Source organism: Nicotiana sylvestris, chromosome 1 (genome assembly GCF_000393655.2).
Source record: "Nicotiana sylvestris chromosome 1, ASM39365v2, whole genome shotgun sequence".
NCBI classification, from domain to species: domain Eukaryota; kingdom Viridiplantae; phylum Streptophyta; class Magnoliopsida; order Solanales; family Solanaceae; genus Nicotiana; species Nicotiana sylvestris.
Window position 1 is genome coordinate 167,776,038 of NC_091057.1, and position 72,089 is coordinate 167,848,126.

General features: G+C 37.4%; 1 protein-coding gene across 1 annotated transcript; it reads right to left on the reverse strand.

Moving 5' to 3' along the window:
- Positions 1-17,850: 17,850 nt before the first annotated feature.
- On the reverse strand, positions 17,851-20,571 carry LOC104215969 (probable pectinesterase/pectinesterase inhibitor 36). Its single transcript, XM_070156217.1, has 3 exons — positions 20,136-20,571; positions 18,859-19,182; positions 17,851-18,542 (listed from the first exon to the last, which is right to left on the reverse strand). The coding sequence occupies exons 1-3, from the start codon at positions 20,569-20,571 to the stop codon at positions 17,851-17,853; spliced, it is 1,452 nt and encodes a 483-aa protein (XP_070012318.1).
- Between the last annotated feature and the right edge of the window lie 51,518 nt (positions 20,572-72,089).

The following is a 72,089-nucleotide window of genomic DNA, read 5'->3' on the forward strand; positions in this document are numbered from 1 at the left end:
GCCGAGACTGTGACCTTAGCTTTACTAGGTATGCCTCGTTTAGAGTGGAGAGGGGCTCCTGGTCATTCCACCCGCAGTGTTATCTCGTATGTAAAGGCTCAGCGTATGGTCGAGAAGGGGTGTTTGGCCTATTTGGCATATGCTCGTGATTCTAGTGCTGAGGTTCCTTCTATTGATTTTGTGCCTGTTGTTCGTGAGATTCCTGAGGTATTCCCTTCAGACCTGCCGGGTATGCTACCTGACAGGGATATTGACTTTTGTATTGATTTGGCTCCGGGCACTCAGCCCATTTCTATTCCACCATATCGTATGGCCTCGCCTGAGTTGAAAGAGTTGAAGGAGCAGTTGCAGGACTTGCTTGGGAAGGGTTCCATTAGGTCGAGTGTCTTGCCTTGGGGTGCGCCGGTGTTGTTTGTTAAGAAGAAAGACAGATCGATGAGAATGTGTATTAATTACCGGCTGTTGAACAAGGTTACAAACAAGAATAAGTATCCATTGCCGAGGATTGATGATTTGTTTGATCAGCTTCAGGGTGCCAAGGTATTTTCGAAGATTGACTTGAAATCTGGCTACCATCAGTTGAGGATTAGGGCATCCGATGTCCCTAAGACAGCTTTCTACACTCGGTACGGGTATTATGAGTTCTTGGTTATGTCATTCGGGTTGATGAATGCTCCAACAGCTTTTATGGATTTGATGAACCGATTGTTCAAGCCTTATTTGGATTCATTCATGATAGTCTTCATTGATGATATTTTGATATATTCCCGTAGCTAGGAGGAGCACGAGTAGCATCTCAGAGTGGTTCTTCAGACTTTGAGGGATAGTTAGTCATATGTTAAGTTCTCGAAGTGTGAGTTCTGGTTGAGTTCAGTTGCATTTATGGGTCATGTTGTATCAGCAGAGGGTATTTAGGTTGATCCGAAGAAGATTGAGGCAGTCAAGAACTGGCCTAGACCAGCATCAGCTACAGAGATTCGGAGTTTCTTGGGATTGGCAAGCTACTATCGTCGATTCGTGGAGGGGTTTTCATCTATCGCAGCCTCGATGACCAGGTTGACCCAGAAGGGTGCCCACTTCAGAGGGTCAGATGAGTGGAGGCGAGCTTTCAGAAGCTTAAGACAACTTTGACTACGACACCGGTGTTGGTTTTGCCCACAAGTTCAGGGCCTTATACAGTTTATTGTGATGCATCTCGTATTGGGCTTGGTGCAGTATTGATGCAGGATGGCAAGGTCATTGCCTATGCTTTGCAGCAGTTGAAGATTCATGAGAAGAACTATCTGGTTTATGATTTAGAGTTGGCAACCATTGTTCACGCATTGAAGATTTGGAGGCATTATCTGTATGGCGTGGCATGTGAGGTGTTCACGGATCACAAGAGTCTTCAGTATTTGTTCAAGTAAAATGAGTTAAATTTGAGGCAGAGCGGTGGCTAGAGTTGTTGAAAGATTATGATATCACTATCTTATATCATCTGAGAAAGGCCAATGTGGTGGCTGATGTTTTGAGTAGGAAGTCAGCCAGTGTGGGCAGTCTTGCTTATATTCCGGTCGGTGAGAGACCGCTTGCTTTGGATGTTCTGGCTTTGGACAACCAGTTCGTGAGGTTGGATATTTCCGAGCCCAGCCGTGTGTTAGTTTGCACAGTCACTCGTTCTCCATTATTGGAGCGTATCCGTGATCGGCAGTATGATAATCCCTATTTGTGTGTCCTTAGAGACACGATGCATCACGGATGTGCGAAACAAGTTACCTTAGGTGATGATGGAGTTTTGAGATTGCAGGGTCGAGTTTGTGTGCCTAATGTGGATGGGCTTTGAGAGTTGATTTTAGAGGAGGCCTATAGTTCCGGTACTCTATTCATCCGGGCGCCGCGAAGATGTATCAGGATTTGCGGCAGCATTATTGGTGGCGCAGAATGAATAAAGACATTGTTGCATATGTGGCTCGGTGTTTGAATTGTCAGCAGGTTAAGTATGAGCATCAGAGGACTGGTGGTTATTTCAGAGGATTGAGCTTCCTGAGTGGAAGTGGAAGCGGGTTACTATGGATTTCGTTGTTGGACTCCCGAAGACTCGGAAGAAGTTCGACGCAGTATATGTCATTGTTGATAGGCTGACCAAGTCAGCGCATTTCATTCCTGTGGTAGTCTCCATTCATCCGAGAGGTTGGCTGAGATCTATATCCGGGAGATTGTTCATCTTCATGGTGTGCATGTGTCTATCATTACGGATTGAGGTACGCAGTTTACCTCACATTTCTGGAGAGCAGTTCAGCGAGAGTTGGGCACTCAGGTTGAGTTGAGTACAACATTTCATCCTCAGACGGACGGGCAGTCCGAGCAAACTATTCAGATTGAGGATATGCTCCGAGCCTGTGTCATTGATTTTGGAGGTTCGTGGGATCAGTTCTTGCTTTTAGTAGAGCTTGCCTATAACAACAGCTACCAGTCGAGCATCCAGATGGCTCCTTATAAGGCTTTATATGGTAGGCGATGTCGATCTCCGGTTGGATGGTTTGAGCCGGGAGAGGCTCGATTGTTGGGTACGGATCTGGTTCACGAGTCCTTGGACAAGGTCAGGATTATTCAGGATAGACTTCGTACAGCTCAGTCCAAGCAAAAGAGTTATGCAGATCGCAAGGTTCGAGATGTGGCTTTTATGGTCGGTAAGCCGGTGTTGCTCCAAGTGTCGCCTATGAAGAGCATGATGAGATTTGGGAAGAAGGGCAAGCTTAGCCCAAGGTTCATTGGTCCGTTTGAGATTCTTGATCGAGTGGGAGAGGTGGCTTATAGACTTGCATTGCCACCGAGCTTATCAGCCGTGCATCCAGTGTTTCATGTGTCCATGCTTCGAAAGTATCACGACGATCCATCCCATGTGTTAGATTTCAGCACTGTCCAGTTGGACAAGGACTTGTCTTATGAGGAAGAACCGGTAGCTATTCTAGACCGGCAAGTTCGTCAGTTGAGGTCGAAGAGTTTTCCTTCTGTTTGTGTTCAGTTGAAAGGTCAGCCTCCTGAAGCATCGACCTGGAAGTCTGAGTCCGATATGCGGAGCCGTTATCCCCATCTTTTCCTCGACTCAGGTACTTCCTTCTTCTGTCCGTTCGAGGACGAACGGTTATTTTAGAGGTGGAGAATGTGATGACCCAAAAGGTCATCACTTTCTTTAAAGTAAATTTTGTGTTTCCAAGGCCTTGAAAACCTCATTTAGAGTCACCTCGATTTTGCGTACGCAGTCCGCGCGCGTAGCCGGAAAGCTTAAATGTGAAAATCTGTGAAAACTGATAAGCTTTGTCTGTAAAAATAAATAAATTTGACTTCGGTCAACGTTTTAGGTAAACTGACCCAGACCTGTGATTTGACGGTCCCGGAGGGTCCGCAGAAAAATATGGGACTTGGGCGTATGCCCGGAATCGAATTCCGAGGTCCCAAGCCCGAGAAATGAATTTTTTAAAAAGGAAATTATTTTCTGAAATTGTTTAAGGAAAATTGAAATGAAATTTGCTTAGAACATTATGGTATTGGGCCCGTATTTTGGTTCCGGCGCCCGGTACAAGTCATATATATGATTTAAGATGTTTCTGTGGAATTTGGTGAAAAAACGGATGTCATATGACGTGATTCAGACTTAAATCGCAAAGTTGATGTTTAAAGAAGTTTTGAGAAAATTTCATTAATCTCGAGATTTAATTTGATGTTCATGATGTTATTTTGACGATTTGATTGCACGAATAAGTCCGTAGGATGTTTTTGAGGATTTTGTGTATATTTAGTTTGGAGCCCCGAGGGCTCAGGTGAGTTTCGGGATGCCTTAGGCCTAAAAACACAGTTGTTGCAGGTTTAGAGAAGTTGCATGTCTCTGAACCCGCCAGTGCGGTCCGCACAAAAATGTGTGCGGCCGCGGAAGGGGGCCAGTGCGGTCTGCGGTCAGCTTTGTGTGGTGCGCGGTGAAGGCCTGTGCAGCCGCAGTTTATTTCGTGCAGTCCGCACAGGGCTTTGGACCACAGTACCCTCAGGAAGGTCTGTGCGACCGCAGTCTATTTTGTGTGGTCCGCATAGGGGGGTCTGAGAGGGGTATAAATAGATGGGATTTTCAGTCATTTTTCATTTTTCAAAACCCCAAAAACATAAGGGGCGTTTTTTCAAACAACCTTTCTTCTCCAAATTAATTGTAAGTCAATTTTAACTAGTTTTCTTCAATTATTAACATCTTTTAACATGATTTCAACTTCAAATCAATGATTTTCATGAGTGAAATTGGGTGTTTTGGGTAGAACCTAGGTTTTTCAAAAACAGGAGATTTGAACCTCGATTTTGAGGTCCGATTTCAAAACAAATTATATATTTGAGTTCGTGGAGGAATGAGTAATCGAGTTTTGGTTCGAATCTCAGGTTTTGACCACGTGGGCCCGGGGGCGATTTTGACTTATTGGGTAAAACTTTGGAAAACTCATTTTCATGCATTCAAATTGATTCATTTAGCGTTTATTGATGTAATTAAGTAACTTGCGGCTAGATACGAGCGAATTGGCGGTGGAATCAAGGGGTAAAGCTATAATTGAAACTTGAGTTATGTTCGAGGCATCGAGGTAAGTGTTCGGTCTAACCTTAGCTTGAGGGATTATGAGTTGTATCCTATTTACTATTTGCTTCTTGTTGAGTACGACGTATAGGCATGATGACGAGTATCTATACGTTGGTGTCAAGCATGACCAGTGAGTCTTATATTGTGATTTTCATGATTTCATTGTATTATTCATGCCTTGGTGAAGATTTCGAATTGTTGTATAAAGTTTGTGGAAAGAATTGTGACCTATGAACATTGAGGAGCGTTGGCTCAAGTTGTATAGCGAAATTATGAAAGTATAAGTGACAATTGAACTTTTAAAGCATTGGCTTAAGTTGTGAAAGTATAAGTGAAAATTGAAACTCTAGAGCATTGGCTCGAGTTGTGAAGTGAATTGTAAAGTAAGAGTGAGAAAAAAAATAGATCATTATGTTGCCCCCTTGTCGGGCTACTGTTGAATTGTGGTTCCCTTGCATTGTGTTCTTAATTGATATTACATATGCTTAGGTTGAGGATTCTTTGTGTTGGGTAGGGATTATGGGTATAGCTGAGGTAGTTAGGTGTCAGAATGAGGTTGGTTATAGCTGAGGTAGTTAGGTTTGGCGACGAGTTTGGTTATAGCTGTTTCTCCCTTGCCGAGACGTGGTTGCTTATGCTGTCGAATCCCTTACCGGGACAGTGTAGACCTTATTGATCTCTTGTCGGGACTCTCGTTATAATTGTAAATATTATATATGGATCGGGTTGCATGCCACAATAATATTATATATGGATTGGGTTGCACGCCGTAACAATATTATATATGGATCGGGTTGCACGCCGCAACAATATTATATGTGGATCGGATTTCACGCTGCAACAAATATTATATGTGGATCGGGTTGCACGCCGTGACAAAGATATAATAAAATGGGAGCGGGTGGTACGCCTACCACAAGACAAATGAAATGGGAGCGGGTGGCACGCCTGCCACGAGATATGAAAAGAATGTGAAATCTGCCTTTGTTCCCTTTTTCGTGTTAGTGGGTGGTTTTGATTCCTTGATAATTCTCTTGATATTCTGTTTTACCTGCTATTCCCCGAAGCATGTTTCCACCTCCCAACTTTACTTATTTATTTCTGTATTTATTTTTCGCTATATATAATTGAACTGCACAGGTTTATTTGGTAGTCTGGTCCTAGCCTCGTCACTACTTCGCTGAGGTTAAGCTAGACACTTATCAGCACATGGGGTCAATTGTGCTGATACTACACTCTGTACTCTTTTGTGCAGACACCAGTGTTGTGGACTTCGGACCGTAGTGAGATTGCTGATTCTTGATCATCAGGCGACCCGAGGTAGTCCTGTAGGCGTCTGCTGGGTTTGGTGTCTCCTTCTATCTACTTTCTTGTTTCTTACATGTATTTCCAGAAACAGTGTTGTAATTTATTCTTTTAGACCTTTATTGTAGTATTCTTAGACCGTCTGTGAAACTGTGATATCAGTTCTAGGTAGTCGAGACTCAAACAGTTGTAACAGGGGATTTAAACCTCGATTTGAGGTCCGATTTCAAAACAAATTATATATTTGAGTTCGTGAGGGAATGAGTGATAGGGTTTTGGTTCGAACCTCAGGTTTTGACTACGTGGGCCCGGGGGAGATTTTGACTTATTGGGTAAAACTTTGGAAAACTCATTTTCATGCATTCAAATTGATTCATTTAGCATTTATTGATGTAATTAAGTAACTTGCGACTAGATACGAGCGAATTGGCGTTGGAATCAAGGGGTAAAGCTATAATTGAAACTTGAGTTGTGTTCGAGGCATCGAGGTAAGTGTTCAGTCCAACCTTAGCTTGAGGGAGTAGGAGTTGTGTCCTATTGCTATTTGCTTCTTGTTGAGTACGATGTATAGGCATGGTGACGAGTATCTATACGTTGGTGTCAAGCATGCCCATGAGTCTTATATTGTGATTTTCATGATTTCGTTGTATTATTCATGCCTTGGTGAAGATTTCTAACCGTTGTATAAAGTTTGTGGAAAGAATCATGACCTATGAATATTGAGGAGCGTTGGCTCAAGTTGTATAGCGAAATTCTGAAAGTATAAGTGATAATTGAACTTTTAAAGCATTGGCTCTAGTTGTGAAAGTATAAGTGAAAATTGAAACTCTAGAGCATTGGCTCGAGTTGTGAAGTGAATTGTAAAGTAAGAGTGAGAAAAAAAGAGATCATTATGTTGCCCCCTTGCCGGGCTACTGTTGAATTGTGGTTCCCTTGCATTGTGTTCTTAATTGATATTACATATGCTTAGGTTGAGGATTCTTTGTGTTGGGTAGGGATTATGGGTATAGCTGAGGTAGTTAGGTGTCAGAATGAGGTTGGTTATAGCTGAGGTAGTTAGGTGTGGCGACGAGTTTGGTTATAGCTATTTCTCCCTTGCCGAGACGTGGTTGCTTATGCTGTCGAATCCCTTACCGGGACAGTGTAGACTTTATTGATCTCTTGTCGGGACTCTCGTTATAATTGTAAATATTATATATGGATCGGGTTGCACGCCACAATAATATTATATATGGATCGGGTTGCACGCCGCAACAATATTATATATGGATCGGGTTGCACGCCGCAACAATATTATATGTGGATCGGATTTCACGCTGCAACAAATATTATATGTGGATCGGGTTGCACGCCGTGACAAAGATATAATAAAATGGGAGCGGGTGGTACGCCTACCACAATACAAATAAAATGGGAGCGGGTGACACGCCTGCCACGAGATATGAAAAGAATGTGAAATCTGCCTTTGTTCCCTTTTTCGTGTTAGTGGGTGATTTTGATTCCTTAATAATTCTCTTGATATTTTGTTTTACCTGCTATTCCCCGAAGCATGTTTCCACCTCCCAACTTTACTTATTTATTTATGTATTTATTTTTCGCTATATATAATTGAACTGCACAGGTTTATTTGGTAGTCTGGTCCTAGCCTCGTCACTACTTCGCTGAGGTTAAGCTAGACACTTATCAGCACATGGGGTCAATTGTGCTGATACTACACTCTGTACTCTTTTGTGCAGACACCAGTGTTGTGGACTTCGGACCGCAGTGAGATTGCTGATTCTTGATCATCAGGCGACCCGAGGTAGTCCTGTAGGCGTCCGCAGGGCTTGGTGTCTCCTTCTATCTACTTTCTTGTTTCTTACATGTATTTCCAGAAACAGTATTGTAATTTATTCTTTCAGACCTTTATTGTAGTATTCTTAGACCGTCTGTGAAACTGTGATACCAGTTCTAGGTAGTCGAGACTCAAACAGTTGTAATAGATATTCATGTTCAGATGACTTATTGTTTTTTTCCGCTTATGTGATATTCCGTTGTTTAAATGTTATTTCTTTGTAATTGTTAAAGAGATTAAAATTGGTAAAAAGGTAGATGGTTCAATAATTGGCTTGCCTAGCTCACATTAGTAGGCGTCATCACGACTCCCGAAGTGAAAAATTCGGGTCGTAATATTTTTATTTTTTAATATTTCATCTTTTACTGTAGCTAATTTATTTTTTCTTATTTTTTATTTTTTAATTTTAAAACTCCAACTTGAAATTTTTCCCCATTTTGAATGCCACTTGAAAAATATTTTATCTTAACAATGCCACTTAACTTTTTTGTATTTTTCATTTGAATTGAAAGCTTTTTTTAATTTCTTTATTTTTGTTTTTTATTTTAAAATAATTTTAAAACTCCAACTTGAAACTACTCCCCAATTTGAATGGATATTTCTTTTATTTATATATTTCCATTTTTAATTATTATAGTTAATTTTATTATTTTTTCATTTGTTTTTTATTTTAAAATATTTTTAAAACTCCAACTTGAAACTTCTCCCCAATTTGAATGGGTAGTATTTTTTCACTTTTTATTATATCTAATTATAAGATATCTATATTTATTAATTCGAATGGAGTAACCAATTAAATCAAAATTTAAAATTCAAAAGATTTTTTAGTTAGAAAGGTAGTTTATTTTGTCTTAAAACTCCAACTTGAAACTAATCCCAAATTTGAATTGGCAATTTTTTATTTTTTTTTAATTTCATTTTTTATTTAAAATACTTTTAAAACACCAACTTTATTGGAGATTTGTCCTAAAAATCTATACTTGGCATCTTATGGTTATACCACTTGACATCATATTATTATTTACTTCTCTTGTATATATATATTACTATATTAGAAAGAAACTATTTCCCAATTTAAAATTGGCAATTTTTATTTCTTTATTTCCATTTTTTATTTTAAAATAATTTAAAACTCCAAATTTAAACTACTCCCCAACTTGAATAGCTAGTTTTTTAATTAATATTTTCTTTTTTATTTTATTTTAGCTAATTTAATTTTTTCTTATTTTTTGTTTTACAATAACTTTAAAACTCCAACTTGAAACTACTCCCCAATTTAAATGGGTGATATTTTTTTTCCTTATATTTTCGTTTTTTTTAATATTGCTAATTATAAGATATCTATATTTATTAATTCGAATAGAGTAACTAATTATTTCAAAATTTAAACATGTTTTTTAGTTAAAAAGGTAGTTTATATTGTCTTAACAATGCCACTTGGCTTTTTGTGGTTATGCCACTTGTCTTAATAATATGCTTTTGCCTCTCTCTTTATTATATATAGATATTCTAATTACATAAAAACAAAAAAATAGTTAAATTATTTTATAATAAAAATTTAAAAATTATATTTTTAAACAAGGCTAACTGTATACAAACTTTTACTGTCCTTTATAGCAATTTTACACTCAAATGTACTTTTTAAAAGAGTGATCAAACACAATTTGCTTATCAAATTTAGCAAAAAATACTTCTCAAATAAATTGGCTAAAGTTAATTTTTAAAAGTATTTTTTCCGAAAAACACTTTTGAACAAAAGTACTTTTCAAAATAAGTACTTTTTCACTACTTGACCAACGGGCTCTTACGTAATTTACTCGCACTACATGATTAAACTAAAATATTGATAACCCGTATACTCGTATCTACTATTATAATTAATTAATAATTTGAATTTTTAGCTTATTTATTAATGATAAAATATATAGTAGTTTGATTAAAATAAATTTCTTTAATAAATTTAAGCACAATTAAAATAAATTGTAAGTAGGGGAATTTTTTTTATCATCATATTTGCAGTTTTTTAAATTTTTTTATTTAGTGTAGCTTTTCGCTTCTTCTTTTCTTCCTTTTCTTGTTTTTTTTTGTTTGCATTTTTGGTCATATAGGTTCAACTCTAGAATATATTACCTCTAAATTTGAGGTTAGCCAACGTCTATTTTAATCAATTCTACATGAAAAATTAGTTTAAGGGTGATTTATGTTAGTAAATCTGTATTACTGTAATAAATAATAAAAGCAGTAAACTTTCTGTAACGAGAAAAACAGAAACAGAAAATTAGCATCAACAGAATATTGAAATGATTTCTGGAAAGACATTTTCAAAATAAATCGAGCCCACTGAATGCACAGTGTGTCTTTAAGGAAATTATTCCCCTTAAGTACCCGAGATGCTGGAATATTATCCTCTCAGGATAGAACGATTTAACTCACCGGAGTGTTGGTACCAAAAACGCCGATGAAACAACGAACCACTCGAAGGTTGTAAAACACACTGAAAATTTTGTGCAGAAGAAGAAAAAGAAGATCAGAAAATGGATTTAAAATAATCCGGGAAAGAAAACGGACCGGACCGGGCCGCGTCGCGGGTCCTAGGTTATTCCGAATTAAATTTCCTTAATTAATTAAATAATTAAAAGGAATTGTGTCCATAAAGATTAATCAATCAATCGATCTTTGACCAAATCCAAATCTGAAGCCGAGAGCGAGGCTTGCCTTCTTCTTAGCTCTTTAACAGCTAGAAGAAGAGCAATTATATATATATACCCATTAAAGTCTTTTCTTTCTCCAATATGGGATAATGCCCCTTTGCCAAGGAGGAAAACTCAAATATTTTATTTCCCTTCCATTTCTCATTTACCCTTTTCAAGCTATGAAGCTTAAAAAGCCCAACAATCCCCACAAGAATGGGAAATGGCTATAAAACAAATGAATGCATGAAGGAGTGTGTGATTTACATGCAAGGATTAATTGCATCTGGATAAGTAGGTTTCCCTTTGAACTTTCCGTAGTGAACTTATATCGGATATACTCGGTCAATTGGTAGATTTGATATCTTTGAACCATTGAATTTTGTTATATACCTAGACAACATAAGTCACACAATCAACCCTTAATCATATATGATTCTCACGGTTATGTTTGTCTCAGCCATGAACATCGCCCGGTTTCATGAGTGCTTGGAGAATGGGCCTTTACTTTCATTCCCCTTGAAGCGGCTTACACTTCACACTCACATAGGTGATTTCTAAACGTGTAATCCTATAAACATGATATTTGGTCATATCCTGCCAGACTTAACAAATCATTAAAAAGATTTAAGCTTTATTAAACCATAGAAAAGCCTTAATGCTTTACCTCGATTTCTGAACATTATTTTCATCACGAGAATGAATTGAGTTATTTGACAATGTTGAACCGTCATTCAAACCTTTGTTTGATCTCTTTGAACCGAGATCTTGGGATCTCCAGTCTGCTAGGTAGAGTTACCGCCATGATGACTTGTCCTAGGCCTTAACCCTATTCCCTTTGATGATCTTTCAACTGCCTCTCTAGATAAGCCTTTTGTAAGTGGATCCGACACGTTATCTCTTGACTTTACGTAGTCAATTGTGATAACACTACTAGAGAGTAGTTATCTAACGGTATTATGTCTTCGTGATGAGATTTTCCGTTATACATAACGCTCCCTACCCTGCCTATTGCCGCTTGACTATCACAATATATACAAATAGGTGCCAAAGGTTTGGGCCAAAATGAAATATCTTTCAAGAAATTCCGGAGCCATTCAGCTTCTTCACCAGCCTTATCTAAAGCTATGAATTCAGATTCTATTGTATAACGGGCGATGCACGTTTGTTTGGATGATTTTCAAGACACTACTCCACCCCCCAATTGTAAAATATATCCACTCGTGAATTTAACTCTGGATGATCCGGTGATCCAATTTGCATCACTATATCCCTCAATCACGGAAGGATATTTGTTATAATTCAAAGCATAATTTTGGGTATGTTTCAGATACCCCAAAACTCGTTTCATTGCCATCCAATGTATTTGATTGAGATTACTTGTAAAACGACCCAGTTTGCTAATAGAACATGTTATAGCTAGTCACGTACAATTCATGATATACATCAAACTTCCCAATACTCTTGCATAGTCCTGTTGTGAGTCACTTTCACCTTCATTCTTTTGAAGTGCATAACTCACGTCAATTGGAGTCTTGGCAATTTTGAAATCCAAATATATACTTGAACTTGTCAATTACCTTTTCAATATAGTGAGACTGTGATAATGCTAGACCTTGTAGAGTCTTGTGAATTCTGATTCCTAAGATCACGTCAGCAAATCCTAAGTCTTACATGTCGAATTTGCTAGCTAACATGCGCTTAGTAGCATTTATATCTGCCATATTTTTGCTCATTATCAAAATATCATCAACATATAAAAAACAATGACTTCATAACATGGAGTATTTTTAATGTAAACACATTTGTCACACTTGTTAATTTGAAATCCACTTGCCATCATTGTTTGATCAAATTTGGCATGCCATTGTTTGGGTGCTTGTTTAAGTCCATAAAGCGACTTAACTAGTTTGCACACTTTCTTTCTTTACCCGGAATCACAAAACCCTCAAGTTGTTCCATGTAAATCTCTCCCTCCAATTATCCATTTAAGAAAGTTATTTTAACATCTATTTGATAGATTTCAAGAGCATACACGGCCGCCAGTGCCACTAACACCCTAATAGATGTTATCCTCGTTATTGGCGAGTAAGTGTCAAAGTAATTAAGGTCTTCCTTTTGTCTATAACCTTTGATAACAAGTCTTGCCTTATATTTGTCAATAGTGCCATCAGTTTCATTTTCCATTGAAGATCCATTTCGAACCTAAAGGCTTATTTTCCGAAGGAAGATCAACCAATTCCTATATATGTTTATCCAAAATTGATTGTATCTCACTATTGACTGTCTCTTTTCAAAATGCGAAATCTGAAGATGACATAGGTACTTTAAAAGTTTGAGGCTCATTTTCAAGCAAGAATGTCACAAAAATCTGGTCCAAAGGAAGTAGATATTCTTTGACGTTTGCTAAGCCTTAAATCTTCTCCACGTGGAGTGTTTTCCTTTGATTCCTCCCGTGGTCATTTAGGTTTTTCACTTAACGACTCGCATTCAGTTTTATATGGATATATGCTTTCAAAGAATTCATCATTATCTGATTCAATACCGTATTAACATGAATTTTAAGATTATCGGATTTATGAACCAAAACCGACATGCTTTACTATTTGTAGCATATCCAATAAAAATGCAATCCACAGTTTTTGGTCTGATTTTTACCCTTTTGGGTAAAGGTACTTGTACCTTTGCTAAACACCCCCACACTTTGAAATATTTCAAGTTGGATTTTCTTCCTTTTCATTTTTCATATGGAATAGATTGTATTTTGCTATGGGGTACTCTGTTGAGTATTCGGTTAGCTGTAAGGATATATTCCCCCCACAAATTCTATAGTAATCTGGAACTTATTAATAAAGAATTTATCATTTCCTTTAATGTTTGGTTTTTCCTTTTCGCAATTTCATTGGATTGAGGTGTGTAGGGTGCAGCAGTTTGATGGATAATTCTATATTCTGAACATATTTCTACAAATGGAGATTCATATTCTCCTCCTATCACTTCTAATCATTTTGATCTTTTTGTTCAATTGATTCTCCACTTCATTCTTGTATTGATTAAATGCTTTAATTGTTTCATCCTTACTGTTAAGCAAATAAACATAACAAAATTGAGTGCAATCGTCAATAAAAATTATAAAATACTTTTTCCCACCTCGAGATGGTGTCGACTTCATATCACAAATGTCAGTATGAATTAAGTATAAAGGGTTTGAATTCCTTTCAACAGACCTATAAGGATGTTTTAAAAACTTAGATTCAACACATATTTGACATTTTGATTATTACACTTGAATTTAGGTAATACTTCTAAATTAATTAACTTCCGCGAGGTTTTGTAATTTACATATCCTAAACAAATATGCCATAAATAATTTGACTCTAATAAATAAGAAGAAGCTGAAATTTTATTCATACTATTAACAACCATTACATTTAGTTTGTAAATGCCCTCTGTGAGGTAACCCTTTCCAACATATATTTCATTCTTGCTTACAACAACTTTATTAGAAACAAATACACATTGAATCCATTCTTAACAAGTAAAGAAGTAGAAACCATATTCTTCATAATAGTAGGAACATGAAGAACGTTGTTGAGCGTTAACACCTTGCCGGAAGTCATCTTCAGGAATATCTTCCCATAACCTTGAATCTTGGCTGTTGCAGTATTTTCCATGGAAAGATCTTCTTCAGGACCAACAGTAGAGTAAGTCACAAATGCTTCTTTGACAGCACAAACATGTCGAGTGGCTCCATAGTCAATCCACCACTCTTCGGATTTTCAACTAGGTTGCATTCCGAAAGCATTGCACATAGATCATCAATGTCATCATTCTTCTCCACTATATTGGCATGTCCCTTCTTCTGATCCTTTTTCGGGAGACGATAATCAAGGGCTTTGTGACCAGTTTTTCCACAATTGTAGCAGTTGCACTTAAATTTCATTTTGTTCTGCTCCTTAGTCTATCCAAAAGACCTCTTCCTCTTCTTACTTTTTGGAGTAGTCTCCTCAACGATATTAGCTCCCATGATCGTTGAATTTACACGAAACTTATTCTCATATCTTTTGTTGTCTTCCTTAATCTTGAGATGAATCACAAGATCTTCCAACTTCATTTCTTTGTGCTTGTGCTTAAGATAGTTTTTGAAATCTCTCTACGAAGGAGACAATTTTTCAATCATTGTAGCCACTTGAAATGCTTCATTCATAACCATACCTTCAGCAATAAGGTCGTAAAAAATGAGTTGAAACTTATGAACTTGGGTTCCAACAACTTTGTTGTCTATCATTTTATAGTCTAGAAACTTGGCAACCACAAACTTCTTCAAGCATGCATCTTCAGTCTTGTACTTCTTCTCAAGTGCGTCCCATTATTCTTTCGAAGTATTTATAGCACTGTAGACATTGTACAAGTCATCCTCCAAAGCACTTAGAATATAGCCTTTGCAAAGAAAATCTGCTTGTTTCCATGCCTCAGCAATCATAAATTTCTCGTTGTCCGGCATGTCCGCAGCAAGCACTGGAGGTTCTTCACTGGTGAATTTCTGCATACCAAGTGTAGTAAGCCAGAAGAATACCCTTTGCTGCCATCCTTTGAAGTTGGCTCCAGAAAATTTCCTCGATTTCTCGGCTGGTGGAACAACAGTTCGCTTGACTAGGCTATCGTCGTTGCCGCAACAATCACAGAAGAATTTTCGTTATCAATTGCCATTTCTCACTGTCAACAACAAAAGAGTTCAATTAATAACAAAAAATAGAACAATAAACAATACTGTAATTAACGATAAACAATACGTTAAATAAATAAAAGCCGAAGGTTTTATATACTATTTCTCAGAAAACGATAAAGTTTTTATGTTCTTTAAATCATTTCTAAATTACAATACTCCGATGAAGTTTTTATATCTTCAAATCAGAACAAGAAATTTCAAAAGGAGTAGAAAATCACACAGGTTTTTGTTTGACAAAAAAAAAATCCTTGGTTAAACTAATTAATTAATTATTAAAGGGGATAATTTTAGTTAAAGCTAATAACTACAGATCTTGGGTTAACGGTGTAGATGAAGTGGACAGTGGCGAGATAGATCTAATGCGTCAATATTAAATGTGTCGAATATAATATTATGTTAGAGGTATCAGATATTAAATAGCAAAAAATGACACTAAATGTAAATAAGGAGGAAGATTCACCCAATATTGAATGAGATGGATAATTCTTTCCTCTAACAATGATGAATGATAAGAATATAAGAGAATATTGAATACTTTCTCGGATCTGGTGGAAATGACAAGAGGTAATCCAAAAAGATCGAATCTATTCAGAAATTTATTCTTTGTATTTATCTAGGGAGCTTGCTTTTCGAAAGAGTTCTTATCATATGGAATATTACATGCTATTTTTCTGATCTCTCATTCTATTTATATGGAATATTCCCAAAGAACCCTGAAAGTACAAACAAGGAGAATATTCCCTCTGAAGATCCCAATGCAAAACTAGCTGTTACTTCTATCTACGCTGCTCGACCTCGGCCGTGGTTGACCGCTTGGCGGCTCATTCCATTGATCACTGGTCGACCTAGGCCAAACTGCCCATGATGATTTGTAAATCACTCATGATAATCACCTTCGCATGCCAAATTTTCTCAGTCTGATTTTTACCCACACAGTTTTAATCTCCACAAATAGAATACAAATTACGAATAAAAAATAATAATTTCCTTGAGATTGTTAGTAAATTTGTATTACTATAATAAATAATAAAAACAACAAACTTTCTGTAACAAGAAAAACAAAAACAGAAAGTTAGCAGCAGCAGAATATTGAAATGATTTCTGGAAAAACAATTCGAAATAATCGAGCCCACTGAATGCACAGTGTGTCCTTAAGGAAATTATTTCCCTCAAATATCCGATGTGCTGGAATATTATCCTCCCAAGATAGAACGATTTAACTCACCAGAGTGTTGGTACCAAAAATGCTGATGAAACAGCGAACCACTCGAAAGCTGTAAAACACACTGAATATTTTGCGCAAAAGAAGAAGAAGAAGATCAGAAAATTTTGTGAGGAAAGATTCTGGGATTCAAAGCATATTTATAGACTTTCTGGCACTGTTTCTGAAAGGTTGCAATTTTTTTTTGCAATATTTCAGAAACAACCATGACTATATTTCTGTTTGAAATATTGCGGGAAAATGGATTTAAAATAATGGGTCGCGTCAGGGGTCCTAGTTTATTTTGGATTGAAAGGAATTTTGTCCAAAAAGATTAATCAATCAATCATTGCTCAAATCCGAAGCTGAAGCCGAGTCGAGCGAGCGACAACAACAGCGCGATGCTTGCCTTCTTCTTAACTCTTTAAGAGCTAGAAGAAAAGCAATTGTATATATATATATATATATATATATCCATCAAAAGTCTTTTCTTCCTCCAATATGGAGCCAATGTCCTTTTACCAAGGAGAGGAACTCAAATATTTTATTTTTCCTCCATTTCCTATTCACCATCTTTAAGCTAAATGAAGCTTAAAAAGCCCAACAATTTAACCATAGATACAGAATAATATCCTCCTATAAATGATAAGAAATTTTCAAAAAATTGTAAGTACTAATTTTTCTTATCTAGTAATTAGAATATTTATTTGTGTCGATATAACCAATATATTATTTTTGATAATATAGCAATATATTTATACTGTCAATTTTTATGAAAGAGAAAAACTCCACAAATAAGTAAAGATTAACCTTTATGAACCAGTAGTCTGGCCACTAAGCCACTTTATTTCTTCTCACATTTTTTTTTTTTTTTAGAATAGCGGTGATACGAGAAATCTTAATTTTTATCTAATACTTTCTTCGTCTCGATTTATTTGAGATAAAATGTAAGATAGAAACATATTTAACTTTTGATATTAAACAATAATGTGTACTATTAAATCTCAGTGGGGCATACAAGCCATTTTAACACCTACACACAAAAAAGTTGTAATACTAAAAAAGATTTTGTAAATATTATGTGTGGTACTAGTACTTTGTATATTTGTTTGTGAGCCAGTCAATTCTTGAGTTTTTTTAACTGATAAGTTTATTCATCAAACCAAAACAGAGTACATTGAGCTGAGTGTATTATTAATGACAAAGATGATTGTGGACTCATTTTGGGTAATTAGTTAAAATCTTATAAGTATGATAACATACACTTTTTGTGATATACCAATGATTTTAACATAATTAAGTACTAATGACTGTGCACCTGTATGTTGAAGGAGAGCTAAAGCTCCACAAGAGTTCTGGTCCAGTCTAGAGTCTAGACAATAAATACAACAGTAGAAATATACCATTATAGAGTATAAATACAACAATAGTAATTAACACGCACATTTGCCAATTTGATAGCCTACATATTAATGCGCAGTGTATTGACAAATACATATATCATATGTCAACCAAATATGGTACTCCACTTGCTGGAATCCAAGATTCACCCTGTATGAAATTTCTTACTGTAAATGGACTTGCTTCATTGGCATCACGTAACACGTGAAAACCAGGCCAATTTACTCTGTTTCCAGTATCAGCTCCACTACCTGTATTCATGTATTCTCCATAATATAATGTTGAAAGTGCAAAATTACCACTCCATTCTTTCCACCCTTGGGGGTGAATCAAACCATCCAAATCCGTCTTAATAAAAACTGTCCTTGAATATTTCTTCCACGGTCTTCCTAGGTAATTCTGGAAACTCCCTTTAACAGCACTGAACTCCGAAGATGGAGAAACTCGCGAATTTAGTATAGCAATCCCTGTATTTTCATTCGAGTCGTCTCTTCCCTGCGCTGTTATCATGTTAGATTGGTGACCCATTGGTCTCTTTACAAAAATGTCGCAGTTTTGAAACACGGCGGCTGCATCACCAAATATGAAGTCTACCGTGCCATATATGTGACAATCGCGATAAAATTGTCTCAGTGAGTGTACTAAGAGCGTGTCTTGATAACCTCTGAAGCTGCAACGATAGAAAATGGAGAGATCTGAGCCTGCTCTTAATGCCACTGCTTGATGTTTGTGTGGTCCTGCTGTGTTTTCAAATGTCATGTCCCTTGCCCAAAATCCATCAGCAGACACACCTAAAATGAAAAGAAAACTGGGTTAAGTATGTAAGTCACTCAATGTGCAAAAAAAAGGTGTGGCTCAAAGTCATGAATAGAGTAAAATGAAAATCAGGGGAGGTTAGAGTTCAAATCTACAAAATATGCTAAGTTATTCCTTCTCATCTACCTAAGCTTTGGTGGAACGAGTTACTAGATGTTTGTGTATCGGGATGATGGACATGGTGGAATAGTTGAGGTGTGCGCAAACTGACTTGGACACCATCATTATATTTAAAGAGTGTCACTTAATAAAAGTCGATATGCTATAAGTTCTATTATATTCATGACTTACCAAATGTAGCTGAGCTTAAGGTGGTAGCTCCATCTCGGACATTTTTATTACCAGTCACAATAGTTTTGTCAATACCATCACCAACAAACATCAAATTCTTGAGTCCCCTTTCAATTTCAACATTTTCGCGGTATACACCAGATTTGACATATACAATTGTTCTTTCTGGTCGTGTCATCCGAGAGAGTGCAGCCACAGCCTCGTTGATAGTCTTGTAATTACCTGAACCATCTTGTGCAACGACTAGATCAGCTTTGGATGTGGCTGCATTCCATGATACCAAAAGCCCCCGACCTTCATTAGAGATTGGTCTCGGTCGTGCCCCTGTCACCAAAATGTTGTCGTTAATTAGTTTTGCTTGATTTCTAGAATTGCTACATGTTCTGTTCGTACTATCTGTGTTTTGTAAAGTTTTTGCACGCCTTAATAAGAAATACATTAATTCAATTTGTCTAAACTACTCTTATTTTTGTCAAATATCTTAGTTAAAATTCCAATTGGAACAATTAGTGTGAATTTGGCAAAAGAAAGTAATAAATGTTTCGTAGTTTACAAAAACGTCAAATCTTTTGAAAGATTTTGTTTGCCAAAATGACTAATTGCAAGTATTTTAAGTATGTTTTACTAGGTAATCTACCTTATTTTCTAATGTAATTATTTCCGCTCAGAGGCGGAAGCACACGCCGACCTACGGGTTCGTTCAAAATCAATAACTTTTGCTCAAATAGTGTATTTGGTATTTTTAATTCAAGAAATATGTACAAATACTAAATCTAGAACCCAATCATAAACACTTGAAGTCGCGGTTCTAAAAATCCAGAATGGTTGTAATCCTAGCTACCTCTGATTCCACTCTTTGCAAAGAACGACAAAGAGTTAAACGTTTAAAATTCATTTGATTGTGTAAACATTATTTTAGAGCGAAATAACCGTGTATAGCAGAGCATACTGCACTGATAAGTAAACATTATTTCCCGTGGCAAAGCCAAAACATTCTCTCCAGGTGTTCACACTTGAAAAAAGTAAAAAACATTTCCGACAAAGAATGTTTAATATAAATTATATATATTTAAAATCTAATATTTTACTTATATATACAATGTAATTTTTTATAATATTTCGACGAAGGATGGTCGATTCACAAAAGGTGGCTTCGCCCTGATTATTCCATTACAATGTCAGTGCATTTAAAGTAAAATCATTTCATGCATCAAGCCGAGCTAGTGTAAGATATGCGCCAAAAGAGAACTCACCCTTTCTAGTATTAGCTCTTCTACTGCTCCTTAGTCGTTGTCCATAATGAAACAAAGCATCCTTCAGCAACAAAGTCAAGTTTCGAGCCTCTTCACTTTTAAAAATCAATCCTTTCTCTTCCAATCCATCTAAACAACTCCTATGGCTTGCTAGAGCTGCACTTAGCCAAGTAACAGCATCATCATGGCTATAATACTTCTCATCAGAGACTAGCTGTGCTAGCCTTGGCTCAGTATCTTCATACAGCTTCACACACTCAATGCCTGCAAAATTTGTCGAACCATCTCGGTCAGCTTTGTCAAGTGTTTTTAGACCCTGAGCCCATTTCATGGCATTTAACACCCCAGACCTTGTTCTTTGGATCACCTCATCAAGATCTTGGTTGCTAGTGACAACATTAGTAGCAATGGCTAAAATAAGAAGAGGAAGAAGAAAAATGGTGAAACTCCAGCTGGACATTGTTTATTTTGGGAACAGTATGTACGTAGAGAATTAATTTCTTCAGGGGAATTATTTTGTAAACAATTGTTGGAAGGATATCTATATAAAGATGTTTGTAGATGGTTACACATAGACAAGGGCATAGACATGTGTCGATTACTTTCGCTCTTTGCTGAGTGAAGCTTAAAATTTGGTTGTTTCTATGGTAACGGTGCACATTAAATCTTTCTGGAGAGTAGACTCCCACTCATCTCGAGCACTTACCTAGTCTCACGAGGAGTTAGCTAGCTTACGCTTTGAGTCAGCTTTTTTCATACTAAAGGGTAGAAAACTAAGCCATGCATGCATCAACGATAGCATCTCAACACATCTTTCTACATATTTTTGGTGGGTTCAAGTGACAATTAAGAACGTCTACGATTCGATATATAATAGAGGACGAAACTAGCAATTATATACATCTTATATTATTGGTACGTCAAAACTTGTATCTATTTCTTTTGGATTTAAATTAATTAGAATTTAAGTTACAAACGTTAAAACTTTTTTTAAATCTTATTATGCTTAACTGTCGCCGGCTATAACATGTCATTGTTAATTTGCTTCTAGATTCAACCCACTGTTATTATAAATATCAATATCACACATATAATTAACTCTTAAAATACTTAACCTTTTTTGGTTAAAAAAATGCTTGAATGAATCCACGAAAACAACAAAATCAACGCGTATAAGAGTCTCCAAACTTGTATACGTTCCCACTAAAATTAGAGCAAAAAATCTACGGGAGAGGAAAAAAGGTTACATATATATGGATATAAAAGATGCAATTACTCATAAAATAGTCAACAAAATGAAAAAGAAGTTAGAGAAGCCAACTAGCAATACTACTAGACATAGAGCCCGTTTTGCTTAGCTGATTTGGAGTAACTGATAAGTATTGGGTGCTGAAAATTACTTTTAAGTGCTGAAACTGATTTAAAAAATAAGAAGTTACGTGTTTGGATAAAAATGTTGAAATTAATAATAAGTAACTGAAGAACTGGATATACGAAGAGTTTTATTTTAAAAAGAAGTATTTTAGGAATAGAATAGTAAATATTTTGGTCAAATATAAAGTGCTTATAAACTGAATTTTGATAAGTTGGGGGAAATCAACTTATGGTTTTTGACTTATTTTTGACTTATAAACATTTTTAATTTTATCGAATACATAAATAAGTCAAAAAGTACTTATAAGTCAATTTGACCAGCTTATAAGCTTAGCCAAACAACCTCATGGTAGAGCAACACACAATAGTGCAGTTACTCTTCTTTCTAGCACTTTTTGTAATGCTCCCTATACTACAAGTTTAATTAATATAAAATAGCCTTTTAAACCCAAAAAAGAAAAATCACTAAAGAAATAGGAAATGTAGTATCTCGTGCCGACGCGGTGGCAAGTGATTCCACGTGGCCTACATGAGGACTACAAAGAGTTACGTATCTTTCTTTGAGGTTTTGCTTTTACATATTTATGAATTGCGCCGGTCCACTATGATGTATTTGTGAAGACAATATGGCAAAAACAAATCAGAATTATCGAAATTTTTGTCATCTTCTTGGCTACAACTACAAAGATAGCCATTCTCGACACAGATACTCCAAAAAAGAAGAGAATTACAAGATAGTATCGGAGTTACATAAAGTTTGGGTTCCAAATCATTTTGGGCTGAAGAGCTTCTTTTCTCTCTCTGTTGTATTTAAAGTGTAACTGGGCTTGGCCCAATATTTTATTATTTGTATTTTCGGGGTCGTGTATTTTGGGTTTTGACACAATTACTTACAAAAATAAAATTATTTATCCTTATCTACCCATTTAATTTTCTACCCATGAACTAATTACATTTCCTACTCATAGTAATTTTTGTGGGGAATTTTTTCTTTATTCTTCAATTCTTTTTTATTTCTATGCTTCTTTTTTTCTTTTTTTTTCTTTTTTCTTTTCCTTTTCTCCTTTTCTTTTTTCTCGGTTTCTTCTTATTTTTTTTCTTTTTACCTTTTCTAATTTCATTTAATTTCTTTTCTTATATTCTTTTTCTCTTCATAATCTAATTTCATTTACTGTTTTTACTACTTTTTATTATTCTTTTTTTATACTATTACTAAGGAAAAATCAAATTGTGTTCCAATTAAATGTAGCTAATACAATCAAAAAAATATTAACTAACATATGATACCAATATAGTATATAGCTATACCAACAGGGTATACAATTGTACGCAAAGAGTTAAATTTTTTTTAATTCAATTATTAAACTGAAATAATATCAGCTGTAAGTAAAAATTTCAAAAAAATCTAAAAAGATCTAATTGTAAGAGTATACCGTTACATTATATATCATACTATAATATTTTATTTTATTTTTGCATTTTCAATTTGCCCCTCACGCTGGGTAAAAGCTTAAAGCAAATTAAAAGGGAAAAAGCAAGTGAATTTTACGTGTAATAACTATACTATTATAGTATATTATATATTATTACAGTATATTGTTACAGTATAACTATATACTCCTATAATATATTGTATACTATGACAGTATATTATCAGGTACTGTAATATTCTTCAATTATTACAATATACCGTTGCAGTATATTGTAAACTATAATAGTATACTGTTGCAGTATAGCTATATACTCCTACAACATATTGTATACCGTAGCGGTATACTGTAACTGTGTTCTTTGATTTTCAACTGAAAATTTTGATCTCAAATCAGCTCCAAATGCTATCAAATTTTAGTATGAACTTCCAGAAGGTACTATAAGCAAACATTTTCAAAGAAGTATAAACTGAGTCAGAATATTCTAAAGAGATTTTATTGCTTCATTGCTTTCTTACTGGTTTTGAACTGCTTCTATACAACATCTTGGTATGTTTTACGTGATTTCTTGCCTTTAGTCTTTATTTACATTTGTTACTCACTGAGTTGGAGTACTCACTTTACTCCCTATACCTTGTGTGCAGATTCAGGTATTTATACACCCGGCCCACTTTGAATCAAACAAGAAATCTTCAAAATAAAAATTTTAAATTCAAGGGCCAAGGCAAGAGCAAAAGCTAAGGAAAAGAAAATCAAGAAAAAGTGGAGCAGAATTGAAACTAGCCATTTTCGTTAGTTTGAGCGTCAGTAATAATAAGGTCAAAATCTTTACCCCTACCAAAACGCTTGGATTCAAATATTTTTAATTTCAAATTGCCAACAAAAATAAATTGATCAAGAGTTGGAACTGAATCGTAATCTTTAGCACTTTTATACTTGAAATATACAATCATGATTGAATTCTTTTTCCTAGAAAAAAGAAATCAAGAACAACAATAACAAAGAGGCCCTGTTGTCAAGAATACGATACCTGTTGTCAAGAATATCGGGTAAATAATTTGGGTTTCATGGGTAGGAGTAGTAAATAGTTTGACTCTGAGTATTAAAGGGTAAATAGTTTGAAATTAATGGGTATAAAGTGAGATTTTCTCGTGTATTTTTAGGACAAATTACACATTTGACCTATCGTAAAAAACAATTATATTCGCTAGCCAAATATATAAAAAATTATATAAATTATGTATATTATATATTAATATACAAAAAATATATATTTACCGGCTATTATTTTGAAAGTGGCTATATTGTGTAATTTTTTCTCCAATTTTGCACCAACTATGAAAGGGCTATCTTGATTGTTCTATTATAGTTTTTTCATTTCAATGAGAATACAGTCAAACCTCTTTATAACATTCTCGTTTGTTCCGAATTTTTTTGGCCGTTATAATGAAGTATTGTTATAGAAAATATATATTATAGCATAATATAAAAATTGGTTACAAGAAAACTTAACTTTTATCGTGAAAGGTTATTATATGAGGATGCTGTTATATAGAAGATCTTTTCTCTTCCAAAATGATCTTTTTTAACTTAAATTTTTATTTTATTGTAATTCTAACTCCAATTCCAGGGATTGTTTTATCATGCAGATGCGAGATTTGAACGTGCCAGGGACATATATGAGTAGATTGTGCTTTATTAGGTGTTTGTCATGATTTTCTTATTATATTTGGCTAGTCTTTTTTCTTGTTGAAAAATGTTTGGACTTTTATAAATTGAGGATCCTTCATTCTTTTATAAGTATCCACAATACATATAGCCATATGGGGTTTGAGAGTCTTATTTAGGGAGAATTTCGGGACAAGTGTTAGTCTGTCACTTGTGTTTGCCTCTTTGTGAGATTGTTCTCTTAGGGGAGAATTTCGGGACAAGTGTTAATCTGTCACTTGTGTTTGCCTCTTCGTGAGATTGTTCTTTCGATATTTCGTACTCTCTTTTATATAGTGGATTGCTCATCTCCGCCCGTGGATGTAGGTCAAATTGACGGAACCACATTAAATATTTGTGTCTCTTTTGGTATATTTCTCTTTTATCATTGTCTGATCTATCGTCATTCAAAGTTTGTTTTACTAGCTTCCGTATGACACCTGATTTTTTCGATCCTAACATGCTCAACAAATCTCCATATGATTTTTGATCTTAAGGGTTTCAAGTAAAATATATATAATTATTTTCAACATATATATCAAGAAATTTTACCTATGTTAACGGATTCCGGTAACCCTTCTGCTCCAAAAATAGGTTTATTCGTACATATATATCATAGTAAAGATGTGAAGATCGTCGTCTTAGATGAGTTCACTCCTTATCCTTTGCCTACTTTGACAAGCAAACTTTTGCTGTTGTTGTTTATAGCAAAAGTCATCTCACAAAGTCGGATTGCATGCTTCTTTGACATTTCTAGCTTGTTGTATGATTCCAATTCCAATTAATCAAATACTCCTACCTAATTTTGAACGAGAACTAATAATAATTACTTGTTTCCGAGAACTAATTCCTCAGTTTTCATTGAAGTCAAAATATTGAGGGAAAAAAATTAAAAGCTGGAACTGATAAATTAAAGTCCTCTCTCTTTATCCTCTTTGAGTTATTCTGAAGGCAAAGAGCTATGCTAGAATATTTTGAATAGGGTCATTAAATTCCAAAGCAGTTAACATGTTCCTATCAATCCCAATCACTTGGTTAGCCTTGGGATTTCTTAAATCAGTTTAATGCACTAAATTGGTACTTTGCATTTAGAAGCAATATATCTAACTCAAATTTGACAAAACTATATCTAGCAGCTATTATTGCTATCTCCTTATAAGCAACAATATAATGTTTATCCAGTCCGACACAGTAACTTCTGTTTAATTTCTCTTAAAAGAAATTTTACGTTATATATATGCATTGACGACTTCTAATTTGTATCTCTGTTTGTAATTAATTTGTCCAAATTAAATTATTTTAGTGGTTTTGAGTTGATTTGAAAAAACGAATAACCCCCTTTTTTTTTGGGTGCTGGATTCCTCTATTAAGTCACTTATTGTGTCATTATCTGTGTTGCAGTTGTATATGACAATTAATTGTAAAATAAAAATAAAATAAAGAAAAATAAAGGCATTATGAGTATTGGTCAAGACTCAAGAGCATAAAATTCTCTGAGAATATAATGCAGCCTTTTTATTTCAATGATCTCATCACAATTTTGCCAATACTAAATTGAGTTATCATAGGTAAACGTATACATTATGTTTTTTTTTCAATTAATTTGGAATATGAAAGCAAACGCCTCGCCTACGCAATATCCACTTTATTTATTCGAAATTCCATTAATTTGGGTTGGATCAAGCCTTAATTAACGAGTCAGCTATAATTATTACACTAATAATGCATGACTTATTTTTTATCATTTACAACTTGCAGTCTTGCTATTTGTTAGTATTGAATAATGATGACTGAGGAATAATAACAATTCTTTGTTGATGAACCAAATACTTTTATAGATTTTTTTAGAGATACGAGGGTATGAAAACTATTCCCTTTTACCATTCCGCCATTTTTTATAAAGGATCCTTGATTAGCTGATGTACAAGCACTCACGTTTGTATAAAGTTTCTTAGTCGATTTTTTTGTCCCTTTCCTGGCTGCCATGATCTAAATGTTCCTATACATATCAAATCTAAATAACAGTCCTTAGATGTCGAGTTAACTATTTTACTATTTTCACAACCACTAAGGATCACGGTGGATGTTGGGGATTTTAAGAATAATGAGGCTTAAAATAGGGTGAATAGGAAATGGAGGAAAATAAAATTTTTGAGTGAAATTTTAAGTTATATTGTCCCATATTGGAAGAGTAAGAGGTTTTTTATGGGTATATAAGCAATTGCTCTTATTTTAGCTCTTAAAGAGTTGGGAAGAAGGCAAGCCTCAGGCCGTCGTCCTCGTCGTCGCTCGGTTCGGCCTCGGCTTGGGATTTGGATTTAACAGAAATAAATAGAAATGTTATTAAATAATTGCTCCCTTCAATTTCCCCTCTTTATTATTGAGTAAATAACCATTTATGTTATGACATTTATGCTATGGCCGTTTTGCATCAACTTTCACTATAAATACAAGTCTATTCTCTAAGAATTTTCATACAATTTTCTGAGTTTCTCCTCCTCCTTCTGCATACTTTTAACATCAACTAAAACAACAGTAAGTGTAATTTGCTATCGAACTTTGTATTCGCTGAAACATTGGGTTTGGAGTACCACTACACCCGTGTGTAATTCGTTCTATCCTGGGAGAAAATAATTCACAACCTTGGGTACTAGGAGGGGATTAAATTCCTTAAGAAAACACTGTGAATTCAGTGGACTCGGATTAAAATTCTGTTTTTGTTTTCATTTCTGTTTATACGTTATTTTATATTCTTCAGAAATTACAAATATAGTTTACTAACAGTGGAATAGATAGAATGTCTCCACCCTTAATCAGAGGTCTTCGATTTGTATTTTGGGAATAAATTTACTTTCATTTTCTCTTTAATTTTAGGTTTCTTTTTGCGACCAGAGGACAAAATTTTGCTACAATATGATTTTATTAAAAACTTTGCTACAATACAAAACTTTGCTACAATATGAAAAAAAATAATTGTGGTAAGATTTTATTGAGTATGAAACTTTAAATATCCAATATTAATTTCTTATTTGAAAGAAACTATTCCTCAGTTAGATTTAATATTTTTTAATTTTTAATTTTTTATTTTAAAATAAATTTTTCAATGTCCAATGTTTTTTTTCCACAATACTTCAATTTTCTAAATTTTTCAATAATATCTTTGAGTATTATTTATTTATTTTTATAAATTCATTTAAAGTTAAAATATCCTAATATTATCTCTATTTTCATCTCTGTTCACTTTTCCCACTGTAATATTACAATTAGTTTTTTTCACTTTGAATTTTACATATAATCTAAATACTATCATATTTAAATTATAATTCTGAATTTTAAAAAGATATAAATAGATAAGTAATTTTACTATTTTGTCATAAATTTATTCAATATATATATATATATATATATATATAACAATCATAATAAAATGAAAAATAAGCATATTAATTAGAATTATAATTTGATGCAATATCGCATTTTCTTCCAATCAAGCAAACAACAATCATCTTGAAATATTAAAGTTTAAGTAAGACAACATTAAATTAAAGGAATTATAATTTGAAACTTAAGGCAAATTCACGACATAAATTTTTTAAAGAACCAAATTAGTGATTCGTCTTACTTGAAATTAAATAAACTTGACACTTTTTAACAAGAAATTAAAATTGTGCTAGAAAAATATTCCTAAAATTTCTAACATAACTAAAAATGGGTTCTAGTTACTCGAACTTGATAAGTTTCAAAAATGATTATTTCAATTTCAAATTTAATTAGTCTTAAAGTAATTATACGTATGTTGCATGAACAAAACTTTAGAATCATAGTTAAGTACAAAATATGATCTTTTAGTTTTAAACTGAAATATTTTACGTAGCCAATAATTTCACACTTCAACTACAAAATTTTTGCCGTAGCAAATAAAAAATGGTATATTTTGTGACAAAAAAAATTTGTGATTAAATTGTAGGTTCGATATAGAAAAATAAATAATCGTCACTAATTATTTGCACTATACTAATGGCAAAAGTTAAGGTCACAAATAAATATAAAATTTTGTAGCTAAATGTTGCCTTGTTTAACTACAAACTCTAATTCGTCACTGTCGTAAAAACATATCTTTTGTGACAAAAATTTTTCATGTCCAAAATTTGATTAATTTTAAGACAAATAATGCTTTGTCACTAAATGGGTACATTATTAGTGACAAAATAATACGTCACTAATAAATTCAAATTCGTCGCTAATATCACTGAATAATTGGCACCAACTCAATTTTTGGTAGGAAACAATAGTGGAAAAAACTTTGCTACAAAATATTTTGTTTCATCACTAAAAATATGTGGCTCGTGTATTTAAAGACGAAATATAATTTTTGTCATGAAATATTAACAATTAGTGACGAATTTTTATGTCGTGGCTAATAGTTTTGTAGCTAAATATCACTTTTGTTGTAGAATCTAAAAGTACTAAGTCATGGTAAAATAAGTAGACTAATAAGAGAGTATTAATTACATGACTAAATGCTAAAAAAAAAAATAGGTTATGCATTTTCATCTAAATTATTGCAAAACAAAAAATAGATATTAAATACATTGTCGTTCATAGTATTGAATTGAATGTCTTTTGTTAACATTAGTAGTGATTTAATTTGGTTTGAGCTTTTGTTAGCATTATTTAAGTTACTAATATTAATGGCTATAAAACTTATTGAAACATTCAAAAGTTCTAAGTCCAACCTTGAAATAATACCTTAAAATATATTTATAAATTACATCACAATAAGAAATATTTATATATTAAATATATTTAAAATTCCTATATATGTAATATCGGGTTGGTTTGGTTTCGGTTTGACTTTCTTTAGTTAAATCAAACCAAACAAATTATGGTTGGTTTTTTTTCCAATACCAAACCAAATCAAATCAAACCATAATCGATTTTTTTTTATTTAACTCTAATTATCGAATTGGTGCGGTTTGTCGGTTATTTTGTACACCCCTAAGTTAGTTTTCTTTTTTTGGATCAGTTAATTCAACTTTATGAGATTTAGAAAATTGGGTTTTCAATCTTGTCAATTGGGTCCATGCTCAGCACGGCTAGCCCTCGTCTAGTCTAGTACAATATGTATGACTACGATATTGGCGTACCACGTAAGAGAAGCCAAATCAAAAGAGTTGCATGAAGTTGATGTGCGTTTACGTGATAAAAGAGAAAACCAATCCCCACCACCCAAAGCAAGAAACTCTATGTCTCTATCCAATCATTATTTTTGTTGTGATTGCATTTTTTTTTGAGTTTAGACTTTGAGAATTGTAATATGTTGCATTCTTTTTAATAATAGAAACACCTACATAGTTTCTATTAGGGAGTATATGGACCGGATTGGCTCGGTTTTTATTAAAACCGAACCAAACCAACTATATCGGGTTAGATTGGTTCGGTTTTGTCGGTTTCTCCGATTTTTCGGTTTTTTTAAACATGAATATTTTTTCAATCTCGCTTTATTAAATTTTTTATAAGTAAATATGTTTAGTAAAAATTTTAAAAATTGACAAATATATGATCTATTAAAATATTTTTATGGGAGAATTTTGTTAATAACACATTATAGTTACTTTTTTAGTCGTCCGTCAATAATTTTTCGTTGATGTATACTTTCAAGGTTAAACGAATTTAATAATTAAATATTAAAATTAATATATTATACCTAATTAACGATATGTTCTATTTAATTTTATTTTATCGAAATACCACTTCAAATTCAAAAAAGATATAAGAATTTAATAAATCTTGACATATGAACATGGAAGAACAAAGAGATTGACGTATTTCAGTAACACTTGATAAGAAAGTGATCTTATAATGCATTATTTAAGGTTAATAAAGATGCAATACTTCATATTCTATTAAATATTACATCCCGTAAGAAGATCTCAAATATCTCTAGTATTTTTTTTTTGGTGAAACAGAAAGATTTTATTCACAATAAACAACTCTTTACAATATTCCCCTCATTCTCCCGTATCCTCCTCTATCTTTCTATATCTTCTATCCTTCTATATCTTTCCTATACTTCCCTTCCCTGTATTTTCAACATTTCCTATACAATTGATCTATCCAGTCTCTCTCCTTTTTACTACATTTTTTGTTTAACATAGGTACTATTCTAGCCTTACACTCTTGCTGTATTTGTGCACATATGCTTCTTGGTGCAGGAACCCGTTGATTCCATAACACTTTATTCCTAGCCCACCATATCTTGTATATTAGTGCTGCAATCACTGCTGTTGCAAACTCTCTACATTTCTTCCCCTGTATTTCCTGAGGTATTCTTATCCATATACCCTTTAGGTCGTATTTTATTGTTCCTTCCTGCATCCATATCAACAGTATTTTTAGGCACTCCTCTGAAAGTTTGCACTCAAAGAATAGGTGCTCCACTGTTTCCCTTTGGCTTCCACATATCATGCAATCACTATCTTGACTTATCTTCAACTTTAGCAATCGATCCTTAGTCAATAGTTTCCTATGTATGGCAAGCCAGCTAGTAAAGCTATGTTTTGGTACATTCATCCGACCCCATACCCCTCGATACCATGGTTTTTCCTCTTCCTCTCCTTTATACCAATGGTATCCACTCTTTATAGTGTACTTTCCCCCTGTTTTAGCCATCCATTATTCACAAAACCAGTTACAAATTTGTCTATGCTTGCACAGATTTTCTTCCAATACCAGCAACTGTCAATTGGTGGTTCATATTGCCACCAATCCTGATCTTTTATATATATATGATTAACCCATTTCACCCAAAGGTTATCCTCTTTGTTTGCTATATTCCAAACATATTTCACCATTGCTGCTTCATTCCATGCTATACAATCCCTTATCCCCAGTCCACCTTGTTGTTTAGGCTTACACACTATGTCCCATGCTACCAGCGCCATTTTGGTTGAGTTTCCTCTTCCATCCCATAGGAAGCTTCTGCATATGCCTATTATACTTTTTAAGACCTTTTTGGGGATTATAAAGATTGAGGCCCAATATGAGTGTATGTGCATCAATACTGAGTTCACTAACATCACCCTTCCAGCATATGAAATATTCCTTGAACTCCAAGTTCGAACTTTGGCAGCCATCTTCTCTACTAGCATTTCACAATCTGTTGCTGAGAGCTTCTTAGTAGATATTGGTACTCCCAAGTACCTAAATGGTAAAGCTCCTCTTTGGTATCCTGTGAGCTCACATATGTCCTGGACGCATTGTTCCTCCATGTTTGCACTGTAAATGTTTGACTTAGCTGCATTGGTATGTAAGCCTGATGCTCTTGAGAATGTTTCCAGCCCTCTTAGGATCATTTCCACTGATTGTCATCCCCCTTTGCAGAAGAATAATACATCATCTGCAAATTATAAGTGGTTTAGTTTGAGCCCTCTACATTTAGTATGAAATTGGAACCTTTTTTGTTCAGAATTCCATTTCATTATTCTTGAGAGATATTCCATGCAGATGACAAAAAGTAGAGGTGATATTGGGTCCCCTTGCCTTAGTCCTCGTTTGCCCATAATGTTCCCATATACTCCATCATTCACTGCTATTGTATACTGGGTAGATGTGATGCAAGCCATCACCCATTTTATGAACTTTTGAGGAAAGTTAAGAGAATGCAACATTTCTTCCACAAACCCCCATTCCACAGTATCATATGCCTTCCTTAGGTCTACTCTGATCAGACAACTTTTAGTTGTATTCTTCCTCTTGTACAGCCTCACCAAGTCTTGGCAAATCAGAATATTATGCACTAAGTTCCTGCCTTCCACAAAAGCACTTTGATTAGGAGATATTATCCCTGGTAATACCTTTTTGAGCCTATTACAAAGCATCTTCGAAATCACTTTATAAATTGTGTTGCAGCAGGCAATAGGTCTATAATCACCAACTGCCTCAGTATGAGAGCCCTTGGGGATAAGGGTTATCACAGTATTATTGACAATTTTGAGCATCTTGCCTTCTCTAAAGAATTACAGTACTCCCTTCTTTACATCTGTACCCACAACATCCCAGCAGTCCTTATAGAATTGGCTTCCAAATCCATTCGGACCTGGTGCTTTATCCCCAGCAATTGCCCATAGAGCCTCTTTCACCTCTGTGTCTATGAAGTCTGCTTCCAGTTCATTCCTTTGTTCCTCTTGCACTATTAGTCCTTGTCTTATGATCTGGCTATTTACATGGTCTCTTTCCACCATTCTCTTTCCCATCATTTTTGTGTAGAATTCTATGAATGCATCTGGAATCTTTGCTGGATCATCAATGTCATCCCCTTTCATGTCCTTGATGTGGAAAATTCTATTGCAGTTCCTCATAGCTTTCAGTAGGCCATGGAAGTATTTAGTGTTCTGGTCACCCTGATCGAGCCATTGTGTTTTAGCCTTTTGTTGTAAGAACATGTTCCTTGACTTTTCCCATTTACTACATTCCTTATTTAATCTTACTTCCTCATTGATCAAAGCTTCATTCCTGGGGTCTTGTTGTACCTTACTTTGACATAGCTGCAGCCTATTTATTGCTTCCTCTGCTCTTTTTTCAATGTTACTGAATCTTTCCTTGTCAATATTCTTCAAAGTGCCCTTGATTCTGTGTAGTTTCCCCACCAGTTGGTACATCTGTGTGCCCCTTCTATCTGTTTTCCAGTTCTCTTTTATTCTTTCTTTAAAATCCCATGCCATGCTCCACATATTGAAGTATTTGAAATTCCTTTTTATCTGCTGCCCCCTCTTTCCCAATTTATTATGCCTAGGGAGTGATCAAAGAGCCATGGTTGCATGTAATGGACTTCTGATGCTGGCAGCTTTGTTATCCATTCAAAATTGGTGAGGACTCTCTCTATTCTGCTCATTACTCTGTCTCCACCTGGTTGTTTGTTGCTCCAAGTATAAAAGGCTCCTGAAGATCTCATATCTTGCATAGAGCATTCCTCCATGCATTTTTTAAAATCTCTGATTTCTGCTATAGTAACCCTGCTTCCCATTCTTTCTTCATTAAATATCTCTAGTATTTTTGTAAAGAAAATTTTATATAAAGTCTTAAAAGTATATATAAAATATATATATTTATACGTGGGGTTGGTTCGAATTTTTTACTCAATACCAAACCAAACCTAATCGGGTTTTTCAATCGGATTGATTTAACTTTTCGGTTTGGTACAGTTTTCCGGTTCCGTTTGTACCCCTTAGTTTCTATTCCAACAACTGAAATTCCTGCCGAATCGGCCCCCACCACTGGCCAAATGGCAAAAAAAAGAAAACCACTTTTCAGCCCGTTTATTTCTTTGTTCCTTTCAAGTTTCAAGTTAGGTAACACGTCAAACTTAATCTACAACCATTAATTATCAATGTCTACCCGAAATAATAAAATTATCCATGCGTATATACAAATATAATGAAAAAGTTCACTTTGGAAAATTATACTTATTAGTCACTAATTTGTGTAATGCTAAGTAACAGCAATTTATAATGTTAATATGGTAATAAATGAGACTAATTACAGAATAACCCGCATCCTATTATTTATCAAAGTTCCTAATGCTTACTTTACTTTGAGGAAAAAACACGTTTTTAACAATATACAAGACACTAACTTTACTTTTTTTATTTATTTTTAACAACAAATAACTAATTAAAATTTATGGGTAATTTACAATTACTCGGCTACAGTTAACTGTTAGTACTAGTACTTTTTACTTTTGTCGTACGCGAATAGTTGCGTCCAAAAGACAGCATAGTAGGAATGATACTAATCCATTTCAATTGATTTTTTTTTTTTTTTTAAAAAGTCCAAGAATGATTTTTCTTTCCTGCATAGGGCGCTCCACCATAAAAATAAAAAGTTCATGAAAAAATTGTTAAAAGTTCGATTCATGTGTTTACGAAAATAATGTTCCCTTCTTTTTCTGATTGAAACAACAGATTAATTCAATAAATGAGAGCGAATCAACCTATTGATGGTCTTTTATCTTTTAGATTATAGTTAAGGTTTCTTTTAAATTAATCATAATTCTAAATTTCTAATTATATAGACTATGATTCCATACCAGCAAAATTTTCAAAATCATCCACTTTATTGACAATCTTAAAAATGATTTATTCAATGGAATAACCGACTTTATTTTTAACAATTTTATATTTATTGAACTTTTAATTTTCTTTTACAAGAGTCATGAATTTGTACTAACCCAATAAGACACGCTTCCTATAGGTGAGGCTGTCATTTAAAAATTGAGGGTAGGTGGATAAATTTGTTTTCTGATGCCAACTGAGATTCTCATTTTCCTTATAATTAGTTATTTATTGATGCTTTCCTTTTGAAAGACGTGCATTTTCTAAGAGTATCTTACCTAAATGGAACTTCCTCGTCTAATAGGTACGTCAATAGACGTGAAAAAACTGTTTCTAATCTTGGTTTCTTGATAAGAGTTTTAACATAGTTTAGAAGACAAACGCGGATCCATAATTAAACTCCATTGTTTGTGCTTATTTGCCATTGGAACCAAATGAACCCATAAAATATATGTTTAACCAAAAATCTGAGTCTTTGGTCACAGCTAAAAAGAAATTGGGTTACTGATAATCAGGAGACAAAAATAAAATACTTTTGAGAACGATGGTAAAGAAGCAAATAGATGTGTATTTCAATAAATTCTCAATAGTATTCTGTGTCCTTACAAATGATGATACTTCTTCCTTTTATAGATAATTCTAGGTAAAGGAATGAAGCCTCAGCTTTAATGATATAATCATGAGTAATAAATGATATTAAATAAGCCGTTATACAATCATTCCTATTAAATACCAATTTCGTAACGTATCAAGTATTTAATAATGAATTTGGACTCCTTTCTGTCACCAGATCTTTGCTTTCAATGCCTTCTATCCGTTGGCTGTAAATGATTTAAATTGGTACGAGACTCGTATCTATACGTCGTCTCGTGCCTATTTAAATTCTTCTTCCCGTAGTTGTTTCCATCCGTGCCTCTTAGTCAATTGCTGCGCTTTGACCATTTAACTAATCCACGTGTCATGCCACATCATCTTTTAATATAAACTCAATTTTTTTCCAATACAGATAGTCCCCCCACTTTCCATTTTTTTTATCAATTAAATAATTGGGAAGTGGATCTTCATGTAAAAGGAATTTTTGCCACAATTAATGCTCATGACAGTACTAACGTCTCAGCAGTCTTTTCCATTTAATGCTCTGCCCATGTGTCATTTTCTAATTGATTCCGCTATTCATACCCTTTTTCGAGGCTTCTTCATTCTCACTATTTACGAAGTGATAGCTGCCTTTATTATAGGCTTTTCATCATTACACTTAAAAAGTTGACGGTTCTCATTTTACACATAACTTTGTCTTCCTTTGTCTTCTTCACAAATCTTCAGCACATACTTCCTTCTTAACAATGTCTTCTTCAAACCCTAACAGTAAAAAAGTTCCAATTCTAGATCAATTTCCCAACGCCCCTGTTAGACACAGAAGAGGCGGAGGAGGTAGGCTTCGAACAGGGTTAGAATCTACGCGAGGCGGCTCCTCTGGTTCTTCTTCAAGGAGTTCTATCCCAAAAGCCCCTTCTTCTAAAAGTAGGGAAATTCTTGATCCTTCTCAAGAACCCTCAGTTGATGATATAGTTCCCGGCGATTTGTCTTTTGAAAGTGACAAAACGTCTCTTCAAAAACAAATTAAAAATTTAGAAAGAGCCGATACTTACCCAACAATAGTAACCGAGCTTACAATCCCCACCATAAGAAGAGATTGTAACTGGAAGGATAGTCTCCGAATGTCAATTCCTTCCCCAAATCAAAGAATTTCCTCTTTTAGAAGTGGGTATTCTTCTGTTTACACTTACCCCTTCACTTTAGGTTTTAATCCTCCGATTGACCCAGTTATTCTCGATTTTTGTCGTTTCTTTACAATTTGTTTGGCCCAAATCGGTCCATTGGTGTGGAGAACAGTGGCTTGTTTGAGATATTTATCCTCCAAGGCCAATGTCAATTTCACCTTTTCTCACCTCATTCATCTATACCATCCTAACTTAATACGCCATGGGGTTTTTACCTTAACTGCAAGGAGCAAAAAAGTTTTGGTAAATCCTGAGGATGACAAAGATCGTGGATGGTATATCCGTTACGTTGCTGTCCGTACAGTGGACTTGATTGGCGAAACAAATATTCCCTTCCCTGAGAAGTGGAATTTTGAACGTAGGTTTCCTTTTATTTACCGTACCTACTTTTGAGAATTTCAAAAGAAAGTTGTTTTTAACCTCGTCCCTTCTTGGTTTTTTGTAGCAACCATGGGAGATGTGGAACCTATTCCCAACTTTCGTGGTTGGGTAGACTCACTTTTGAAGATTGCTTCTAGGGAGCAGAGAACTTGGAAATCAATTTCTTCCTTACATGGCTGGAAAGTCAAAACACATGGTATCCCCCCTTTTTCCGCCGTACCCGAGAGGGTACAAGGGAGTTTTTTCCAATTAAAGGACAATCGAAACGGGATTTGTTTATTTATTTCAGAGTCGCCACTTGGGAGATTTAGGGTGTCCCAAGTCACCAATTTTAATCCCGAATCGAGGAAAAGAATGACTCCATATTACAGTCTGCGCACCAGAAATCCGGATAAGGAATTCTGTTAACCCGGGAGAAGGTGTTAGGCATTCCCGAGTTCCGTGGTTCTAGCACGGTCGCTCAACTGTTATATTCGGCTTGATTATCTGATTTTATACAAATATGAACTTATGTGCAAAATTTTATCTTTTTACCGCTTTCTTACTTATTGTTATTATTTTACGAGAATTGCAACGTCGTGGAAACATATCTCGAACCACGTTACATCAATGCACCCGTAGTTGTTTGGCATATCTCGACTCGGTTGAGATTTGGATTTGGGTCACATAAATGTGCACCCGAGTTAAGGAAAATAAATTATTAAAGGCGCGCCTAAAGCAACTAGCGTCTTGTTATTTTGGGGAAGGCCGTAAAATTCGCTAAACGGCCTGTCCTCGAATTCTAAGTATTTTAATATATACGTTTAGAGGGCCCCGCAGCTTGTGCATTTTTTGTTTGTCGAGGCTCGTGTCATTCATTATTAAAAAGAATTTGCAACGTCATGGAAATGCATCTCAGACCACGTCACAATCAATGTACCCGTGATTAGAGACACATTTCGATTTCGTTGAGATTTGGATTTGGGTCACATAAATGTGCACCCGAGTTTAAGGAGATAACATTATTAAATACGCGCCTAAAGCGACTAGCGTATTATTATTTTGGGTAGGGCCGTGAAATTTGCTAAACGGCCCTTCCCGACTAAAAAAAATTCTTAAACCTTTACTGAGGGTCCTGCAAATTTTTATTATTTTTTTTTATTTGACGAAGCTCGTCTCACTTATTTATTTATTTATTTTTAAAAGGAAAGTAACTACATTTATATTTTTATTTGTCTCTAAATAAAGAAAAATCCTAGTTAATTACATGCTAAAAAAACCGTAACTTATTTAATTAATAAATTACAACAGATGCTAACGAAAATTATACTTGAACTTGTAAAAATGAAAAATTGTTTCGCGCCTTATTCCATAAGCTAATATTACTAAAAATGGAATTATGTATATAAAAAACGTACAAGATTGACTAACGTTACTACAATTAGCCATTTTTAACTGTGGTGAGGTTAACTAAATGATCAAAGCTATAGACTAATTCATTAACCCTAATGGATTCGCAATTTAACTATACTTTATTGAAACTACTCTACATTAGTGTAAGTATACTTAATTATTAATACATAAAATTATCGACTACGACCTTTATTTATTTATTTATTTATTTACTTTTATTATTATTATTGGAGCTATAATGTTGACACTACCCAACCACCTTATTTTTACATTTTTATCAAGTCCACAATCTATCTATGTGAGATTATTTGTAACATGAATTAATGCCAATACTGATGAGAGTATAATCACTTAAGAGGACTAATGGAAATTAGTTTTAACCATCTAAACGAAATACTAATTGGGTTTTGACTAAGTACTCTATCTCATTTATGGACTACTTGAATATATGCATGGAAACAAACAACTAACTAGAGATATGCTACTTATCATGATTTACCCCATTAATCTAATAAAATTGAAAGGTTCATGTTATATCAGCGCATGACCATTTATACGATTCCTTCTCTTTTCAATCCAATTATACAAAAAAAATAAAAAAAATAAAAAATAAAACAGTTCATAAAAAAAACTAAATAGACCAGATTGTCTACTATCTGCTTTATTGAAGCGGTTCGATTTTATTGCTGCATTTCAACTTCAAAGCTTTATCACTACAAGATTCGAATGTGTACCTGGAATTCGAACTACAAATAGAGAAAAGAGGTCAGGAGCAACAATGTACAGCAGTAGCACAGCAACAGAATCCCACAGCAAATAACAGCAACAAAACAACAATAACCAATGTAACAATGGTCAGAACCAAACTGAAAACCCCAGAAAGCTTGACTGAAAATCAGTAGTACTAAACGCAATCCAACAGATGGCAGTAACAAAGTTCTGATTTCAGCAGTAAAGAAAAGAACCTCACTTTCAGTTTTTAGCTCTCAAAGACTGATTTTTAGTTCTGAAAAATTAGCCTATCTCTCACTTTTAAGTTCTGAAAATTTTTGTTCTCTCAACTTCCAGTCTCAATCCCTTTTTTTTCCAGTTCTTCCAGTCCCCTTCTCTATATCAACTCCCCTTATTTATAGGCTAGAACTAAACATTATTTATTCAAAGCTTTTCACTTTCAGGCTGTATATTCCCTCTCATGTGCATCTATACACTTTTATCATTAATCTCATGCTTATTTTTTGATTTTCCACCCTTAAAGATACCAGACAGGGTGTATTCTGCACTACTAATTCCCTTTTCATTAAATAATTCATTAATTATACACTGAATATTAACTGGCAGGCTACTAACACTAATCATTTTAAATCTTTTAACACCCAAAAATACCCCTGAAAAAATCCCCTATTATTATTGTCTTGCCCTCACACTTAGCAATATGTATTTAAACCTCTCTGATTTACAACTACACCAAATCACTACACAGCTACAACCAATCCTTAAGTCAAATTCACACAAAAGATTCAAGCATCAAAACAGACCTAAGAAGTGATTCATGTTGTATTCGTCCACACAAAGCAATCATAAACTAACAATTCAACGAAGTTGTTCAAATCGAAGGTAGCTTATAACGCACACTCAAACAAACAGAAGAAAAACCTTGACCAAATAAAAGGTCTTGAAGAAGAAGGAGAACTAACGAACAAGACAAGATTTACAAAAATAAACACTTTAAACAAAGATTCAATAATCCGAAAAAAATAGAACGAATCAAAACAAGATTAGGAACAACATTTAAAACCAAAATCCTGATGGAAAATAAATCAAAAGAACTAAATAATCTTGAAAGAAAAATCTAAAACTTGAACGAACCCAAGTCAAACTCGGAGTTGAACTATTGGAGGTTGAACGGATTGTTTTGTGGACATTAAAAAAGGACGAAGCAGCAGCTGGATGTTTGGACTATGGCGGATTAGCATGGAGGGACGAGGGTATCGTGGCGTCGAGGAGTAGCAGCGATAGCTGCTGCTTGACGGTGGTTGTTTGGTGGTGGCGTTTGGACGTGAGGGAGTAGGGTCGGGGACAGCGGCAGGTTGGGTTTGGGTGGAGCTGGAGCTCGTAACGGGCGGCAATAGTGGATGTGGTCAGTGACGACGCAGCAGCAACAACTGTGGTCGTCGGCTTCAATGGAGGAGTGGTCGACGATGGTTGCAGGATGGCGGGCAGTAGGTCGACGGGCTGCTGGGTTGTTGCTGTTGGTCATGGGACGGAGAGGGAGTAGGGGCGACGGTGTGGGGTTGAGGATGAAGAAGAACGTGAAGCAGCAGCAGCAGCGACAGCTGCTGCTCGACGGGGGTCCGGCGGTGACGACGCGAGGGAGTGGAGTCTGGTGGTTTTGGCGACACGAGGGAGTAGGGGTCAGTGGCGATGAGCCGGTGCCGGACTGTTTGGGAGTCGGACGCATATGGTTTGGGTAGGGTTCCGAATGGTTTGGGTGAGGGTGGTTTTGGGTAGGGTTTTCGTTCTTCTTCCTTTAGGAAGAAGGCGATGAATAGTCCGTCCTTTTTTCAAAAATCTGTCAAAGTCCCTTTTTAAAATCCCCCCTTTTCCAAAAGTAGTCAGTGTATTTTGTATAGGTGCAAAGAAAAATGAACCCCCATGCGTGGTGGGGTTCAAGACTTGTGTCCCCCACGCGTGGTGGGGTTTCCCGTGTGTCGGGTTCCGTCCGTGTTCCCCACGCGTGGTGGACTCGAATTATTATGGGCTAGGCCCGAAAATTAGGCCTAAAAATGGGTAGTTTGAACCCGAATATTATTCTTTTGCCTGGACCCGAGAAATAAGAACACGACGTTGCTCAACTAATTATGTAAGCAAAATAACTACCAAAAGACTAATATTTAAGACAAAACTATATCTTTTTAAATATTTTTTCAAGATTAAAATAGCTACAAAATATTAATAAAACTATTTTTGTAATTTTCGTTTTTTATATAAAGATAAAATATGAAGTACTATATTTTTTATTATTATTTTGTATTTTTCAAAATTAAAAGGACTACAAAACATTAATAGAACTATATATATTTTTTTCTTTTTTTTTATTTTGATAAAACTAAAATTCTAAATTGAGCTACAAACTAAATTGACTCCAAAAATACTAATTAAACTCCTAACAAAAATTATCATACACAATTAAACACCAATAAAATAAAATTGCTTAATTTGACATTAAATGCTAACAATGCAAAATATTCCTATTTTTGTGACTTTCATTTTTTGCAAAACAAACTTAATTAAATACTAAATGAAAATGTGATATATTTTATATTTTTATTAATTAAAACAAATAAACATGCACTCATAAAAATACAAATAATTATACAAAAATACCACAAAAATAACAAAAATTGCACACAAAGAAAAATTATTTTATTTTGAATTTTTTGGGAGTAATTCTTTCATAGGGCAAAAATCACGTGCTTACAGCTGCCCTCTTTGCCCGAAGACACGAAGGGTTTTCGTGCAAAGATAAAGTGAGCGATTTTTGCCCGTCCGAGTACTCCGTGTGAAGCATTTTTTTTTGAAAAAGATTTAACCGAACCTTTGCTTCAGAGGTTTCCTACATATCCTGGGCTAAACAGGAATCAGGTCAATGTAGTTCGGGAAGTCTTGGTAGCTGGGACTACCGGGGAACTGTGGTTCTGCTGTTACTGCTGTTGTACATTGTTACCACTTCCTTACTGATCTCCTTATTACACCGTATCCAAAAAGAAAACAAGAAAATCAAAAGCTAGGCTAGCCTATGGATCACAAGATCTTATCTATTTTCAACTTGTCTTTGCTGCCTTGCTTTCTTGTCGGATTGTATTTCTTCCGGTGCCTTTCTTCCGTGAATTTCTGGCCCTTTGCTTTTCTGAATACCAATTTTCATCATTTTGCTTGGTCCGCTGGGGATATGGCTTCCTTCATTAAGCTTTTCGGCGGTTCCTCTGGGGATACGACTCTCTTCATCAGACCTGTTATGCTGGGCATAATTTTAATGTTCACAGGACGCTTCTTTCAAGACGCGTCTTTTCTTCCTTTTGACTCATGCGCTTGAACTTGTGCTGGGACCTCTTGTTGCAACCTTCCGCTTTCTGGTGCTGGGGATTTTTATTGTTTCCTGCTGGGGATTCCTGTTGTAACCTTCTACCTTCCGGTGGGTTGCTGATTTCAAGATCTGCAGTATAAGACTCAAAATGTATTCCCGCATTATACTGGTGGGCGACCTAGAACAGAAATGAAAAGACAGAAATGTATTCCCGCATTATACTGGTGGGCGACCTAGAACAGAAATGTATTCCCGCATTATACTGGTGGGCGACCTAGAACAGAAATGTATTCCCGCATTATACTGGTGGGCGACCTAGAACAGAAATGTATTCCCGCATTATACTGGTGGGCGACCTAGAACAGAAATGTATTCCCGCATTATACTGGTGGGCGACCTAGAACAGAAATGAAAAGACAGAAATGTATTCCCGCATTATACTGGTGGGCGACCTAGAATAGAAATGAAAAGACAGAAATGTATTCCCGCATTATACTGGTGGGCGACCTAGAACAGAAATGTATTCCCGCATTATACTGGTGGGCGACCTAGAACAGAAATGTATTCCCGCATTATACTGGTGGGCGACCTAGAACAGAAATGTATTCCCGCATTATACTGGTGGGCGACCTAGAACATGAAATCTATTTCCGCATTATACTAGTGGGCGACCTAGAACAGAAATGTATCCCCGCATTATACTGGTGGGCGACCTAGAACAAAATGTATTCCCGTATTATACTGGTGGGCGACCTAGAACAGATATGTATTCCCGCATTATACTGGTGGGCGACCTAGAATAGAAATGTATTCTCGCATTATACTGGTGGGCGACCTAGAACAGAAATGTAATCCCGCATTATATTGGTGGGTGACCTAGAATAGAAATGAAAAGACAGAAATGTATTCCCGCATTATACTGGTGGGCGACCTAGAATTGAAATGAAAAGACAGAAATGTATTCCCGCATTATACTGGTGGGCGACCTAGAACAGAAATGTATTCCCGCATTATACTGGTGGGCGACCTAGAACAGAAATGTATTCCCGCATTATACTGGTGGGCGACCTAGAACAGAAATGTATTCCCGCATTATACTGGTGGGCGACCTAGAACAGAAATGTATTCCCGCATTATACTGGTGGGCGACCTAGAACAAAAATGTATTCCCGCATTATACTGGTGGGCGACCTAGAACAGAAATGTATTCCCGCATTATACTGGTGGGCGACCTAGAACAGAAATGTATTCCCGCATTATACTGGTGGGCGACCTAGAACATGAAATGTATTCCCGCATTATACTGGTGGGCGACCTAGAACAGAAATGTATTCCCGCATTATACTGGTGGGCGACCTAGAACAGAAATGTATTCCCGCATTATACTGGTGGGCGACCTAGAATAGAAATGTATTCCCGCATTATACTGGTGGGTGACCTAGAATAGAAATGAAAAGACAGAAATGTATTCCCGCATTATACTGGTGGGCGACCTAGAATAGAAATGAAAAGACAGAAATGTATTCCCGCGTTATATTGGTGGACGACCTAGAACAGAAATATATTCCCGCATTATACTGGTGGGCGACCTAGAACAGAAATGTATTCCCGCATTATACTGGTGGGCGACCTAGAACAGAAATGTATTCCCGCATTATACTGGTGGGCGACCTAGAACATGAAATGTATTCCCGCATTATACTGGTGGGCGACCTAGAACAGAAATGTATTCCCGCATTATACTGGTGGGCGACCTAGAACAAAAATGTATTCCCGCATTATACTGGTGGACGACCTAGAACATGAAATGTATTTGTTTCCTCGTTCCTCCAAGAAAATTTTGACAACGACAGAAAATTTTCTGCCCCGGTTTTGGTGACCTTTCTGGCATCGCGTCCTTCTGCCATCATCAACCTTTATTTTCCTGCAGCAGACAAAAGGACTTTGTTAGTTTTAATTCTAGTGCTAATTTTCCGGTTTTCTTTTCTTGCTCTGTGCCCCCACCACTGGTTGGGGAATAAAGTTTGCTTGCTGGGGTTGACCTGTCTGATGGGGATGGTTTTTCCCCTTTTCTGCTTTTCTCTTTACAGAATCAAACTGTGGGAGTCCGCTTCCCTCCCGAAACCACTCCTTTAGGAGTTTTATTTCCTCCCGGAATGGCAAGGCATAGAATTGCATTGCCTGGGGATATCTTGCACCGGATTGATTTCCCTTTCTTGTGGCGTCTGACCACTTCGGATTTGGGTCCGGGATTTATCAACATTCTGCGGGGAAACCTTCTCGGAACTTGGTCCACAAGTTCTTCACCCGTCATTTTCTCTCTCTTTACGTCACCCTTCTTTCTACACAATTCGTCCTTTGGTTTTGCAGCCAATGCCTTTTGTCTTATTGCCTCGGCTCTTGGCCTATCCTTTCGTATTTTGCTTTTGTACCCCTTCGGCCTCTGGTAGTAAACTTTGAAAAATCTTTTTCAAAACGAATTCTTAGCAAGAAAAATGAAAAAGATAGAAAAGGAGGAAAATCTCTCTGAACCAATACTTGGTGGAAAAAGGAAAAGAGAAGAACTTATCTGGAAGACATGACTGGTCCTTGTGATCATGACATGCACCGTAGATTCCTGACCCAGTCTATTTGTATCAATCAATCTTGCCTGATGACCTTACTTGCTGGGGATAAATGGGTGTCCATTTCTTTGCGAACGCGGACCCTTTTGTTGATCTGTCTTGTTGCCTCATAGTGCCCTTCGAGGGGTTTTCACTAATGAGACTCTCTCTTTTCTCTCAGCTCCCGGCGCCTTATGGTGCCTGTGAAGGTTTTCACCGATAAGACTCTCTCGTTTTATATCTCTCATCTTTCGTCGCCTTGTGGTGCCTGCGAAGGTTTTCACTGCCAAGACTCTCTCATTTTATTTCTTCAACGGAGAATTGGAGTGCTGTCGATATGACCCTCTCTTTTGGAGATTCCTTTGGACTATCAATTCATTTCCAGTTTTATGATCCTCTTCTTCGCCGGGGATCAGTGTATTATTCTCGGCTTTATTTGCCTGACTTGGCACCTCTTGGATATTGATCGGGAGGTCTTTTGGACGTCGATGTTGGTTTTGGTGTGGGGCTAAAAGAAAGGCTATCAAAAAATGAAATAACTTTGATGGGTGATCCGCTACAACTTTTGGAATCAAACCTTTGTTGGAACTTTAAAACATAACCTCTGCCCCAGTTTTCTTGCTTGAGGGATTTTATTTTTTACACTATGTTGAGCTACGTGCGTTACGCACACTGTGCCTATTATGCACACTATGTACACTATGCACACTATGACCGAGCCGTGAGGCGCCTACGTATCCTCTTTGAGGAATCAGGTCAAACGTAGTTCCCACGGTTTTGTTTTTCTTGTGATTTTATCTTCTTCTTTTTCATTTTCTTTTACAATTTTCTTTTTCCTTCTTTTTTTTTTATATTTTTTTTCATTAGTGATTCCAAAAGAGGGATATGAAAGAATAACTTAAGGCTCAAAAGGGAGAAACAAGGGTAAAAAGTGTTTGGATAGAAGAAAGAATTGCCTCCGTCATTTCATTATCCAACAAGTACCAAGTACAAACAAACGAACCAATAATTGCCATAATCAAAGAAATTACGCATAATATCTCTTGACTGCATCCGAATTGATAGCCATGTCAACACATCTTCCCTCGATATCCATCAAACACAAAGCACTGTTGGACAATACTCTGGTCACGATATAAGGCCCTTGCCAATTTGGGGCGAACTTTCCTTTTGCCTCGACCTGATGTGTGAGGATCTTCTTCAATACCTGCTGCCCTATTTCAAACTTCCTGGGGCGTACCTTCTTATTGTATGCCCTTGCCGTTCTCTTCTGATATAGCTAACCATGGCACACTGCTGCCAATCTTTTCTCGTCTATCAAGCTCAACTGTTCTAGTCAAGCTTTGACCCATTCATCATCATCAATTTCGGCTTCAGCGACAATCCGGAGGGACGGAATTTCGACCTCCGCTGGTATTACGGCCTCAGTTCCGTACACCAACAAATAAGGAGTTGCACCTATGGAAGTCCGGACGGTAGTGCGATAACCCAACAAAGCAAAGGGTAATCTCTCGTGCCATTGTCTGGACCCTTCCACCATCTTCCGCAGTATCTTCTTGATGTTCTTATTGGCTGCTTCGACCGCTCCATTCGCCTTGGGACGATATGGGGTGGAATTGCGGTGTGTAATCTTGAATTGTTGGCATACCTCTCTCATCAGGCTGCTGTTAAGATTTGCACCGTTATCCGTGATGATTACTTTTGGGATCCCAAATCTGCAGATGATATGGGAGTGCACAAAATCCACCACTGCCTTTTTAGTTACCGACTTGAAGGTTTTAGCCTCAACCCATTTGGTGAAGTAGTCAATGGTTACTAGAATGAACCTATGACCGTTGGATGCTGCCGGCTCGATAGGTCCAATGACATCCATGCCCCATGCCACAAACGGCCAGGGTGCTGACATCGTATGTAACTCTGTTGGCGGAGAATGAATCAGATCTCCATGTATCTGACACTGATGGCATTTTCTCACGAAAGAGATACAGTCATGCTCCATGGTAAGCCAATAATACCCTGCTCGAAGGATCTTCCTTGCCAATACATATCTGCTCATATGCGGCCCGCAAACTCCAGCATGTACCTCTGCCATGACCGTCGTGGCTTGACCGGCGTCTATACATCTTAACAATCCCAAATCCGGAGTTCTTTTGTACAAAACTCCTCCGCTGAGGAAGAAACCATTCGACAAACGCCGAAGGGCTCTTTTTTGGTCTCCAGTGGCCTGTTCCGGATATATCCCCATTCTGAGGTACTCCTTGATATCATGAAACCAAGGCTCGCCATCTGCTTCATCTTCCACCGCGTTGCAATAAGCGTGCTGATCACGAACCTGGATGTGCAGAGGGTCAACATACATTTTGTCAGGGTGGTGCAACATTGATGCTAAGGTGGCCAATGCATCCGCAACCTCGTTATGAACTCTCGGGATATGTTTGAATTTCACCGATCGAAATTGCTTGCTCAGATCGTGCAAGTATTGTCGATAAGGTATGAGTTTCAAGTCCCGTGTTTCCCCCGATTCTCCCAAGACCAAAACGTCTTGGACATCCATGTCCGCAGCTAATCGCAGACCCAAAATGCAAGCTTCATACTCGGCCATATTATTGGTGCAATAGAAGCGTAGTTGAGCCGTAACAGGATAATGGCGTCCTGTTTCAGAAATGAGTACTGATCCTATTCTAACCCCTTTCGCGTTTGCAGCTCCATCGAAGAAAAGCTTCCAACCCGGTTCCTCGGGTAACGCCAGCTCACTTGTATGCATCACTTCTTCGTCGGGAAAATACGTTCTTAAAGGCTCGTATTTTTCATCAACGGGATTCTCTGCCAAATGGTCGGCCAGCGCTTGGGCTTTCATGGCTGTCCTCGTCACATAGACGATATCGAACTCTGTGAGCAGAATTTGCCATTTTGCCAACCTCCCTGTGGGCATAGGTTTCTGAAAGATATACTTCAATGGGTCCAAACGGGATATGAGATAAGTAGTATACGAGGACAGGTAGTGTTTCAACTTCTGAGCTACCCAAGTTAGGGCGCAACATGTTTTCTCGAGTTGAGTGTACTTGACCTCATATACTGTGAATTTCTTGCTAAGATAGTAAATGACCTGCTCCTTCCTTCCTGTGTCATCGTGTTGCCCCAGTACACAACCAAATGAATTTTCCAGGACCGTCAGATAAAGAATTAAGGGCTTCCCTGGCTTAGGCGGGACCAACACGGGTGGATTAGACAGATACCCTTTGATTTGGTCGAAAGCCTCTTGACACTCTGCCGTCCAACTTACCGCAGCATCCTTTTTCAGCAGCCGAAATATGGGCTCACAAGTTGCTGTGAGTTGAGCGATGAACCTGCTGATGTAATTGAGTCTACCCAACAGACTCATTACCTCTGTTTTGTTCTTTGGCGGTGGCAAATCTCGGATGGATTTGATCTTGGATGGATCTAACTCAATACCCCGTCGACTGACGATGAATCCTAACAGCTTTCCTGATGGAACCCCGAATGCGCATTTGGCTGGGTTGAGCTTGATATCATACCTTCGGAGTCTTTGGAAGAATCTCCTTAGGTCTGCTACATGGTCCTCCTAACGCCAAGACTTTATGATCACATCATCTACGTACACCTCAATTTCTTTGTGTATCATGTCGTGAAACACAGTAGTCATTGCTCGCATATACGTTGCCCCGACATTCTTCAATCCGAATGGCATTACCCGATAGCAGTAAGTTCCCCATGGCGTAATAAAAGTTGTCTTTTCCTCATCTTCCTCGTCCATCAGGATCTGATGATAACCTGCATAGCAATCCACAAAGGATCCGATCTCGCGCCCAGTGCAATTATCGATCAGGATATGGATGTTGGGCAATGGAAAATTGTCCTTGGGACTTGCTTTGTTGAGGTTGCGGTAGTCGACGCACACCCTGATTTTCCCATCCTTCTTTGGAACTGGTACCACATTGGCCAACCACTCGGGATATCGAGTGACCCGAATGACCTTCGCCTGTAGCTGCTTAATCACCTCTTCTTTGATCTTTACGCTCATTTCTGTTTTAAATTTCCTTAGCTTTTGCTTGACCGGAGGGTATGCCGGGTCAGTGGGCAATTTGTGAACCACTAAATTGGTGCTTAATCCCGGCATATCATCATATGACCATGCAAAAACATCTTTGAATTCCACGAGGGTTTTGATCAATTCTTCCCTGACATTTGGCTCAATGTGGATGCTGATTTTGGTTTCTCTGACATTATCAGCGTCTCCTAGATTCACAGCCTCAGTGTCATTTAGGTTAGGCTTGGGTTTCTCTTCAAATTGGCACATTTCTCGGTTTATCTCTTCGAAGGCTTTATCTTCGTCATATTCAGATTCATCGTCATAAACGACCTCTTGTATCATTAAGTCGGATTCAGATTGATTTATTAGACTAGGTCGAAGATCCGTTGTGCATGCCATGTCATTAGAATCAGTAAAAAGAGGACTGTTCAGAAAGAAAAAGAACAAAACAAAATTAAAATGAGACAAAAGAAGAGAACTTTATTAAACTTGCGGGATAAAAGGGTTCACACTTTTACAAAACAAAAATAAAAATTTGGATTACACCCTGGAATAATCCGAAAAAAAAAACATAAATCAAAGTCTACTACCAAGACTCCCCTCGGACAGGAAGAGGAGTAACCGTCCAATTGTTGGTCTTGGCCTCAGGCCCCACAAATTGTATCTCCGCTCTACTGGAACTCCCTCCAGCTTCTACCATACTGACATCCGCGAATAGCCTCTCGAAACTCTGATTCAGGTCCCTATCCATACCAATCAATGGTCCTAGAATCTTTGGGACTGGTGGCCCCTTGGCGCTTGCTCTGACAAAAGATCTTGAGAGACGTGACACAGGCTTGGGCAGAAACCAAACTTTCTTCTTCATTTTTCGTGCTTGCTTCCTATCTGCCGCAGTTGGTTTGAACCCCAAACCAAAGTTTTCCAAGTTCTTGGGCAGGGAGATAGGTTGGACAATCCCCTGAAGCTCAACTCCCAGGACTTTTCCCGGCACGAACCCGTTGCCCAGCATTTCCGAGACCATCATGATTGTTGCGGAAGCTACCCTAGGGTACTGAAGGATCTCACCCTCAGAAATCTTGTTTGCCGACATTGTATCGAAAATCTGGTAGACCCAAGGACCTTTGTCATCATCGGTCTCTATGAATGGAACAATGGCGCCACCCATGGTGCATGACGTGTCCTCGCCGTGTAGTATGACCTCTTGTCTATCCCACTCGAACTTGACCATCTGATGTAGGGTGGAAGGCACTGCTTTGGCTGCGTGGATCCATGGTCGTCCTAGCAACATGTTATAAGATACTGTGGATTCTAATACCTGGAATTCCATGGTAAACTGGACCGGACCGATGGTCAATTCAAGAACAACATCCCCCACAGTGGCTGTTCCATTTCCGTCAAATCCCCGGACACAGATGCTATTCTTGTGGATTCTTCCGTGGTCGATCTTTAACTAGTTCAAAGTGGATAATGGACAAATATTGGCACTCGAACCGTTATCCACCAATACCCGAGCAACTACCAAGTTTTCACATTTGACAGTTAGGTAGAGAGCTTTATTGTGCTCCGTACCTTCCACTGGCAGATCATTATCTGAGAATGTTACCCTGTTCACCTCGAAAATCTTGTTGGCAATGGTTTCCAGGTGGTTTACAGAAATCTCGTTGGGTACATGAGCTTCGTTTAATATTTTCATCAGGGCCCGACGATGCTCCTCAGAATGGATTAGTAATGACAGCAGCGAGATTTGGGCCGGTGTTTTCCTCAGCTGTTCGACCACGGAGTAGTCCTGTACTTTCATCTTCCTCAAGAACTTCTCAGCCTCTTCTTCGGACACAGGTTTCTTGGTTGTAGCGGGGTTGTTCTTCTCAGCTCCACCGGAGCAAAACACCGACCAGATCGAGTCAGCCCTTGCGCTACACAACTAACTTCCTCCACTTGTTTTCCTTTGTACATCACCACTGCCTTCTCGTATTTCCAAGGCACAACCTTGCTATCAATCATCGGCAGCTGAACTACAGGCTTTATGGTGACCAGTTCCCTGTATACCCCTTTCAACACAACCGCAGGTGTGGGCGGAGCCCCTGATATTACCAACTTGTTTGACTCGGGTTTGCTTGTTATGGCGGACAGGCTCTTTCCCAATATCACTACCGGCTTTATGCCTTCTCCCTGGGACTGTACCCCCGTTCCTCCACTGGTCGGTCCTTCTTTCGGAGCGGCCTGGATCATCATCAATGTTTGTGAGGGTTTTCTCAACTCTCCTCCCTCATACACCAACTCAATCATGTGAGTCTTGTGGTGCGCTGGCAGTGGGTTCTGGTTGATGTTAGGAGCCTCCGGTGTCTGGACCTCGATCTTTTTGGTATCAATAAGATCCTGTATGGCATGCCTCAATTTCCAACACTTTTCGGTATCATGCCCCAGCATCCCTGAGCAGTACTCACAACTTATTGATTGGTCCAAATTCTGGGGTGGGGGATTTGGTTCTCGAGTCTGGACAGGACTAACCAAACCCAATTTCCTCAATTTATGGAACAAAGCGGTGTAGGTTTCTCCCAACTCCGTGAAAGTTCTGTGTTTCCGCAGCCTGTCATTCCTAGCACCTGGATTTCCCCGAAAACCTGCCCCTGGAGGGTTTCTATATGCCCTCGGTGGAGGATAGGTGTTTTGTGGTGGTGCATATGTGTTCTGGGGAGCCAGCGCGCGCCATTGCGGGCGAACCGGAGGCTGAGTGTATGTCTGGGCTTGGTGTATGGAGAAATGTGGTTCTCGAGGTGGATAGTAGTGCTGTGTTGGGCTGTATGGGTAGTTTGGCCTGTGGGGCCTGGGTTGGTTGTAGTGGGGTTTTCCAGACCTGGGACAACTGCTTGCCTCAATCGTGGCAATTTCTTCTTTCTTCCTTCTTCCCAGCGCACCTCCCGTGCCGCTCTGAATAGCCTGGGTTGTGGCCTTGAGTGCCGAGTAATTCAGGATTTTGTCAGACCTCAGACCCTCCTCTATCATGACCCCTATCTTTACTACCTCGTTGAAGGATTTTCCAACCGTCGTCACCAAGTGACCAAAGTAGGTTGGATCCAGTGTCTGCAAGAAGTAGTCCACCATTTCTCCCTCTCTCATGGGAGGATCCACTCTAGCTGCTTGTTCTCTCCAGCGGAACCCGTACTCGCGAAAACTTTCCCCGGGCTTCTTCCCGGTCCTCAATAATGTGAGACGGTCAGGGACTATCTCGAGATTGTATTGGAAATGACCTGCGAAAGCCTGCGCCAGATCATCCCAAGTGTACCATCTACTGGAATCCTGCCTGGTATACCATTCTAGTGCCGATCCGCTCAGACTTTGGCCGAAATAAGCTATCAGTAGCTCATCTTTGCCACCTGCCCCTCTCATTTTGCTACAGAATCCCCGCAAATGTGCCATGGGATCACCGTGCCCTTCATATAAATCAAACTTAGGCATCTTGAACCCAGCCGGGAGTTGGACATCCGGGAAAGGGCATAGATCTTTGTAGGCCACGCTGACCTGGTTGCCCAATCCGTACAGGTTCCTGAAGGACTGCTCCAGACTTTTGAATTTCCTAAATACCTCATCTTGTTCTGGGACTTTAACCGGCTTTTCAATTTCTGCCGGTACCTCCAAATGTGGATTGTAGGCATGTGGTTCGGGGGCATGGAATGTAGGCTCAGGGGGATAGTATTGCGTATCGGGAGCCTGAAACAATGGCTCGCTGGCCGTTCTCTGCAGGGTGGCTGATGTGGGTCCCGCAAAAAAGTGGGAACATTTGGTGTTGGGAGAGGTTGATGCGGTGGTGGAGCTTGGGAATCGTGGGGGCTTCTTTCTTGATGATAACGGGGATTTGTGAGGCTTGTTGAAGGGCCGGAGTGATGGTATTCCGGCATGTGCCCCAGTGGCTCAGGGCTCTTTTGTGCTTTGGCTAAAGCTAGCTGCATTGCATTCATCTCTAGTCCCATCCTTTCAATCTTTTCCATCGCTTCTTTTAACAACTGGCTCATCGGCCTTTCTTCCTAGGTACTATTCTCTGAAGTAGTCATGCTTGTTGCTACTGGTCCTTTGGATCTGGTTTGGTAAGGGTGTGTTGCCAGAATTCTTTAACAACTAACTGTCTGGATTCAGACAACAACAAACTTTGTTAGCGTTAGAGTTTAACAGATTTGATAACAACACATAGAGGATGCAATGCTCCTAGGCAGTTAACCGTTTCTACATGCTTTACTTCAAACAACATGTGTCATCCCGGCTTGCTCATTTGTCCCTTTTTAAAGTACTTTGGGAAACCCTGTATTTTATTTTATTTTATTTTTGTATTTTCTTTCTCTCCTTTTTACTCTTTCTTTCTTTCTTTATTAAAGGCGGTCGAATCTTATGGGGATTGCCTACGTATCACGTTCCCGCGCGAATCAGACCAGGCGTAGTTCTGCCATAAAGTAAAGAAACACAAAATTCTTTTGGAATCACTAAATTCATTCTCAAAATTTTGCTATTACAAATTACTTCAAACAAGGAACAGCAATGGTACAGACTCCACAGTTCTTAACCCGATTTGACTAAAAGAAAAGAAAACGACAAATGGGAAAGCAACAAAGTCAAATAAACAGGACTCGACCAAAGATTAATTTTCCAACTTAGGGGCCCGCGAGGCATCATTCGGCCTTTCCACGGCCCTTGGTGTGAGGTCTCTCTGCAAGCTTTTCAACTCATTCATAATCCGGTGGACGCAGCCCATGACGGAAATAAGGAGGGTCTTCCGAGGTATTTGCTCACATGCTAGGCATTTCATGTAGATGTAATGCCCAATTTCGTCGATCCTTCCTCGAATGTTGTCCCTTTCAACGAACAATTGCCTGATTCGTCGGTTCTTCAATCCCAGTGCCTGAGCATTGTCGGCAAGTCGATCCTGGAACAACTCTATTTGTCTTTCCATGCAGGCCATTGCATCGTAACAATGTCTTCTGTCGGCCTGGGCATCTCGTGCTTGTTTGATGATCCGATCATGAAGAGTGGAGTTCGTTTTCCTTAATATCCCGATGCTCATTTCATAATCCCTTATGACCTATTGCAGACGCTGCCTCCAGGCATTGTGCATTTTGCCCATCTGACCTTCACCCTTGCTACGCAAGCTTCTGATTGTTCTAATTTTCTTTTTGGCTTTGGATGACCTAATTTCTCAAACTTGCTATCAATCTTTCGTCGGAGCGACGCTTTTGTCGGTCGATGTTACTCTTACTGGCTTGGCTAATGCGGGCCTTTAGTGTCTGGTTTTCTTGGGATAACTTGTTCTTCTCAACCCGCTCGGAGGCGATTTGCACGTTGTTCGCAAATACAAGCTTTTCAACTTCTTGTTTTAGCTTCCCAATTTCAGCCCGGTAACCTTCCTCTCTTTTTAACCAGCCCCATTGTGCATGTGATGATTCCTCAAAGTCTTGGATGTGAGCTCTCTTAGTTGGTCTCTGGTGCTCAAGCTCTCTTCGGTACCACGGGAGGTATTTTGGCGACACTTCGCCCTTGGCCCGATCTCGTACACAAGTATCTAACTTCAGGGTTTGACATTCATTCCAGATCCTCCGAATGAATGCTTCAGGGAACTGCCCACCAGGTCCGATTTCGATCACCTAGCTACTGAGATCTTCTTCCTTCGGGATTATTTGGTATCGTCCCAACTGTCTCAACACTCTGCATGGTGCGTAGGGCTGAATACTTTGGAGACCCATCAACAACAAATAAGATTCGGTGGCTGACATGTGTATGACCTCGTCTAGGGGTAGCCACTCGAATGCCCACTCTATCTGGTTTGCTGAAACAGAGAGCAGTAGCATGACCCATTCGGCGACCCCTTCCGGCAAACTGATCCCATCGATCCTAGTGGGGAACTCTTCTATACAAGTCTTTTGTGACGACCCATATTTCAGAATTTGAGGGCGATGACATAGATGATCTATCATCCACATTTGCAGTAGTATATTGCATCCCTCAAAGAAGCTTCCTCCGGTCTTGCAGATAGTGAGTGCGCGGAAAATTTCCGCAATTATCATTGGTGCCAGAGTGCTATTTTCTTGTCTGATCAAAGTATTGACGACCCCAGCGATTTGTATGTTAATTTTTCCGTCTCTATTAGGGAATACCAGAAAACCCAGAAAGGCTATCATAAAAGCAATACATCTATGCCTCTCCCATTCCAACCGGCTGTCCCCACTGCAGATCTTACTCTCGGGATTGTTGAACCCTCCCAGATGACCGTATCTGTCGTACAGAAATGCCAAACTACAAAACCCTTTTGATAACTCTGGGTTATGTACCGTTCTGCGGATCTTTACGATATCCAGGAACTTGTGTATGGTTACGGCCCTTGGTGAAATGAGATACTGCTTTTTCATAGGGATGTTAGGACATCCAATGTACCCTGCCAACTCCTCCAGAGTCGGGGTGAGTTCGAAATCTGAGAAGTGAAATACGTTGTGGGCCGAGTCCCAAAATGAAATTAGAGCCCTGATAACGTCCCCTCACGGATCAATGTCCAGCAATCCAACCAAATTTCCCAAGTATATTTTGACCGTATCTTGCCCTGATCCTCCCAAGTCGTTCCACCACATGCGTAAGCCCAGAGGAACTTTGTTTATAATGGCCTCAGATGAACTCCTACTTGTGCTCATTCTGCACATTTATTAAAGTGATTTTAGACAAGGAATTTTTTTTTTTTTTTTTATATTTTGACTCCAAACATTTTTTTTGAAAGAAATAATATGTGTATATACATACATGGGTATATATATATATATATATAATTATTGGTAAAACAAAATCGGGAAGTTGGACCCGATAAGGGTTGCCTACGTATTCCACATCCGGTGGGAATCAAACCGACGTAGTTCGGGTAAGAAATTTATCACGGTTTTTTCAAAAATATTTGGACACTGCCTTTTAAGCGAGAAATTTTGAAATTCCTTTTTTCATCTTTTATTTATTTATTTATTTATTTATTTTTCAAAATTCCCGTTACCACCTGCCGGTCAACATGCAAGTTTGAAGCAAATTAATGCGATAACAGATAAAATGCCACATGATGGTCTTTTTTTTTGTTCCAGGTTGCTATTCCTAGACGAGCCCAACCCCTGTGTTGAGCCCCCTAAGTCAAATGCAACGTGATGCAAATAAGCGCTTTCCTACTAGGGATCCGACATGAAGTTATGTTTTACTAAGCTTCAAACTGGGCTTTGTTCTAGACCTGGCTTACACGAGCGGACAACTCGAGTTGAGGAGGGGGCTACGTACCGGGGACCCGCGGGGTCGTCCGACTTTGTAACTTATCCGAGCCTCTTTCTACTTGGGTATGACACTAACAGAATAGGGAGTCTCGACCAGCGAGCTTCTCCCCGGAGGTAAGAAGAGAAGGGTTTCGGCGCAGTTTATATATACAGTCAAATAATATCAAAGCGGTAACACACATCATTTTGCACATGAATCACATATAAGAATATCAGATAATAAACAAAGCCAAATAGAACAATTATTCCAAGCTCGAATTTCTAACCCTGAACCAGTGGTTCTAGGTCTCGATATCCCCAGCAGAGTCGCCAGAGCTGTCACACCTCCTTTTTCCGCCCCCGCGAGGGTGCAAGGGGGTTTTTCCAATTAAAGGACAATCGAAACGGGATTTGTTTATTTATTTCAGAGTCGCCACTTGGGAGATTTAGGGTGTCCCAAGTCACCAATTTTAATCCCGAATCGAGGAAAAGAATGACTCCATATTACAGTCTGCGCACCAGAAATCCGGATAAGGAATTCTGTTAACCCGGGAGAAGGTGTTAGGCATTCCCGAGTTCCGTGGTTCTAGCACGGTCGCTCAACTGTTATATTCGGCTTGATTATCTGATTTTATACAAATATGAACTTATGTGCAAAATTTTATCTTTTTACCGCTTTCTTACTTATTGTTATTATTTTACGAGAATTGCAACGTCGTGGAAACATATCTCGAACCACGTTACATCAATGCACCCGTAGTTGTTTGGCATATCTCGACTCGGTTGAGATTTGGATTTGGGTCACATAAATGTGCACCCGAGTTAAGGAAAATAAATTATTAAAGGCGCGCCTAAAGCAACTAGCGTCTTGTTATTTTGGGGAAGGCCGTAAAATTCGCTAAACGGCCTGTCCTCGAATTCTAAGTATTTTAATATATACATTTAGAGGGCCCCGCAGCTTGTGCATTTTTTGTTTGTCGAGGCTCGTCTCATTCATTATTAAAAAGAATTTGCAATGTCATGGAAATACATCTCAGACCACGTCACAATCAATGTACCCGTGATTAGAGACACATTTCGATTTCGTTGAGATTTGGATTTGGGTCACATAAATGTGCACCCGAGTTTAAGGAGATAACATTATTAAATACGCGCCTAAAGCGACTAGCGCAGGGTTATTTTGAGAAAAGGCCGTGAAGTTCGCTAAGCGGCCGATCCCGAGTTCTAAGTAATTAATAAACCTTTACTGAGGGTCCTGCAAATTTTTATTATTATTTTTTATTTGACGAAGATCGTCTCACTTATTTATTTATTTATTTTTAAAAGGAAAGTAACTACATTTATATTTTTATTTGTCTCTAAATAAAGAAAAATCCTAGTTAATTACATGCTAAAAAACACCGTAACTTATTTAATTAATAAATTACAACAGATGCTAACGAAAATTTTACTTGAACTTGTAAAAATAAAAAATTGTTTCGCGCCTTATTCCATAAGCTAATATTACTAAAAATGGAATTATGTATATAAAAAAACGTACAAGATTGATTAACGTTACTACAATTAGCCATTTTTAACTGTGGTGAGGTTAACTAAATGATTAAAGCTATAGACTAATTCATTAACCCTAATGGATTCGCAATTTAACTATACTTTATTGAAACTACTCTACATTAGTGTAAGTATACTAATTATTAATACATAAAATTATCGACTATGACCTTTATTTATTTATTTATTTATTTATTTACTTTTATTATTATTATTGGAGCTATAATGTTGACACTACCCAACCACCTTATTTTTACATTTTTATCAAGTCCACAATCTATCTATGTGAGATTATTTGTAACATGAATTAATGCCAATACTGATGAGAGTATAATCACTTAAGAGGACTAATGGAAATTAGTTTTAACCATCTAAACGAAATACTAATTGGGTTTTGACTAAGTACTCTATCTCATTTATGGACTACTTGAATATATGCATGGAAACAAACAACTAACTAGAGATATGCTACTTATCATGATTTACCCCATTAATCTAATAAAATTGAAAGGTTCATGTTATATCAACGCATGACCATTTATACGATTCCTTCTCTTTTCAATCCAATTATACAAAAAAAATAAAAAAATAAAAAATAAAACAGTTCATAAAAAACTAAATAGACCAGATTGTCTACTATCTGCTTTATTGAAGCGGTTCGATTTTATTGCTGCATTTCAACTTCAAAGCTTTATCACTACAAGATTCGAATGTGTACCTGAAATTCGAACTACAAATAGAGAAAAGAGGTCAGGAGCAACAATGTACAGCAGTAGCACAACAACAGAATCCCACAGCAAATAACGGCAACAAAACAACAATAACCAATGTAACAATGGTCAGAACCAAACTGAAAACCCCAGAAAGCTTGACTGAAAATCAATAGTACTAAACGCAATCCAACAGATGGCAGTAACAAAGTTCTGATTTCAGCAGTAAAGAAAAGAACCTCACTTTCAGTTTTTAGCTCTCAAAGACTGATTTTTAGTTCTGAAAAATTAGCCTATCTCTCACTTTTAAGTTCTGAAAATTTCTGTTCTCTCAACTTCCAGTCTCAATCCCTTTTTTTCCAGTTCTTCCAGTCCCCTTCTCTATATCAACTCCCCTTATTTATAGGCTAGAACTAAACATTATTTATTCAAAGCTTTTCACTTTCAGCCTGTATATTCCCTCTCATGTGCATCTATACACTTTTATCATTAATCTCATGCTTATTTTCTGATTTTCCACCCTTAAAGATACCAGACAGGGTGTATTCTGCACTACTAATTCCCTTTTCATTAAATAATTCATTAATTATACACTGAATATTAACTGGCAGGCTACTAATACTAATCATTTTAAATCTTTTAACACCCAAAAATACCCCTGAAAATATCCCCTATTATTATTGTTCAAATCGAAGGTAGCTTATAACGCACACTCAAACAAACAGAAGAAAAACCTTGACCAAATAAAAGGTCTTGAAGAAGAAGGAGAACTAACGAACAATACAAGATTTACAAAAATAAACACTTTAAACAAAGATTCAATAATCCGAAAAAATAGAACGAATCAAAACAAGATTAGGAACAACATTTAAAACCAAAACCCTAATGGAAAATAAATCAAAAGAACTAAATAATCTTGAAAGAAAAATCTAAAACTTGAACGAACCCAAGTCAAACTCAGAGTTGAACTATTGGAGGTTGAACGGACTGTTTTGTGGACGTTAAAAAGGACGAAGCAGCAGCTGGACGTTTGGACTATGGCGGATTAGCATGGAGGGACGAGGGTGTCGTGGCGTCGAGGAGTAGCAGCGATAGCTGCTGCTTGACGGTGGTTGTTTGGTGGTGGCATTTGGACGTGAGGGAGTAGGGTCGGGGACAGCGGCAGGTTGGGTTTGGGTGGAGCTGGAGCTCGTAACGGGCGGCAATGGTGGATGTGGTCAGTGACGACGCAGCAGCAACAGCTGTGGTCGTCGGCTTCAATGGAGGAGTGGTCGACGATGGTTGCTGGATGGCGGGCAGTAGGTCGACGGGCTGCTGGGTTGTGGCTGTTGGTCGTGGGACGGAGAGGGAGTAGGGGCGACGGTGTGGGGTTGAGGATGAAGAAGAACGTGAAGTAGCAGCAGCAGCGACAGCTGCTGCTCGACGGGGGTCCGGCGGTGACGACGCGAGGGAGTGGAGGCTGGTGGTTTTGGCGACGCGAGGGAGTAGGGGTCAGTGGCGATGAGCCGGTGCCGGACTGTTTGGGAGTCGGACACATATGGTTTGGGTAGGGTTCCGACTGGTTTGGTTGAGGGTGGTTTTGGGTAGGGTTTTCGTTCTTCTTCCTTTAGGAAGAAGACGATGAATAGTCCGTCCTTTTTTAAAAAATCTGTCAAAGTCCCTTTTTAAAATCCCCCCTTTTCCAAAAGTAGTCCGTGTATTTTGTATAGGTGCAAAGAAAAATGGACCCCCATGCGTGGTGGGGTTCAAGACTTGTGTCCCCCACGCGTGGTGGGGTTTCCCGTGTGTCGGGTTCCGTCCGTGTTCCCCACGCGTGGTGGACTCGGATTATTATGGGCTAGGCCCGAAAATTAGGCCTAAAAACGGGTAGTTTGAACCCAAATATTATTCTTTTGCCTGGACCCGAGAAATAAGAACACGACGTTGCTCAACTAATTATGTAAGCAAAATAACTACCAAAAGACTAATATTTAAGACAAAACTATATCTTTTTAAATATTTTTTCAAGATTAAAATAGCTACAAAATATTAATAAAACTATTTTTGTAATTTTCGTTTTTATATAAAGATAAAATATAAAATAATATTTTTGTATTTTTTGTATTTTTCAAAATTAAAAGGACTACAAAACATTAATAGAACTATATATATATATATATATATATATATATATATATATATATATATATTATTTTGATAAAACTAAAATTCTAAATTGAGCTACAAACTAAATTGACTCCAAAAATACTAATTAAACTCCTAACAAAAATTATCATACACAATTAAACACCAATAAAATAAAATTGCTTAATTTGACATTAAATGCTAACAATGCAAAATATTCCTATTTTTGTGACTTTCATTTTTTGTAAAACAAACTTAATTAAATACTAAATGAAAATGTGATATATTTTATATTTTTATTAATTAAAACAAATAAACATGCACTCATAAAAATACAAATAATTATACAAAAATACCACAAAAATAACAAAAATTGCACACAAAGAAAAATTGTTTTATTTTGAATTTTTTGGGAGTAATTCTTTCATAGGGCAAAAATCACGTGCTTACACATGGTATCCCCCCTTTTACATGAAAGTTTTTTTTACATGTTAAGCACTTTTTCCTCAACTTTCATGTATATCCATCCTTTAATCAGGATTTGGCATTAGAGGAATGAAGACTGAAGTAGCTATGGCCATTCGCATGTCTGCGAATGCTGCTCTTGATTTGGATAAGGCTCGAGCCTTGCTGCCTAAAAGGAAAGCTACAAAGGAAAGTTCTGAAGAAGAAGAGGAGGGTACTTCCCTAATTACCAGGCCAAGGATCAGGAGACGAATAATCATTGATGATGAAATTGAAAACACTCCTGCTCGTACCTCCGCCACCGAGCCTGTTTTGATTCAATCTGATGAGGACGCCGAACCAAGAGATAATAATGATTCAATTCAACATCTTTTTGAAAGTTGTTTCGGGAGTGGCGAGCTCGGCACTGTTTTTGATGAAGCTCCTCTTTCCTCATTTGTTCCTATTTCCTCCATTCCTCTGCCAACCGTAAGTATTTCTTTACCAGTTTTGACGACTTCCGTTCTTTTGCCAGTTTCTACCGCTCCTATATCCGTTCCCTTGGCTGTTTCTTCCGCACCTGCTTCCGCTCCGGTGTTGGTTTCTACATCTTTTCCTTCCATTCCTTCCACTGCTCCTCTTCCCTCTGTTCATCATACAGAGACAGGTTCTAGCAGTTGAAGTATGACTATGAGAAGTGTTACTTTGGAGGTTCCTGCCAATCATAGCCTCTTGAGGAAGACCGACAGAGCCGATGTTTGGCTCGAACCTCTAATTGGAGATATCGAGAAGAAGAAGATAGAGAGCCATAACTGCTTAACTCTGATGAATGACGTAGTTCATTCTACTTTGAAGGTATTTTTACCAACAAGTTTTTTTTTAAATTATCTTCAATCTCTCATTTCCATGACTTACCTCTATAGGCTAACCTTATTGGCATGGAATTAATGGGAAGAATTTCCCTACTGGAAAGAAAAGCTCGTGAATCTAAAAAGACTGTCCACGAGGCTGAGAAAATAGCTAGGGGAGCCCAGCTTGAAGCAACCAATTGGAAGGAGCAGTTCGAGAATGCTCAAGGGACCATAGAGGAGTTGCAAGAAGATAAAAATCTCCTGGAGCAGCAAAACCGTGGTTTAACTTCTGAACTGGCAACTGTCAAAGCCTCTTCAAGCCAATTGAAAAGAGACAAAGAGCTTTTGGAATGCTCTTTGTCAGAACAATTATCCAGGGCTAGTGAAGAAGTTAGAGAGCTGAAGGCACTTTTGGCTAGGAAGGAAGAATATGCAGGAGAGTTAGTGCAAAGCTTGACTCAAGCTCAGGCTGACTTACAGACTTCTTCTGACGAGATTCATGCCTTGAAGAGTTCTCATGCTTCTCTTGAAGCTTCCCTTGATTCCCATTTAGCTGAATATCAAATCTTAAAAAACGATCTTGCTACGTGGGAAAAGGAATATGGACTTCTAGAGGAAAATTTTAACATAGAAGTGAGTTGGGCTTTCCTGAAATCTCGTCATGATGCTTTGACGGAAGCTGCTCAAGAAGGTTTTGACTTGCAGTCTGAACTGGCCAAAGTCATAGATACCATCGAGAAAAGCCAACAGTCTACTGATACTCCTTCTCCTGCACTTGATCCTGGAACAGAAGAACTTTTAAATGAAGAAGTTAATATTGCAGCAATTGGGATTACAATTCCTGCTTCAGCTGAAAATGTTGCAATTCCAGCTTCAGAGGGTGAAACTTCTATCACCCAGTCTGTGGAAGTTGAAGCTTCCGTGACTCTTGTTTCCCTCATTGATCCTAACATTTCAAGCTCTGCTGAAATCGTTCCTGTTGCTGCTTCTTCAGAAGTTGCCACCGTGCCTATGGCTGAAAGTGAAATAAATATTGCAACTTCTGATGTGCTAACCCCTTCAATTGGATGATGGTTTTATCCCTTAGTTTTTAAGGGATTTTTTGGTGAAAGTCCCCAGTTATCATAATGGGGCACTTGTATAAACTTTTATTGACTAAGTTTCTACTTAGTCTTTTTAATTATATTAAGAAGTTTTGTTAGTACTTCAATGTGTTCTATTCTTGCCTTTTCCTTACTTATTTAGGACTTATAGAATAGTTTAGCATTTTTATCCTTTGAAAATGCTTTATGATTCTTCTCATGACTTATTAACATGAGGCTTATAAAAGAGGGCCCTTTTATTTTATCGACACTTAATGAAGAAGACGTCTCAACTTCATAATGGTGTTATAATACGATGAAAGTAATAGGAAAACACACGTTTTGTATGAAACAACTTTGGCAAGTTTTTATTCATAAACTTTTAACAAGTGTTTGACTGTTACATGTATTACAATACATCTACAACTTTCTCGTAACTGTTTTTCTTGTAACAGATTTGTAAATAACATAAAATAAACAAGGTTTTTCTTCATAACCTGTTTCAGTACATAGTCATGACCCTATCTTTACATGTTAAGAAGGGTTTGAGAGGTGACTTTGTTTATGAGTTTGAGAGATGACTCTGTTGTTCTCATGAATGCTGAAGACTTCGTAACTTTTTCTCAACACTTGCTTCTTTGTGGCCGATTTTTGTTCGATACTCGTATCTGTTTCTCTACACATATCTGTGTATAATATGTAGTCCCCCAAGTGTTTGAGCGGTGAAGTATGAAGCCTCGAGCACTTGTTTATTTCTTTTACTTTGGCCCTTTTCCTGAAACAGAAAGATATACGGGACTCGACGGTGCGATTATAGATGAAGACTGCCTAACTCGTGTGTATTTCCATCAGATTAATTGTAACCCTGGGCTAGGAATTTAAGAATACTCCATTTTGCCTTGCAGGTTGTGACTCATCATTTGGCACGAGTTAGGATATTTTGCCTAGCATCTAAAATCGTTAGTAAAATATTAATAAACCAAGAGAGAAATTTTAACATGATGATACCTGAACCGTAGGTACTTTCTTAAAAGTAATATCTTTTTAAGTGGACAACATTCCAATGTGAGGGTAAAACTTTACCATCCATTGTTTCCAACTGGTATGCTCCTTTTCCCGCAATGCCACGGACTTTGTATGGTCCTTCCCATGTTGGACTTAGCTTTCCTGAGTTAGCAGCTTTTGCAGATTGGAACACCTTTTTAAGCACGAAGTCCCCAATTTTGAAAAATCTGAGGCGTGCTTTCCTATTGTAATATCGTTCTATTACTTGCTTTTGTGCTGCCATCCTTATCAAAGCAGCTTCTCTTCTTCCTTCAAGTAAATCTAGGCTAACCCGCATCTCTTCATTATTAGATTCCTCCGTTGCCTGATCGTATCGTGTGCTTGGATCACCTATTTCTACTGGAATTAAGGCTTCCGTACCATAAACCATCGAAAATGGTGTTTCTCCAGTGCCTGTTTTGGTCGTTGTACGATAAGCCCATAGTACTCCAGGTAACACCTCAGGCCAATTACCTTTTGAATCTTGTAACCTCTTTTTCAAGTTATTGATAATAACTTTGTTAGTTGATTCTGCTTGTCCATTCCCCACTGGATGATATGGCGTAGACGTTATTCTTTTGATCTGCCAACTTCGAAGAAATTCTGTAACTTGTGCTCCAATAAATTGTGGTCCATTGTCACACACGATCTCCTTTGGTACTCCAAAGCGGCATATTATATTTCGCCATATGAAGTCTTTAACTTCTTTTTCTCGTACCTGTTTAAATGCCCCTGCTTCTACCCATTTAGTGAAATAATCTGTAAGTACAAGTAGAAATTTTACCTGACCTTTTGCTTGTGGAAGTGGACCTACGATATCCATTCCCCATTTCATAAAGGGCCAAGGGGCTAAAACAGGATGTAGTAACTCAGCTGGTCTGTGCATATTATTGTCGTACCTTTGACATTTATCACATTTGGACACGAAACTGGTTGCCTCTTCTTCCATCTTAGGCCAATAATATCCTGTGCGAATTAACGTTCTTACCAGTGACTGTCCTCCTGCGTGATTCCCACAATGTCCTTCATGTACTTCTCTCATGACATATTCGGTTTGAGAGGGACCGAGACACCTTGCTAGTGGTCCGCCGAACATCTTTCGATAAAGATTACCTTGATATAAACAATATCGTGCAGCTTTTTTGCGAAGCGCGTAAGCCTTTCCTTTGTCATTAGGCACGGTTCCGTGCTGTAAAAAGGCAACAATTTCATTTCTCCAATCCCATGTTAGATGATTAAAATTTACCTCGTTTTTATCAGGTTCAAGAACGGAATGAAATAGATGTATGACTGAAGCATCTGTATTGTTTGCCACGTCTGCTGCGGATGCAAGGTTTGCTAAAGCATCTGCCTCTACATTCTCATCTATTGGGATCTGCACTACTTTCCAAGTTTGGAATTGCTTTATTAACTCCCGTACCTTTGCGAGGTATTCTTGCATTCGTGACTCTCTGGCTGTATAAGTCCCCAGCATCTGATTAACCACGAGTTGAGAATCACTCTTGATTATAATCTGTGTTATGCCGAGTTCTCGTGCCAATTCTAAACCTGCAATTACAGCCTCATACTCTGCTTCATTGTTAGTTATAGAATGACATTTTATAGCCTGTCTAATGGTCTCACCCGCAGGTGGTACGAGGACTATTCCTAAGCCTGCCCCTTTTACATTAGATGAACCGTCAGTGTATAAAACCCAAGTCCCCGGGTTCGCACCATTAAAAACTAATAATTCTTTTTCTGCTTCTAAATGCATCCCCTGGCTAAAATCAGCCACGAAATCAGCTAGTACTTGAGACTTTATAGCGGTCCTGGGTTGATAAATAACTTCATACTCACTTAGTTCTATAGCCCATTTTGCTAATCTTCCTGAAAGTTCGTGTTTATGCAAAATATTTCGAAGTGGAAAAGCAGTAACTACTACAATGGGATGACATTGAAAATAAGGTCTTAACTTTCTAGATGCCATGATCAAAGCTAATGCTAATTTTTCTAGCTGTGGGTATCGTGTCTCAGCTTCCAATAAGGACTTACTTACATAATAAATAGGAGATTGTTTACCTTGGTCCTCGCGGACTAAAACAGCACTTACTGCGACTTCAGATACGGCCAGATAAATGAGAAGTTTTTCCCCCACCTTCGGTTTTGCCAACAACGGTGGTTTTGACAAATAAGCTTTCAAATTTCTAAGGGCTTGTTGACAATCTTCATTCCATTCAAAATGATCTTGCTTTTTAAGTGCAGAGAAAAACTTAAAACACCTTTCCGAGGATTTGGAAATAAATCTCCCCAAAGCTGCAATTCTTCCCGTTAATCTTTGTACTTCCTTTTTATTAGTAAGTATATCCGGGATTTCTTCTATTGCTTTGATCTGAGAAGGATTCACTTCAATACCACGATTAGAAACAAGAAAACCCAAAAACTTACCTGATGCAACACCAAATGCACATTTTTCTGGGTTGAGTTTCATATTAAATTTTCGCAAAATTTCAAAAGTAACAGATAGATGAGAAATATGGTCGTGAGATTGCTGGGTTTTGACGAGCATATCGTCTATATATACCTCCATTGTTTTCCCTAAATGTTCTTGGAACATTTTGGTGACCAACCTTTGATAGGTTGCCCCAGCATTTTTGAGGCCAAATGGCATTACTTTATAACAGTAAGTCCCCCTGTCTGTGATGAAAGAAGTTTTTTCTTCATCACCAGGATCCATTTTAATTTGATTATATCCTGAGTATGCATCTAAAAAACTTAAAAGTTCATGACCTGCGGTTGCATCAATTAGTTGGTCTATATGCGGTAAGGGAAAGGAATCTTTTGGACAGGCTTTATTTAAATCGGTATAATCTACACAAACACGCCACTTACCATTTTTCTTGGGTACAACCACCGTGTTAGCTAACCAAGTAGGATATTTTACCTCACGGATTGATCCGATTTTTAATAATTTTTGGACTTCATCCTGAATCACCTGGTTCTTGAAAGCACCTTGTTTCCGTTTCTTTTGCTTTATTGGTGTGAAAGAAGGGTCCTCATTGAGTTTGTGAGTCATCACATTTGGTGGTATCCCTGTCATATCAGCGTGGGACCAAGCAAAGCAGTCTAAGTTAGCTTTTAAAAATTCGATTATCATACCTCGCATGTTCGTGCTTAAATTGGCCCCGACATAAACCTTCCGTTCAGGCCATTGATCAAATAACATCACTGCCTCAAGCTCTTCAATTGTCGTTTTGATGCTTTCATTTTCTTCAGGTTCTTGAATTGTGTCAGGTCTTGAGTCCAAATCCGTCTTTTCCTGTTCAGTTGAAGTTTGATCTTTTTTACCTTCAACTGTTTCCTGTAATTGCTACTTTTCTTTATTCTCGGCGCTCGTACTTGTTACAGCGTTGACACTTTTAGCCATCTACTGATCCCCACGAATTTGGCAATTTCCCCATGGTGATGGGAATTTAATAACCTGATGTAGAGTTGATGGGACAACGTCCATATCGTGTATCCATGGTCTCCTCATGATCATATTGTAGGCCATTTCCATATCAACTACCTGAAATTTAGTTTCCTTCACAACACCCATAGCAAAAGTTGTTAGAAATACCTCACCTTTTGTTACTACACTTGAATTGTCGAAGCCTGACAAGGTGTGCGCCTTGGGTATCATTTTGTCTTCAGCTTGCATTTCTCGTAGTACCCTTAGTAATATAATATTTACAGAACTCCCTGGATCAATCAAAACTCGTTTTACATTAGTATCATGTACAAGTAAAGATATTACCAGTGCGTCATTATGTGGAGTTGTCACTCCTTCGGTATCTGCATCATCGAACGAAATACTTTCATTTTCAAGGACCTGCCGCACCCGTTTCCCGTGTGTAATTGTTACCTTAGAAACCTTGTTGGAGGCTGTGTAGGTTACGCCGTGAATGTCCTCTCCCCCGCTTATGACATTCACTGTCCTCTTGGGTGAAGGAGGTTGTGGTGGCTCTTGTCTGTTTTTCATATAAGCTTGTTTTCCTTTCTCACTAAATAACTCAGTGAGGTACCCTTGCTTCAATAAATGATCCACTTCACTCTGCAGGAATCTGCATTCTGAAGTTTTGTGCCCGTGATCGTTGTGAAATTCGCACCAATGATCCGGATTGCGTCTACTTGGATTTGACCTCATCTCTTTTGGCCACCGTACCTTATCTCACATGCTTCTTAGAACAGCTACGAGCTCGGAGGTAGAGACATTAAAATTATATCCACCGAATCGTGCCTTTAAACTCCTATCATCAACTCGTGATTCTTGTCTGTTCCGATCATTCCTGAACTTTGAAGAAGAGCCAGAATCCCGGTTCCTTGATTTTTGATCGTATTGCTGGCTATCTTGTTTCGACCGTGGGTCCCATATATGGATCGTACCTGTTTTTACCTGATCTTTTTTCGGTTTCTGACCTTCGGGTACCGCCCCTTTCTTCATGATGGAGCTTAGGTACGGTATCTTCTTCGATTCGCAGCTTTGTGCTATACCTGTTGTAAACATCATTCCATGTGGTTGCAGGAAATTCTCGAAGACTTTCTTTGAGTCGTCTCGTGGCTTCAGAACTTTTGTCATTTAAATTACTTGCAAAAGCTATAGCAGCCCAATTGTCAGGCACACGAGGTAGAGTCATTCTTTCACGCTGGAATCTATCAACGAAGTTTCTAAGCAACTCCGAATCCCCTTGTTTGATTTTGAAAATATCTTCCATCCTTTTCTCAACCTTTTGTGCTCCCGAATGTGCTTTAATAAAAGAATCTGCAAGCTCAGCAAAAGAATTAATAGAATTTTCAGATAAAAGAGAATACCAGGTTAATGCACCCTTGGTGAGTGTTTCTCCAAATTTCTTGACCAATACTGATTCAATTTCTTGTTTGGTCAAGTCGTTGCCTTTTACGCCGGTTGTAAATGCAGTCACGTGGTCACGTGGGTCTGTAGTACCATCATATTTCGGGATGTCAGGCATTTTGAACTTTTTCGGAATTGGAAGGGGAGCAGCACTAGGCTTCCATGGTTGTTGTGAGTATTTGTCCATGTCTACTCCTTTTATTACAGGTGGAACTCCAGGGATTTGTTCAATACGCTCATTTTGTTCCTTAAGCTGTTTCTGCAAGGTTAGTACTAAATTTTACAAATACGAATTATTTAAATTACCTGGTCCCCCTTCTTGTGGTTCACTGGGGGTTGCTCCGTTTCCAGAATTATCATGACCAGAACGGGGGTTCTCCAATGTATTATTATTAGGAGTTGGTGTAGGTGGCGCAACAGGCAATCGACTAACAAGTGCCTGAAGAGCTTTGCCGACCTGTGCATCAATTAGCTTTTGCAAAGCTTCAGTTGTAACTCCTTCAAAATGTTCAGATTGCTCTTGTTGATCAGCACGGGATTCAGTAACAGGAGTGCCTTCACGAGATTGACGTGGTGAATTTAGAGGAGAGGGAACCACGTTATCTTGATTTTGATGTATTTGATTCTCATGGTTTCCCAATGTGTTATTACTATTGTTGTCGGCGTTGTTGTTTGACATGGTGACGACAATAGATAAGATATAGCTTAAAAGGAAAGATTATCAGATTCCCGGTAACGGAACCAATTTGTTTAACCAAAAATCTGAGTCTTTGGTCAAAGCTAAAAAGAAATTCGGGTTACTGATAATCAGGAGACAAAAATAAAATACTTTTGAGAACGATGGTAAAGAAGCAAATAGATGTGTATTTCAATAAATTCTCAATAGTATTCCGTGTCCTTACAAATGATGATACTTCTTCCTTTTATAGATAATTCTAGGTAAAGGAATGAAGCCTCAGCTTTAATGATATAATCATGAGTAATAAATGATATTAAATAAGCCGTTATACAATCATTCCTATTAAATACCAATTTCGTAACGTATCAAGTATTTAATAATGAATTTGGACTCCTTTTTGTCACCAAATCTTTGCTTTCAATGCCTTCTATCCGTTGGCTGTAAATGATTTAAATTGGTACGAAACTTGTATCTATACGTCGTCTCGTGCCTATTTAAATTCTTCTTCCCGTAGCTGTTTCCATCCGTGCCTCTTAATCAATTGCTGCGCTTTGACCATTTAACTAATGCACGTGTCATGCCACATCATCTTTTAATATAAACTCAGTTTTTTTCCAATACAATATACTCTCATTCGGCTCTGAACACAATTACTTCGAATATTTTCTCCACTAGTTTGTATAAGCGAATTTTAACTAAACACTTTCAACTGAACTACGTATATACAAGTGCAAAAAAAAAAAAAAATGTATACGTATAATAAGATTGCAAACCACTGAACTCTACACCTTTAATTTCATTTGTTTCGTCAAGTTTGTTTTCTAAGTGTTGAAAGTAATTGATAGAGATCTTTTCTGCACATATATTATTACTACCAGAAAAGGGAAGTGAACTTACGTGATTGGCAATGTTACTTTACCTTTTTAAGAAAATTTGGTGAGTAAAAATGATTACTACTACCTTCTAAGGCCGACGATAATGAAACGTCTGTTCATCCAAAAATAAGTAACAATTAAATTTGTACGCGACTTAAAGGATACGTAGTTTAGTTTAACACGAATTATTAAGAATAATAGATAGATGAGTTAAAGATAAAATAAATGATCAAACCAATTGCAATATGATGACCAAGCATGTTCTTAGTGATGGAAAACAGGTATAAACAGCGGAAGCAAATAGCCAGGATCACTTGCATGTAATATAGACAACACATAATCACAGATTTTAATCAACCATAAGATCGATACTTATCTCTTGAAGCGTGACAGCGATCGCGAAAAGAGCCTCCAAGCAAGAGCGAAAACGTCCACGGGATCATCTTTCAGTTCCACAGTCTTCTGCTGTGTGACCCGAATAATGATCGGAATAAGCGAAACTCGTGTGGACGAGTTTCTCCTAGGAAAACTGTATAGTAAAACCATAGCCTCATTATGGAATAAGACCTCTTTATATAGCCACAAGTTTTAGGGTTTAAAGCCTTTTCCTAAACCTGTTGGGTCTTACTTTTCCACCAAGAAATATAATTCCATTTAATTCCTAATTATTCCGTCACAGCAGGGACCACATTATTTAATTAACGAGGCTTCCTATTATGGACTTAATTCGAAATATTCGAATTAATAATACCATAATAAATTACGAATTATTCCACTAAACATTTGTAACTGCACTCCTCAGTTCAATTTCGAAATTCTTCCATTAAACATTATTTAACTCTCCATGTTAAAATTCAGATATTAATCGAATAAATTAAATTACTGACAATTTAATTCATTGATTATTTCCTTTAGACCTCCGCTTAACTTATTTTATGTGACAGATACAAAATCCACCTGCAGGGTTTATACATGAAAACTTATAAGCTTTCATAAAGGTGTATTATCAATCTCTAGACCGAGACATGGATTCCATCAGCTAATTATTACTTCGCCAAAGTATATCATCATTGTCCAATTTATCAGGCATATTGACCCACAAAAGAATCTTACCTTTTAGTAAATCAAAATAATAAATAATATACACAACTAATAATAATTATATCAAGATTAAGAGTATAAGTACATTTAATGGCTAGAGAATTTATTTTATTAAGTCAGTATAAAATACTTATCTCTACTTGGTCCGTTCAATACCTACAAAATGTACTAGCACAAGAAGTCAGAATTAAACCTTTCTCATAATCAAGATAAATTATATTTAATCTTGTGCTACAATCATTCCTGATGGTTTGTCCAATTCCATCACTAGATTGTGAACATGATCTTTATACTTATAAGAACCGATGATTTAATCTTTCGTGTATAAGCTAAACTCTATACACTAAATCATCTACTATATAAGTAACAGACACAAACGAATATATGATCTATTTAAAACCTTGTTAAACTTAAATAAATAATTATTCCATAATAAATACTATATCCAAACCAAAATCCACGGTTAATAGTATATATCC

Coding starts and splice junctions, on each gene's coding strand:
- LOC104215969 (XM_070156217.1), bottom strand. CDS start 20,571: ATGTCCAGCTGGAGTTTCACCATTTTTCTTCTTCCTCTTCTTATTTTA. Junction 19,183..20,135: donor TGGACAACGACTAAGGAGCA/GTAGAAGAGCTA, acceptor TTTTGGTGACAG/GGGCACGACCGAGACCAATC. Junction 18,543..18,858: donor CTTAAGCTCAGCTACATTTG/GTAAGTCATGAA, acceptor TTTTCATTTTAG/GTGTGTCTGCTGATGGATTT.